The sequence below is a fragment of the Phoenix dactylifera genome, chromosome 10, assembly GCF_051530095.1.
Source record: "Phoenix dactylifera cultivar Ajwa chromosome 10, Ajwa_hap1_PhDact_Kaust_v1.1, whole genome shotgun sequence".
Lineage (NCBI taxonomy): Eukaryota > Viridiplantae > Streptophyta > Magnoliopsida > Arecales > Arecaceae > Phoenix > Phoenix dactylifera.
This window is the reverse complement of record NC_143199.1, coordinates 23,733,657-23,795,563: the sequence shown is the minus strand read 5'-3', so window position 1 is coordinate 23,795,563 and position 61,907 is coordinate 23,733,657. Positions and strand designations below refer to the sequence as shown.

Genomic DNA, 61,907 nt, shown 5'->3' with positions numbered 1-61,907 from the left:
ACCATTGCCCTTTCCATTAATTTCAAAACCTTTCTTTAACAACAAAGGAATGGAAATTACATTTCTAATAATTTTGGGCATATAATAACAATCTTCTAATTGTAGGAGCTTTCCCGAAGGCAATTCCAAGTTGTAGGTTCCAACAGCTTCAGCCTGGATGGACTCTCCTCCAGCGCCATACAGCTCGAAGTCACCTTTCTTCAAAATTTTAATTTTCTGTAGTCCATGCAAAGATTTGCAAATGTGAAAACCACAGCCGGTATCCAATACCCATGAATTTGAATTTGAAGAACTTAATGACAAGTTGGCATGTAACATAAACATACCTTTTGATGCAACTCTTGCATCGGTCTTCATACTTGCAAGAAAACTCTTGCAATTCCTTTTCCAGTGGCCAGCTTTGCCGCAATGAAAACAGGTACTTGATCTGGAGTTTTTCTTTCCTTTTTTCTTTTTGATGCTACTCTTGGGGTTCAATCGTTTCTTAGAACCCTTATTTCCCGATTTCCTCATAGAGGTGCTATTTATAAGAAGGAGTGGACCTTTATCCTTCTTAATATGCCCTTCAGCTGTTTTGAGCATATTTAACAGCTCGGGCAGGGAGGTGTTCAGCTTGTTCATGTGAAAGTTCACAACAAACTGAGAGAATGAATCAAGCAGTGATTGCAGGATCAAATCCTGACTGAGCTCACTATCCATAGCAAAACCTAATTGACTTAATCTGGTGATCAAGTCTATAACCATAAGAACATGGTTTTGCACTGGAGTTCCTTCATTCATTCTAGCACGGAACAACTGCTTAGATATCTCATACCTAGCAGTCCTGCTTTGTTCTCCATACAACTCTTTTAAATTGAGAAGTATGGATTGAGTATCCATGCCTTCATGTTGCCTCTGTAATTCATTGTTCATAGAGGCAAGTATGATACATTTGACAGTCACACTGTCATTTTTCCACATCTTATGTGTGGCAACCTCCTCTTCTGTAGCATCATCCCCTAGATCTCCAAGATCAGGGGTTTCAAGTATATAGGAAATTTTCTCCTGAGTGAGTACTATCTTTAAATTCCTCAACCAGTCCACATAGTTTGGTCCGGTCAACTTGTTGGCATCTAAGATGCCTCTTAGTGAAAGTGAAGAAACCATTTAATAATTCTACATATGCAAAACAAAACTAATATAAGCAGACCAATCATGATGACATGTTTGCAACTAGATAAGGACTTTAATCTAATTTGTCTCCTACTATTTTTATCGAATATCATAGCCCTCTCCTATGATAAACGTGAAAATATAATTTTTCTTAGTAGGGTTGAGATCCTAATTCATCATAAAAAGCCTTGTGTTTACACAACAAACTCTTATGAGTTCAAAGGTAGGAAACTCTTTCCAATTGCATCTCATGCAATTCTCAACTTTATCTTGTCCTCTTAAAATACTTATTGCCTTGTGTTAGCACAACAAACAATAATATTTTAGTTAAGTCAAACCCTTCATTTCCATATAGTCATATTCGAATAATATTGCCCTTGTGGTTGCACAACAAGGCAATATATTAAAATATGCCATAAGCATCTTAATGCACCAAGACAGTATAACATCAGTCCCCATTGCAAGTCTTGTGTTAGCACAACAAACTAGCATGGATCTTGACATAATAATATCGAGGCATGAAGGAAGGCTATCAATAGTGTTATATCAATATTAAGCTTATCCATAATAGGCAATCAAACAATTGGCCAGGTAAGCAGGTGGGAGGCTCCCCTTACTCAGAGAGTAAGGTCCTAATTAAGTAACCACCTTTAGTGCTTTCCTTAGACACCAATTAGATTAATTGTTCTAAAATGGGTTAGCTCAAAGTTTTTCAACACTATGACTTAATATAATTTTTATTGAGGGCTTACTAGTCTCTAGCACATTCTTTAATTGTAACATACATTTAACATGTCTAAAATAAACTATTATGCATCATGGCTATCTCATAGCATGTATAAATCATAAGCAATTAATTAACATGCTTCAACATATTTTCATATGAAAAATTTCATATCATGATATTTTATTACATAACATATCATATATTAATCATACATTTCAGCATTTCTCTAAGCATATGACATTACTATCTCATAGTAAATTAATAATCATACATCATACATAATTATTTGATTGAACCAATTAAGGATGGCTCTGATACCACTTGAAGGATTTTAGCATGTTATAATGCGCAGCGGAAGTTAGGAATTTTAAAAATTTCTTGATAAAGTTCCTTAACATAAAACCCTTATAAGCCAAGATCACCTTAATGAAAGCAATCAAATAATATAATATAAATGCAGAAATAGAAGAATACCTCTAACGCTAATCCAATATGCAGAATTTCCACTAGGTGCCCAAGTGTTCACCCTCCAACGTTGATCCACACGAAAACTTGATTTAAGTCTTAAGCTCCAAAGACTTTGATCCTTAATGCAGAATTCTTAAAGAACTCTAATGGCTTGCTTTCCTTTCTTTCTATTTTTCTTTAACCTTCTAAAATCACTTCTAATCCTTTTGTCCTAAAGAAGACCACCTTGTCTTGGCTTAGGACACACTAGAAGCAATGCTAGAAAGAAAGAAACTAATGTAAGAAAGAAAGAAGAGAGGAGTGGGGTGGAGTTGGAATGATGAAACCCATGGAGTGCTAGCCTATTTATAATAGGTGTAGGGATGCATCTCCAAGGGATGCATCCCATCCACACATCCTTTCATGAAAGGACATCATCTAAGGGCCATATCAAATAAGAGGAGGTGCAGATCAAGTGAAGAGGTGTATCAAATGATATGTCCTTTCATGTGGTGCCATATTTTGACCAAGTCAACATCACATGCTAATCACATGTCCCTCACGCCTCACCTCTTGATCTTTCATGATGATGATCCAAGGGCTCCAATGCAAGGCGCCATTCACTTGACCCATTATGTCTTCATCCAATGGTGGGATTAAGATCCAATGGTCAATTATGGTAGCCATCCTCTAACCCAATCCAATTGGGTTAAACCAACTCTCCATTATGTCTTCATCCAACGGTAGATCAAGATCTAACGGTCTAGATTGAATGATTTATTAAATCTAATCCAATTAGACTCAAACCAAGCCAATTAGGTGCCAACTCTTGGCTAACCCATATTAGAATATGATCTAATCAAATTAGATCAATTAAGAATCCGATTCGAATCCAATTCGAATCAGATTCGAATCCAATTCGAATTAGGAGCTAAGGTTTGCAACACCTGCTAGGATGTTTATCTTGCAAACATGATCTAATCCAATTAGACCCTTGATAAGTTTTCTTGTGTGTGACCCATTGGGTTCCATACTTAGCCAGCAATAGGTGTGAGTGCGAGTTGACCCAACTTGATTAGAACTCTTCTAATCGATTTAAGTCCAAACTGCGCGAACCCGAACTTAACAATTAGAATCCTTTCTAATTGGTGATCGAATTAACTCTTTAATTTGATCAAACCTATAAAACAAGATTGACGTCTAGCAACGTGTCATGTCTACCCGGAAAATATGGAATTTGGTGGAAATACCAAAAATACCCTTCAGTGGCAAGTTACCATGCAATTCAATCCTTTAATCAAACTGCATCCCAAATATGCATATGAGTATGAATATATGTCAAACTCAATTTCATATTCATATTTTTCTCAATCTTTTAATGATAATTCAAATAATGAAACATTAGAAACTCTTTCTAATTTTCATTCTACTTTGATCAAAGGTTTCCTGAATTATCATATGATTAGAATAAATAGGATGCTATCTTCTCTTACTAGAAGTGATTAATTCCTTGTTGACCTACTCATAATCTTCGTACACAATTCACCATATCCAGAAGACCTCGTACATAACTTATTGTCATGAATGAGTGTAAACCAAAATATGGGTTCATGTGCACAAGATACCATGGTGATCTCAGGTCATAGGATCAGTTGCACAACTCCCACTAAGAGAATCATCTTTTGACATGTAAGTAAGACTTCATAAGATTTCTCTTTATAGGTCAATTCAGTGAACTCATTCCTCTAATGAGCACCCACATCTTTGTATTAGTGTCTCCACACAAATGATTGTGAGATCAATCATCCTCTGCATCGAGCATACATAAGACATGCCAGTCTTTCCGGTAATCATTGATCCCCGACTCAATGTACCAATGACTGGGAATATTTAAGATTAGGATTTTAGGATTTTAAGTCTCACTAGTATGATCTCATCATAGTCTTAAAACCATTGCCCTAAACTAAGGAGTTTATCATAAATATAATCAACAGCATATGATAAAACATAACGCCTTTATTCATATTTAAATGTCATGTACATGATTTGGACAAATCAAAAGAAAAAACCTTTCGCAATACATATTGCGATTGGCTTGTAGGGCATCTACTCTTTCAGGTACTACACCCCCGCACGGGTTTGTCCCTTTGGTGCGGGATCTAGTCCCGCTACCACTATGGGAAGGGAACAAGCCCCTTATAAGCACGACCCCTTTCCGCTCTCAAGCAGTGTGAGACTATCTTGGTCCCTGCCCCATCCGCCCCCCAACAATATGCATATAGATACATATAGATATACATACATACATATACGCATATAGATATATACATAGATGCATAGATATATATACATAGATATATACTACATAAAAGTGGGGAAAAAGAAAAACTGGGTCAGTTTTGAGCCCACTGATACGGTGGGAAAGCACTAATGGCAGTGGGAAGAACATAAAGCTCGAATGGAAATAATGCAAGCGATTGTTGTCAACCTTGCAATTAATGGACCATACTGCAAGATCTTGACGTCAGGCCAAGATATAGAGACAAGGTTGCATCAATAGTCCAACAAATATATCGAACTCCAACCAAGCCATTATTTATCGTTATATAACGGTTATAACAGCCGTTATTTATCCTATCCATTTTGAGTTATTTAATGTTAAAAAAAAAGCTGCTATAATGATCAATATAACGTTACTATTATCGGCATATAACTAACAGTGTTACTTTCCAAATCGCTATTATCTAATAAAATATTATTTTTAGATGGCAGAAACTATTTTTGGTGAAAAGTTTGAGAAGAAATTGAATTTCAGAAAACTATATATTTTATTAAAGGATTGGTTTAAATATCAACTAATGGTCTATTATTTGTACTATAATGAGCTATCATTCCATTAAATAGCCTATAATGTTAATTAACCAGGTGACTCCATAGAAGTAAGCTGATAAAGGTCAACAATGTATGCATATGGAGATAATTTGAACTTGTGATCCCCGCAAATGTAAGCCCTAATGCCATGTTAACCAAGCAAATAATCCCATAAATTTAAACTGACAAAAAAAAATCAACAATATATATGAGATATAATACTTAATAATAGTTATTATCTTTTCGGATACATGCATGCATATGTGTATGTATATTTACATCCGTCGTAAGTTACATCTGGACTCTAGGTTGTATAAAGCCAGACTTCACATTAATGATTCAAAATCTCAATATTATACTACTCAAATAGGTCATAATGTTTATCCATAAATTTTCTAAGTAAAAAAAGAATGATACCAATATTTTCCATGCAATAAACAATAACATAGAGCATATAAATTGAAAATACACATCATTCATGATTTTGATCTCTACATCTTAGAATATGCACTGGTCAAAATTTGTTAGGTTTTCAATGGTCACCCTACACATCTAGAGTAGTGGCTAAGTCCTCAACTTTATAGATTGTGTTCAATGGACATGATTAGCTTATTAAACCATTTTTTTTCATACCATGAAAGATGAACCATATCATTGCATGGGATAAAAGATACCTCTTGACAAAAATATAATCCATGGATATTGTGTTAACTTCTAATGGATTTTGACACATCAATTTTTAACTCCCATTGGATTTTGACACATCAATTCCTGAATCTATATATATATCTTCACAATTGAGTTCCTCTTAGATCTAGAAAAATTCCTTGCAATGTTCCTAGCCTCCTAGGAACTCCTTATTTCCAGACTTGCACGCAACAATATTGACCTGTAGTTTACCTGCCTAACCCAATACTTCAACATCTTGGGAACTATAGTTTCAGATTCTATTACTTACTACATACGCATATAACAGTAGCAAAACTGTTGAGATAATGATATTTTGATGTATTGGTATATAATGTGAAAGCCTTACCTCCTTAGCCCGGGATTGCATGCATGGTAGCCCCCATCATTAGCTAATGTAATTTTAGTTGAAGAACCAACCTTTATTTTGAGAAGAACTGGAAGTCTGGATTATATATAATATTAGATTTTCACTCTCTTAGGTTGTCGAGCTTCTAGATTACTATTCTCATATGCATATACTCTTCATAAGCACATCTATAAACATATTTTGAAATATAGAGCATATTTAGAATATATACTTTCCATAAACATGCATGCAGCTCCATGGGTGACGGTGAACTACATGATCGGTTGCATCGACGAATATAAATTTGGTGTGTTCTATGGGGTCAATATGCCAGCGTCCGTGGGACTGACAGTCTTCGAGAGGGCGGGAGGTTGAGTTTCTAGGCCTGTGGCTAGGTTGCCGGTGGCTTAGGAGACGTGCATGGTGACCACGATCGATGGTTTAGCGCACCGACTAGGGCATGTAGGAGGAGCGGGCAAAATGACTTACTAGAGGCATTGTAGACAACGATGCTATAATATGGCTGAAGTCGTAGTGAACAATAACGATGAAAGCTCCAGCGAACAGTTAACAAAGACTTGCTGCTGTGGATGGGCATGGCAAGTCCAATTTGGTTGTTAGCATAAATAGTGATAGGTCAACTGCATTAACTTGATTAATTTGATTAATCCGGAATATTATTAAATCCAGAGTTTGATTAACAATTGAAATTAGGTTAGAATTTTTCTTTAATTATATTCAAGCTACGAGAGTTTAAGTTTTAGGAGAGGTACTTTAATTTGTATCAAACATAAGAAAAAAAAAATGAGGATGGAGATTACGAGAAAAGATATAAACAAATTCGGAATTACATCGATGACCTTAAATAGAAATACTTGGAGATGTGTTATGGTTTCAGTATCATATGGTGCTATATTAATGAATGGTTATAAATGTTTTTGTATTTTTTAAAATAAAAAAGGTTGGTCTTTTCTCCTTTGGATTAAATCCGGAGTGCCGGCCGCGAGAAGCTGGGGAAAGTGTTTCCTTGGTCAAACCGCCAGTTTGACCCGGATTGTGGGCCCGCCTTTTCGCGGTGCAGCTTGGTCTCACACGCTCAAACCCAAACCAAATGAATCCAAAATTGAAACAACTGGTCAAGCCAGATGAGAGCTGACAAGAAGCAAGTAAAAACAAGGCATCTCGGTGAGATTCGAGTCCAAAATCTAGGCTCTCAGGACAAAGGCTTAATTAGATCTGGATCTCCAGGCTTTTTTAAGGTTTCAAGCCACCAATCTTAACTCGATTTCCTCGTTAAAGTATATAAACCCAGGTTGGAGGGAAGAAAAGGCCAATATATGAACTGGCCTCTCAGTCTTTATATAAAGATCACAGAGATGCAGGTGGAGCCCAGAAGAGATTCTTCCACCACCTTCAACAAGAAGCAGTTCGCAATCTACTCGTGCTTAGTTTCAAGTTGCAGAACTGTTGCATTAAGAATATGTGAAGTAGTACAACGATACGGATCGATTACAACGTCATGTGCACAGCTGCTGCAACCACTTCCTCTTGCAGCTTTGTTTGAAGAATAGGATTCGGGTTGTATCTTTCGCATGAAAAAATCAGTCATTGAAACGTGTCCTATATAGATTTTTAAGTACTCCAAACTCTTTTATTCATCCATCTGCACTGATCTTGAAGTCATTATTATGCGGTCATCTTATTGGTCGCATTCACACCCGTCGGGTTGTACTTAAAATAAAAAAAAAAATATTGTGTGGTCCAATGTGAATTCGTGAATTCTTCATTTGCGTGAAAGATACAACCTCTATCCTAGAGAATACGCATGCATTGATCATTGGAGTGCAAATTGCTCGTTCCTACGTCAACATGCTTCGTGCTTGAAACTTTTTCTCGTGCCTAACTTGCAAATTTTGATTATTGAAGGTTTTTCCTTTCATTAAGGTAGTAAGTGTTTTTCAACTGTCCCAACGCTGCTGCCCTATTCTTGTTTCAAAGGCCAATTATGGTTTTTAAAAAATATACTAATCAGATTTTTCTAAATATAATCTTTATCTATTTTTTTTTTGTTTTGTTTTTTGGTCGCAAGAGAGTGAGAAAACTCACTGCAAAGGAATGCAGATAAATATAATGTTTATCTACTATTTCCAGTGCATAGTTGAGCATTGCATATTCACTAGCAATCATTAATTTTCCTAATCAATGAATGCATATAAAGCATGCGGCAAAAATCAATATGATGTCCAAATATTAATCATATTAAGCCACTTGCAAGCTGCAACATCAATTATCATAACTTGGTGGCGAGAATGCAAAGATTAATTGTATCAAAGGTTTACTTGACGGAAGACAAAAAAGAAATATTAGATAAGAGAATTGCATTTCTGCCCGTAAATTATAATGTACAAAAGCAGCCTTTATATAGTACTAGGAGGCTAACGAAATTTAGTAGGGTCGACTAAATTTGGCATAATCAATCACAAGTCAATCAAGATGAAATTTGGTAAAACCGACTAAGTTTGGCATAATCAATCAATCAATGGATTCTAACCGTATCGAAGGTTTACCTGACGGAAGACAGATGAGCATCTTTGATGGTTGAAGGGCCAATATAGGTTTTTGAGCCTTGGCCATGGGCACTTGCTACTGAAAAAAAAGGTTGAAACCCATATCATCTATTTGTAGCATAATTCACCATCCAAAGTCACCTTGTCTTTTGTTTGCACAGAAAGGTAACTGCTGTACATCCCCATCAAAATCTACCACAACCATCCAATAATTGGGCCACCTCTTCAATGTCAAATGGTCCTGGCCTTCCTTCCCTACCTCAGAACATCCAAAAACAAGCAATTGATTGTACTATAAGAACATCAAGTTGCTTCTAATTGTAAGGCTAAGACCAACTGTGGACAGTTCAGGTCACCATAACTTGGGACCATTTGGGTTGGCCAATCAAGTGGTTCATTCAATTAGAGTACCATAACCATCCAAGTCTTTTCTCAACTATTCGATGGAGTTGCCCGCTAAATAGCGAGCAAACGAAGGAGTGCACATGCGCAAGATGTACGGCCGAGAGGGACGTTGTATCTAAAATTCGCACCACATTATTAGCTCTCACTCTCCAACTCAACCCAAAAAGAGTTATCATCAAATGGCACTTCCGATTTCCCTCAAAAATGTCTCTTTTTCACATATTCACTGCCACTTGAAGTCACTCACTTTCAATTCCTTCTACTATTCATACCTCACCTCTTCGTACCAAAAATGTACAAGCAAAACCCAACTCAAGAACCAATGAAATTTGAGCCCTAAAAAAGGTCATGGACCTTTACCATTGCCGTCGAAATTGGGCTAAGGTTGGAGCGCAACTCAGACAACCAGAAAGTCAGCTGGAGACGAGTTGAGCAGGTTGAACGAGGTGCGGGGATGGATCTCTTCCGTGTGTAGCCTGCAAAATATCCGCTCGTCAGAAAGTTTTCGATGGAGGATCATCCAATGTCTAAGTCAGAATCGAAAGGCAATAGTATGAAAGGAAGAAAATTTCGGCGGAGCGAGGACTCTATGAAAAAAATTGTGTGCATATTACGTATCTCAAGTCCTTCGAGTTGTTCTTTGTCGTTATCTGGAGCTTGAGAAGTAGTCAAAATTTTATACTATAAGCAAGAGGAATGGTATTAAAGTCCGCTTTTTATGGATTGAGAGGAAAACAGCAAGCATGTCTTATGAGAGCCGGCACAGGAGGAGCTCTCGCTATTTGACCTGGAACACGTCCGACGGCAACCCCACTCCTTGGAAACTCCCCAGTTCCCTCAACTCCATCCCCGCTTCATTAGCTTTGTAAAATGGCAGCATTAAATGTTCACAACTTTACGATGCTTGAGCAATGACTTGATGTACTGCATTCTGGTTTTGATTTCATTGACAGTGCTTGGAACTTCGTTTTACCATTAAAATAATTAAACCGAGATGACACTTTGTGTTACCTCTCCCATGAGCAGCGACAAAGAAGATGGATTTGTGGAGCAGAATAAGTGACGACTAAAGGAGTCAAAGTATTGCTTGTAACGTTACTGTTGATAACTTGCATTCTTGGAGTTTTTTTCTCTCTTTGTTTTTTTTATCTCCTCCATTAATTCCACGCAGAGATCTCAAAGCCATCATTGGTGGAGCTCCATCATCGACAAGCTTCGGTCTTTGTTAAGTTTATCTTTTTCTTCTTTTCTTTTTTTTTTTCTTTCTTTTTTCTAACTTAGGCGGCACCTCACAGTACATAAGTACGGAGACATCCAATAAAGTTAGAAAATAATATATCGCAAAGAGCCCTTGGCAGTTTTCCCTCCTGCATCCACAAAATGCCGCCTAAGTGATTGACCATGTAAGAGGTCACCCAATCCGCGGCCCCATTAGCCTTTCTATAAACATACCTAGCCAGGAAGACTTCCCCATCTCTACTCATAGTCCAAATGTCTCAAAGTAGGGGATAATCTCACCCCAACACCCTCGGATCCTTCTGTATCCACCCTATAATAGTGGTCGAGTCGTCCTCCATAATAATGGAGCTAGTCTGCAACACTCGCCGCGCATATCGAAGGCCCTTCCATTCAGCCCTCAACTCAGCACTAGGACCGATTGTTAAGTTTATCTTGAATTTTTCGATCTGCCTCCTCTTTGAAAGAGGGCTTGTGGTTGAATCATGTTACATCCGTATATACCTTTTTTTTTTTTTTTTTGGTCTCTCTTTTCGAATCTCTTTATTCTTTTTCGGTTTCTTCCGGATCCGTTGAAACAATTCTCTGTCCATATTTAAAAACCTCAATATCATCTGATTTTAGGAAAATGGAATAAGTAATGAAGATCCAAGTATTCACATCAAATTAAAGTTAGATCTCCTAACGTTATGTTCCTCTCCTTCAAAAGGGAGGGTTGGTGGAAGAAAAAAAGAAAAAATAATAATAATAAAAACAAATCACGCATGTACTATAGGAAACATTAAATAATTTGGATGGGAGGGCGCACGCACACATGCAAAAACATCTGCTGAACATTTAATAACTTACACATGATACAGCGTTGTGCTAAATCTCATGAGAATATTGCTAGGTTGCACATGGACAAATTTCAGTTAGTTTTAGCGGCGGAAAACATCAGCTTATGTGCTTAATTCCTCCCTCCGTCGAAACATCTCGCAGAAAAATAATGAGAAAAAATATGGTCAATGAAAAAATAAAAAAAATACTCCTTATTTAGTTAGAATTTTAAAAAAATGATGAGAAAATGGCATAGAAGGAATAAGATTCTCAAAAAAAAACTTATGAAAGACATATGAAAAAGCTACTTTTTTTACCGGTTGGAAATTGAATTTTTTTTTTTTTTCCAAAAGCATGCATCAAAATTTATGAGTAAATTTTTTTCTTCATAAAGTGTAATAAAATAAGTATATGCTCATAAGCTGCTACTCTGAGATGGACACTTTTCTATAATCAACTGAAGAAATTTTTTTTTTTTTTTAATGGACCAACGAGTTCTATATAAACTCCGTCCTCCCGTTCGCTTGGTACAAACGAGGAGGCGCGTAGGCTTCCTATACAAAACTCTAGACTCCGCTCGTCTTTGCGGGCGAAAACCCCAACAAAAGGCTCTCCAATTCCTTCCCGTGCACCAACCAAATATGTGCAACTCCAACGCCTTATCACCAAACTCCCAATGCGAGCACCACACCCTCCTCGCCCCCTTTGTCGACCAAAAGCACCCAAGCCCACCCCTTCTAAACCCAAGGCCTCCCGGCGAGCTCGCCCTCGCCTTGCTCGAGGCCAAGTCCCTACTCGCCTTGGCCCTCCCCATGGTTCTCAGCGGCCTCCTCTTCTACTCTCGATCCATGATTTCCATGCTGTTTTTAGGCCGCCTCGGCCGCCTCCCTCTCGCCGGCGGCACCCTCGCTATCGGCTTCGCCAACATCACCGGCTACTCTATCCTCTCGGGCCTTGCCACCGGCATGGAGCCCATCTGCAGCCAGGCCTTCGGGGCGAACAAGCGCTCGGCCCTCCTCCGCCTCGCCCTCCGCCGCACCGTCCTCCTCCTCCTCACCGCCTCCCTTCCAATCGCCGCCCTCTGGGCCGTCATGCACCGTCTCCTCCTCCTCTGCGGCCAAGACCCCGACATCGCCGCCGCCGCCCGCTCCTACATTCTCACCTCCCTCCCCGACCTCCTCCTCCAATCCTTCCTCCACCCCCTCCGCGTCTACCTCCGCGCCCAGTCCATCATCATCCCTCTCACCTACTGCGCCGCGATCGCTCTCCTCCTCCACATCCCCATCAACTACCTTCTTGTCTCCGTTCATCAACTCGGCATCCAAGGCGTCGCTCTGGCATCCGTCTCTGCCAACTTCAACCTCCTCATCCTCTTGGTTTCTTTCATCTACTTCTTCGGCATCCACAGCCCCACCAGTGGTGATGATGGTGAGCTGCATCTCACCAAACATGGCTTCGATGCCTGGAGATCTTTGATCGGCCTCGCGATACCGAGCTGCATTTCGGTCTGCCTCGAGTGGTGGTGGTACGAGATCATGATCCTCCTCTGCGGCCTCCTCCTCGACCCGAAATCCACCGTCGCCTCCATGGGCATCCTCATCCAGACCACCTCCCTCCTCTACATCTTCCCCTCATCCCTGAGCTACGGCGTGTCGACGCGCGTCGGCAACGAGCTCGGTGCAAACCGCCCCGACCGCGCGCGCCGGGCGGCGGCGGTCGGTCTCTCGTGCGGGGCGGCGTTAGGCTTGGCAGCGCTCGTCTTCGCGGTATCCGTGCGGAATGCGTGGGCGGCGATGTTTACGGATAGCAAGGGAATCGCGAAGTTGACGGCGGCGGTGCTGCCGATACTGGGGCTGTGCGAGCTCGGGAACTGCCCGCAGACGGTGGGGTGCGGGGTGCTGCGGGGGTGCGCGCGGCCGCGAGCGGCGGCGAATATAAACTTGGTCTCCTTCTACGGGTTCGGGATGCCGGTGGCGGTGGGGCTGGCGTTCTTCGGCGGTTTCGACTTCCGGGGGCTGTGGCTGGGGTTGCTGGCGGCGCAGGCGGCGTGCGTGGCGACCATGCTGTCGGTGGTGCGACGCACCGATTGGGATCTGCAGGCGGAGCGGGCGCAGCGGCTCACAAAAGGCGCTGTCGAGAGCGACGCTTTGGTAGTTAAAGTCATCGGCGACGGCAGCGATGAAAGCAATGGAAAGCAAGCAACAAAGACTGGAGTTATGGGTGGGGAGGGAAAGTCTCCTTTGATTGTTAGCATAAATATTGATGGATCCACTGTATTAACTTAACTTGGCGAACATTGGTTACTTTTCTTGGATTATTCTTGGGTGTTACTTTTTTCTTCTTAAACCCTAGTAAACTTCCTCCCTTCTTTACATGCTTTAGTGCTACGAGAGATGATAACAGTTCAAACTGCAACACGGTTTTTGTATGAAAGTCTTCATAAATGTTGACAAATTAAAGTATATGAGACGATATATGTTCCCACTATTTAACTTCTTCTGAAAAAAATGATTTGAGTCTTTGGCATTGGCTCATGCTAGGAGTGAATGCAGAATGCTGCAATTCCATTTCCTTGGTCAAATGTCCACCATGACCACGTATCATAAATTTCTCTACAAGTATTGGCTTGTGGACCCACCACCATTTCAACTGAACATGTAGTTGGGTCACATACTCAAACCCGAACCAAAACTATTCAAACTTGGAACATGTGGTCAGGCTAGATGAGATGACAAGAAAGAAGGGGGAAAAAAAAGTTATCTCGGTGAGATCTATAGTCCAAAACCTAGGCTCCTAGGGACAAAGGTTTAGATCTGGAGTTCCAGCTCCCCAACCTCACTCCCTTTCTTTGTTAAAGAATGCAAACCAGAAGTTGATACCAAGTTGGAGGGAAGAAAAGGCCATTGTATGAACTGGCTGAGATGGTCTTCCTTTGTGCGCGCGCGCGCGCGTGTATAAAGATCGAAAAATATGAAGGTGGATCCTAGGAGAGAGATTCTTCCAACACCTTTAATAACAAGCAGTTCGCCTGCTATTCTATTCATGCTTAGTTTTGAGTAAGCAGCAAATATGTCTGGTTGACCCATGACCCAACCTGGCCCGACTTGCTTAAAACTAATACGAGGACCCGTAGGGCCAAGTCGGTTCTAAAATTAAGCATGTTCTATTTTTCGAGTCGAGTCTGGATTTATTATGCCCGACCCAACCAGACCCGTTTAATTTTTGGGGCAATTTTAGGTTTCCTACCCTATGACCCGACCCGAACCTGGTACACCATTAGAGCCTGCAGGAGTGCTTAAGGGTCTCTAACTCTCTAGTGTATTATTGAATGGAATAAATTTATATTAAGACTTAGGTTGGTTACATTAAATAGGAATATTGTTTTTCTAAGAAAGAAGTTCACACTAATAAAGGCAAAATAGAGTATAACTTTACCATGTAGATAAAGATGGGTTAATGACGACTTCTTTGCAGCTATTGAACTTCGTCATGTGTCATTATCAAAACTATATTCCTTGTCCTATTCAATGTATGTTTTTTTAGTAGTATGTTTATAAAAGATAGTAGTAGATGCATTCCAACAAATTCAAGGGATACCACTGCTAAGTAAAAAGGATTAGCATAGATGCAATTCTTTTCTATTTGAAAAAAATGTGTTGCATGTATGAACAAAAATTCTTTCTTGTGGCTAATAAGGTTAAGCCTAACATTATTAGATTAGTTTATAATGGCATCAATCCTTGATACTTCGGCACTTTCACTTGTATGGTTCTGCATAACCTGCTTTCGGTAGTTGTTACTTATTGCAAAAGAAACCAAGTACAGAGAATGACAAGTACAGAGATCCAATCCGAATCTGATCTAGACCCAACCTGAATGACCCATTGGGTCAAAAATTTTAGCTGTGGACTGAGTTGACCTGATTTCCTGTTGAGTTAGGTTTGTGTCCAATATTAAGATCCGAACAAGGAACCGGGTCGGGTCGAAATCACTTATGACCCAGTCCGACCCAACCCATTTGCATCCCTAAGTTTTGAGTTGTAGGTTTGTGCATTAAAAATATATACAATACAATGAAAGGGATCAATGCCAACATCATGCAGTTTGTTGGAGAATATGCATGTGCTGATCATTGGAGTGGAAATCGCTCGTTCCTATGTCAACATGCTTCATGCTTCCACCTTTTCTTGCGGCCAACTTGCACAATTTTATGTTGGAAAGAAATCTTGGGAGTATTTGATTAGTTTAATCCCTCATTTGGACTTGGCATGCCCCGAAAGCCATGTTGGATGAGAATTAAGAATGAGATATAGTGTTTTCGCATCTCCAAAGGTCAGGGTCATCACTAGAATAGATCAATGCATTGGTGAGAAACTATTAGGAGTGGCTTTTCCTTTCATTAAGGTAGTCCATGACTTCCAAAGGTCCCTTCGCTGCCACTCATGCCCTATCTTGTTCAGTTGTTTGAAAGGTCAATCATGGTATTAATTGAAAAATCTCATATTAAAATCCACTAATTAGACTGTCAACATTTTTATCCACTCTTTTTTGGTGTATATTATATGCATTGCAGCTTCACCAGCCACCCTTAATTAATTTGCCTAATCATGCTTATAAAACATGTGGCCAGCTTCTTTTTTTTTTTTTTGTGAAAAAGGACATGAAGATGAAGTGGAGCCTGATCTCGGTGGTTGGATTCCTCTTACGTAGAAGCCAGAGATTCCATCTGTAATTCTCGGATAGTCGATCTCCAAATAATTGGATCTAAGCGATTATAACATGCATGGATTTCCCTTGTCTCCTTCTCTGATTTCAAAATAGTAATCATATTAAACCAATTGCAAGTCGCAGCATCCATTCTCCGAACTTCTAAAAATTTTATTTTCGGATAATATTTGTGTCACGCCCCTGGCACGAGATCACGAGTCGGGGGTCGCGGAAACCACCGTATACTCATAGGAACTCTCTCTACAAGTATATAAGGCATCTTATCACGACATCATACAACAAACAGTAGAATAAATTTAAATAATTAGCATTCAAATTCTAATTTAATTAACAAAATTAAAAGTTTTACAAAACCAATAAATTCCAAAATCTTGCATCAACTCTAAAATAAAATCTAGTCTAAATAAAGATGTTAAAATTTTGTCTATAATCGCTCTCCCATAATAAATTTTCAAATCGAGCTAATTCTTTGAATTTATAAAAACAGCAAGAACCGTATAATAAGCTAGATAGCTCAGTAAACAATGAATACTTTAGCTAAATAAATTAGGCAATAAATTAAATAATTATTTATAGAAAATAAGCACATGAAATTCATCAATTTAAAACTAAATTAAAATTTACGACATTATCGAAATATTACGCATGTCAAATTTAATTTTTCTCAAAATCCAAAATATCGTTCATAAATCAATTTCTTTCAAATCATCAAATTCAACTTGACAACTAAGAACTATGGCCATATTAATGTGCCACCGCATTACCCCCAATGGTAAAGTATCAAAGTGCCGACGTACTGTGATAGCCCGATTAAGGCTTGGTTAGCCTGACCGGCCTGACCTAAGCTTTGGCCCATCCTAAGATTCCAGAAAAAGAAAAAGAAGAAGAAGAAGAAGAATTTCAGCATGTGCCGTGCACGTGGCTGGAGGAAAGAGACTTCCGATCGTAGTCTTCTTCCTCTCCGAGAAGGTCGGACAGAATCCAACTCTAAGCCGGATTTCGGTTGTGGCCAAGCTCTATTTAGACCCATCCCGGTCCCTCTTCCACTCATTGGAGATTGCAGTTGAGATCGGAGCCCACCACTAGAGATTTTACTCATTTTCCTCTCTAAACGTTGGTCGCCCATTGCGCCGTTGCCGTGGCCAAATGCCACCGAAAATCGGGGAAAGACCTAGTCTCCTTCGAGCCACTCCTCTCCTCTTCCTTCTGGACCCTTTAAGAACCTTAATTTCGGTCGGTGATAGCCGAATTTTTGAGTGGAAAGAAAGATGCTCTGCATCCCCTATTTTTTCAGCACTTCTTTTCCTTTTTTTGGCCATCGACGTTGCCGTCTCCTAACATCGGACCACCGGTTAAGTCCCACGACCTCTCTACTCTCTTTCTCGACAGAGTCGTGACCGCCAATGAGTGGTCAACAACCAAAATCTAGGGAAAAGCTTCAGTTCCCTTGTTTTTCGACCTCTTTCTTTGGATTTTCTCGCCGGTTGTCCCCCACCTCCAACCACCGTCCTCTCCCTTCCTCCCCTGTTTTCCAAGAAAGAATAGAAGGAAGAAAGAAAGAAGAGAAGAGGAGGAGGAGAGAGAGAGGCCATCCCTCTCTTGTTTCTCTCTTATTTTCTTTTTCTTCCTTCTCTCATCTCCCTATTTCTCTCTCTAAGAAGATCTATGGATCCATGAACTGAGTCCTATCTTCCTATCCTATAGATCCGAGTTGACTCCTACAAAGGGCCTTGATCTGCCATAATGCTCGGGCAGCCAGTTAGACCGATCACCGAGCCTTTTAAGTGCCTATGAAACATAGTATTGATGAACCCTATTGAATAGCCTCGGCCTTAATCAAGTATGTGCCCCATGATTCATTGTCCGTGTTGCATAGACCTGATCTAACCGGGCCACCGTCATTCGGCCAACCATTTTGTTTTTCTTGTTATTTCAATACTAATAAAGTTATCGAATGAGAATTTATCTTACTCTTAAGATCTTTAAATAGTTTTAGCAGGTTTGGCTAGTCAAATTTGAAATTCTAAGATGAAAGATGTAAGTAACACCAACCCCTTATTAGTTTTCAAATTTTTGCTTATTTTTTGGTATTATAAAAAGACAAAAATAGGATTAAATGTTGATGATATTATATTTTCTTAAAATCAAGGATCAAGCATATAATATTATGAAACTCATGATTTATTGCAAAATAATGGCTCCATAATTATTTTATCATCGAGCACTATTTATAAACTAGGAACCTCGTATTTAAAAAATTTATATTTTGTTGTAAAAAGAATAATTTCATAATTACTCTACTGTAAAAGGTTTAATTATGGACTACAAACTCTTAAATAGTTTTTAGTAGTTTATTTATGTATGATTTAAGATAATATAATTTAGCAGTTTGTAAAACCTACACTTATACTCAATTAAATTAACGGCATTAGTGAATCCGTTTACCTCATATAAAAAGTCATAATTGCCCCAGAGTGCTGTGTAAATTATAAAAAGCCCCTAAGATTAGGGGTAAATTATACTTATATCCAATAGTTTGAAAAATATATGTTTATCCTCCTGAGGTCTGTTTTTATCCAATACTTGAACCCATAATTTATTTCTGCTACAGGAAACTAACATCAAGAGTTTTATTGCATGAGCCAGCATATCTATGCTCCAAGCCAAGCTATGGAATCACAACTGATGCACCCTCCAAAAAGAAGAGTTCTCATGCACGTCGAATTTGGATACTTTGGATGATAAGCTACCAGAGCTATTATAGCTCCATGTATAGATATAGAAATCCTCATTCACAGCGACAATGTTAAAGATCACGTATACTGTATTGGATAAGTAGAACTCAAAATCAACAAATAATACACCAGCATCCCTGATCTCAATGATATGGTGAGTGGGAAAGCAAAAACAAAATCTGATCGGGAAGAACGGATGTTGGTCGGGAAGGTTTGGTGCGATCGCTCGAAAATTGAGACAGTTGAATTTTACTAAAATAGGATGCTTGTCATCGAATATCGATTGGGAAGAAAGCTTGTTGTTGGTCACTCGTCAGAAAAGGACACTCATGGTGGAGTGGCAAAGTGGGAATGAACCCCTAGCCATTTAATCTCAAAGAGAAAAAGACTTTTAAAGACATAATACTTCGAAGAGTTCCGAGAGTCCGAAAAATAAAAGAGGAGTCTTATTTTCTTATAGAGGTAATTTTAACTTTTAACAATAAATAAACAGTTTGACTAACGTTGCCAATTTAAATGGGTATAAGTATAGATTTTTATAAACTATTAGGTGTAAGTATAATAAATATAAACATCAGAAAGATTTTTGTAAGATTATTTTGGTTATTTTCCAAAAAAATTTCTTACATGGCATTTGGGTCCCATTAAAAGTTAATGGTGTGAATAACATCCTGTTAAGTTATGAGTTGATGTATTAGATAAAAATAAACATTAGAGGGATAAGCATAGGTTTTTCATACTATTGAGTGTAAGTATAATTTATTCCTAATCTCAGAAAAAAAAATTTCATTTACTCTTTTTTTTTCGATCTCCTACTCCAACTCTTACATCTAGACTGGTTAAATGGACTTGGCTTAATTTCTTATTAGTTGGGCTGGGTATTACAATTTGAGTCGCAAATCATTGGGAAAACGTGATGAGTACGTGCACTGTTACATCATGGCATGATGGATAATGTGGCATTTGAGATATAAGAATGTAAAGATCAGTCGTAAAGTTTTACTTGACATAGCATGGATTAGCATTTTTTATGGCTTAAGGACCAATACAGGTTTTGAACCTCGGCCATGGCCTTCCAAGTTGAAGAGCATGCCATTGAAAACAGCTGAAACCAATAGCATAAATGAGCATCACAATTCATTTTTTGCACGGTATGTTATCTAACTAGCAGTGCATTACTAGTTAGATCTTCCATCTCCATCAAAATCTACCAAAACCATCCCACCTTTGGGCAGCCTCTTGAATGCCAAATGGTCCTGGCCGGCCCTCCCCAGCTAAAAACAACCACAAGCAAGCAATTGAATGTACCAAAAGCTCATTAAGTTGGTCCTAATGGCTAAGGCTAAGACCAATTAATTGGACAGACCGAATCACCATGACTTGGGACCATCCGACATTGCGAATCACTTGGTTCAAATGGAGTCCTTGCTGGTGTTTTTGATTGCATCCCTGGTAGGGTCTTTCTTAAGCCACTGACCGTCTCCGCCGGAGCTGCATTCATTCGCTACTGGAAAGTTAGTTCTACTCGACCAACAAAGACATGCATAATGCTATGCAATGGTGCGCAAGATGTACGATCGAGAGGGACGTAGTATCTAACATTCGCACCACATTATTATTTTTCACTCTCCATTAGCACCTAAAACAGTATCATCAAATGCCAGTCTTCATGAAATACCAAACAAAAGCCTAATGATAGGAACAGAAAATTTTGAGCCATAAAGAAGGTTCAATGGATCTTGACCTTTTCTTAGAATAATTGAGGCACTGCTTTTAACAACAAGATTCATGGAGGAACAAACGGAGGACACTATCCCGATCACCCATTGGTCACAAATTGAAATCAAAACGCAAGAAGCATGGATTAAACAAAGGTAACTACTCTTCTACTTAATAGAATTGGGTGGACCCCGGCTCTCCCCTTCAATCAAAAAGAAGGAAGCATTCTCCTAGGATGTGACCTTGAGAAGCCGTCAAAATTATATACTATAGCAAGAGGGGTAGTATTAAAAGTGCACCTGATAATCGCAAGCATGTCTTATGGGAGCCGGCACAGGACGAGCTCTCGCAATTTGACCAGGAACGTGTCCGGCGGCAGCCCCACGCCTTGAAGTTAAAGGACTCTCCCCACTTCTCCCAGCTCCAATTCATTAGCTTTGTAGTGCGGAAAGAGAACATTAGAACGCTTAGAACTTTCAATATCCCAGCAAGCACTTGGCGTATTATATTAGCAGTGGCCATCTTTCAGGTCTCTGCTCTTGAATTTCTTAACAGTGGTCGGTTCAAGCGATGACTTTTTTTTGTCGGAAAAAATCATAATATTGCATGCAAGATTTATGCTCGACGCTTTGCTTCCAAGGACTTTTTTTCCCCCTTTTCCTCCATTCCACGCATCATGGGCACAGGAATGATTTGTAGCTGGTTTGTTTTCTGAAAGGTCGCTGGGGAAGCACCGTTGATTGAGAAAGCTCACCATTTTTACTTGAATGTTAAGTAAATGGTGATAGCATGTAGAAATTTGCTAGAGTTCAGAGATTGTTAGGCACAATGAATTTCTACTTAGCTTGCGCAATTTAACTACAGCTTTCATTTTTGTATGTTACCATTAAAATTGAGTACTGGAAAGTTGCATCCTCTGGAAGAGCAAGTAGTATGTGCAAGTAAAACTGAGACTCGAGAATCTCTTAAAGCTAGATTCTGCTAATAATTTGCGCACCTCAATCTAAGATTTGAAATGTAATTCCACAGGCATTGGACCTTCACCTACTTTACTAGTTTGCTAATCGAAAGAGAGAGAAATGATAAGCTCACATTAATTGAAATTCGATTTTGTTTTATAAAAAAAACCACCCAAAAAAATGGCAAGAAATCTAACACAACTCCCTTTTCGAATAAGATATTGCCACCATTTGTGAGCTAAATTTCAGGTCACTTATACTTCGAGGAATCCACCAAAAATTTCTTGCACTTAAATGCACTGATCAATTAAATATGATATCCCGATAAATCACCACCACTAAAAAATTATATTTTTCGTCTTCAGCTAGTCACACGCACCATTCTTGCCAAGTGGTGTTTAATTATATGAAAAAGACTACCATCAGATACTCCCTCTACAAAGAAACGACTTCAACGCACCAAGTGAAAAATGATATCATGGAACCACCCCCATGCATCTACTAAACGTACCTCTTGAATCATTCCCATGCATAACAAGAATCAAAAAGAACTCCTTTATCAGTAACTACTTCCATTTGATTGCTTGATGGGATCACAATCATCAATAACATGGTTTCTGAATTCATCACATGCATTGCGTACACCTACTAACACAATAACACGATTCTCCATAATCCAAATGAGAAAAGAAGATTTTGTACATATTCCACAGTTCGAAAGTAGCGGCAGCTTACGGTTGAATACAGATCACAATTTGTTTGATAAGCTTTGGCATCCCAAAAAAAATAGGAATGTGAGGGGAACAGCCTCGAACTTATTTCTATAGCGGGTTAGGCATCCAACAGATCCATGCAAAGTGTGCCTTCCATGGTGAGCACCTATGCTTGGAAGACCAACAACCCAGAGGCCGAAGGCAAAATGAACCTGTCGAGCTTCAAGACCCCATCAGTAATTGAAACACAGGAATGGAGAAAATATGAACTTAGATGAGAGTTTGCCTTCTGGTTAGAGGCATGGAGATTGAGAGAGCACCCACCCAGAACCTTGGATGAAAGGCAGAAAATAGGCTACTGAGGTGGTAGCTCAGTGAAACTAAGCCATTACTTCCACCCGCATGGCCCGAGTTCGAAACGCGCAGACGTCGATTAAATTGTGAAGATCGAATGCTTCCTGATCAGACACGTAGGGTGGAAGGACTTATTGGTCAACTGATAGCTTCGGCAGTGCTAAGTGTGATGTACTCACATAGAGGGTTCATACCGATGCCCATAAGAATAACCGAGCCGGGCCCACAGATGGAAAGGGTACGAGTAAAAACGGCCGGCGTGCCCAACACACAGTCAAGTCTGCCCGCATCGAATATTCTCCCGATGGAATGGAAGCCCAGTGGGGACTGCTACGCGAGGGTGGGCTTGTCTCTTCCTCCCTCCTTCCTCTTTTCCTAAGAAAAAAAGAAGAAGAAGAAGAAGAGGAGGAGGAGGAGGAGGAGGAGAGAAGAAAAGAAAGGCGATTACACTAACATAGATGCTCATCATATTAAATCTTAGTTTCCTTGCAATCGAAAAATCATATTCCATTAATACATGCACCGAGGCAAAATGCAAGAACACCCAGGACCATCTGCCCTCTAGCACTCCAGAACAACAGAATGATTACTTATACGAAAGAGGTTGAATATGTGTCTCCTAAAGACTAGACAGTGAAACGTGCAACCAATTGCTAAGAAATTGGTCCTATGAATCTAAAAAATAGACAACATTGTGAATCAAAACAGTTGCTAATTTATTCCAACCGGGCGTATGCGTAAAGTTCTGTATCACCATGTCAATTCAAGTCACTAAACATGAAAATTCACAAAATTTTCGATGAGCAAGAGTGTAGCCAACTCCATTGGTTGTTCTGCTGTTCCTGGAAAATCTCAGTGGAGCAACGTTGATGTAAATGTTGCATGTGGCCAGAATTGGCAAGGAGAATTCGAGCATAAATTAAATCAGCAGAGCAGAATATGGGAATGATTTTAGAGATCCCCTACAACAGCAAAGCAAAGCAAAAAGTTACAACGATCAAGAATATTGAAGGGGCAAATGGAATAAAATAGTATAATCAAGATTTAAGGCCCAGCAAGGAGAGTGATTAGACCAAAGGTAGGTAGAGAGGCCAGGAAGACCTAAGATAACATAAATACATAATTGGAAAGCAGTACAGTGGATGTGCAAAAACTGACACTGATAATGCACTACCTGTAACAAGACCAAGTAATTACCAAATCAGAAGGTCTTATGCCTCACTTCATGGCCATGGTTTTTGCAATACTTTACCAAATAATCCAAAGTATTGTCAAACACTGAGAATGTGACTGGTAGATACGGGCATGGTAAATATGGCTATATGAAGAAACCAGGAATATGGGTATTACCGGCTCCCAAACAATTTGAGTTAGCAAGTAACCTCCAGAACAAATGGTAGCTTACATTCCTTCTAAAAGCAAACAAAGGATAGGTCCTCCAATAGTTGCTAGAGTTGCAACAAAATTCAATTTAATGAATTACTTCAGACAGGCTGCTTTAAGCCACATTCAAATCCTCAGTTAAAATATGTAATACTATTCAGAATTCGGAATTCCGCACAGAAATAGCTGCAAGACAATCATTAAATGGAAAAAAACCTTAAATTTGTCAAGAGCCAACAAGAGATAAACATTTTAAAAATTGATCCCACACCGTTCATTTTTTCTTCTTTGTCCAGCATGGATAGATAAGATAATTGTATACGCAAAACAACAAATCCATAGTGCAGCAAATTACATGATATAAAAGCCCTAAAACAAAAGGTCCTAGAAATTTGTCAGTTTGCTTCGGTAGAAGTAGCTGAAGGAAGATCTATGTCAAGCACACCATAAACAAATTACCTGTACCACAACCAGATAGAACAAAATCACATAGAACTGGAAATCATCTTACAATCTCTCCTGCCTGGGTGAGCGACTGCAAAACCAGTAACAAGTTGTGTAGAGCAATTAATAATAAAATACTTGGGAATAGCATACAGGATAGAAAGATGGCAATCAAAGAATGATGCTAACCTGCGGTACCTCTCATAATCGGGGCTTTCAGCTCTACCATAAGTAGGACTACCCCTTTGTTCAGGTTTGTTATATGGGCTGGGACCACGACCATAATCAGGGCTAGCCCTCTCCCTGCCTCTACCATAAGGACTGGCAGATCGCCCACGATCACTTCTCCTTTCTGGAGATCTGTTCCGACCTCTTCTATCAGGGCTGTACCCATTTCGTCTTTCATCATCATCACGAAGTGCATACTCGACTGAAATAACCCGATCCATCACCTTGCTACATATCCAATACAAAAGAGAACAGACAATCAAATCAGTGATACATAAGTTGTTTGCAAATTTCACCTTGAGAATGAAGGTTAACTGATTTGTTTAGATCAACCAAATGAAAAATGTATACTGTTCAAAGTTGATGCAAACAAAGGTGATCATCATTGACAACTCGAGCTACAGACCCAATTCTGATAATTTTTAATTGTAAAAGAATAAACATTTGCAGAGTAAGTCAAATATTTAACAGAAGGATCTATAAGCAATGGAGAAGTTGATAGATTAAGGTAGATAAATGTTCGTCCTACCATGCGCACCTGGAATACAGTATGCTTATCACAATACACCCCATAAAGATGTTAAAATTGGTGTTTGGAAGGAAAGTCCACAGGAACTACATGTAATTGTGGGCAATTGAAACAGGTGTCCATCACCACATTGGTGAATGTATTTTCGGGCATTTAGTGAAACAATCCATTAAAGCACACTATTTGTTATCAATATTAGCTGGCAATATCTGCAATTTGTTTAAGAATCTCCAATGTTGTGCTTCCTTATCTTCCCTCTGTTGTAACACAAACCCATTTTCCATAATGACTATTAGGGATAACCTCAAACTAATTAACTTTATAAAGTTGCTAGAAACAGTGATCTAAGCCCCCATTATATCCTTCAGTGGAACCAGCAGTATATAGCAAGATGCACCTCAATAGCATGGGCCATCACAAAACCTTCAAAACATGTTGTATTCGATGGACAACTTCCATGGTCTTTTAGCCTAAAAAATTTAGTTTTCTCAACAAAATATAAAGGGGCACCCCAGTGCATGAGGCTCCCGCCATTGTGGGGGGTCAGGGGAGGGACATACGTACACAACCTTACCCCCTGCATGTAAAGAGACTGTTTCAGTGTTTTAAATCCATGACCTCATGTCACAACGGAGCAACCTTATCATTGTGCTAAGCTCACCCTCTTCCTCATCAAAATATATATCCTGAAAAATCATCATTATTAACAGCTTCAAAATACAGCTGACAAGAAAAGAAACTAGAGAACTCAGGCTGTTACCATGAGCCTAAGTTGCCAAGTTCACTGTCAAGCTTCAGAGGAACCACAATCAGGATAGAAACATCAAAATGATGAACTAAGCATCTTATAGCAGTGATTTTAGAATATGGGATCCTAGGAAAAAGATAAATCTGCATATGATAGTCATCACAAGTTATGAAAAAAAGTTTGTACATGTTTGCCAACATACGACTTACAAGCTAGCAAACAATAACTGAAAAGTTGACCTCAAATATAACATGGATAAATATTAATACAAATTTAGGACTTTTGAGACTTTCAGCTTGGGCTTTTGGAATGCTAAGAATCTTCAATGTCAAAACTTGTATTCACATGAACCATTAATTGCAAAAGATTAGTGTTGATTTAATAAAGTTGTGAGAAGATGGAATTTGATAATTAAACAAAAGGAGTTCCATGAGGCAATAGGAAAAATTGCAGAAAGAAGTTACTCAGAAACAGCAGTCAAAATTTAATTATAAAAAAGAAAAAAAAATGTATTAAAGATTTGTGCAATATACAAAAAATGAACTTGCATGTAAGGGTGTGACCTCATGTTGGTAGCATCCAATGCTTTGGTGGCATCCTCCTGTGACTCAAACTGGATGAAGGCAAAGTTTCTTCTAATCCTAATATTCAAAATTTTTCCATATGGTTCAAAATGCCGCTCCAAATCTCTCATCCTGGTATTGATTGGATCAAAATTTATGACAAACAAGGTCTTTGTTGGCTTCATATTGGTTGGAGATCTTCTTGAACTGCCAGACCGCCTGCCACCACGCTCTTGCTGAAAATCCAATTTTGGGATATTCAATGAGAAATATAGAAGACAAATTGTTCGGTGTATCACTTATCCACTGACCAGCAATGCAAAGTCATGTACCTTTGTCCACTCAACACGTAGCCGTCGCCCTTGCCTACCAAATTCAATCCGGTCAAGTGCTCGAATTGCATCCTCCGCATCACGTTCATCATCCATGTAGATAAATGCGAATCCTGCAAAAGTACATGCCAAATCCAAGAATTAAATTATTAACTTAATAAGAAATCTAGGTCAATAAGCCCCTCATATAACGAAACCTTCATAAGAGAGCTGAGGCCTGTGGCTCCAATGAAATATTCAAAAGACTCTGCAAAGATATTTACATAACTTCGGCCCATCTCTATGAATGTTAGAAACTAGTGGACGAGAAAATCAAGAACAGACCTCATGTGTAGAACTAAATGATGTCATGGTATAATAATCCAAAAGTAGGTCTCTCGTGGTAGGCCATCGAACAGATTATGCGTTCTCGACCTATTCTCCAACCTGGCCGCAAGATCGGCATGGGAAACATGAGCAGATTGGGACAGTGGGCAAAGTTCATGGAAAATGAAAGGCAATGGTCTCTTGGGGAAATGTTTCCAGGTGGACAGATGCCACAGTGAATGGTGGAACAGATCAGCTCCTGGAAATACACAAGAAGATGACACTCGGGCTCAGGCAGGAAAGGTGTTGCACAGCCCATCAGCCAGGAAGAGCATGGATGCTCCAATACATTCCTGCGCCAAAGAAATTGTTGAGTGCGGGGGGCTAATCTTACAAAAAATATATAAATAATGTTCATCCTGATTCCCAATTCTCCTGTAAAACTCAATAAAAAGGTCCCGCGTGAATATGTCATGCCGTCTGGAAATGGTTGCAACATAGCAACTGAGAGCTGATGCAGTTGTAGCATGTCAACTTTGAAAAAGGGAGGACTCCTGCTTGAGAAATGGCATCAATAGTAGGGTGCACCCACATATTATTGCTCTGACATAGATTATGGTCCCTAAATTGCAATCTACTGAGGGCCATTACATAGATTGAACATAATTGATGATTTTCAGTAAATATATGCCCATTAGCATGGACAGAATTAGTTTAGTTTTACATCTGTAATGCAACTTGAACTTATTATAGTAGGATACAAGGATTTTCATTCAATTAAGAATCATATACAGGCATGCTCATATTGTAATATCTAGCATGAGATTATGCATATAAATATGGAGCTGTAACTATGTACACTACAACCAGAAAGGAAAAATAAAGAAATAGCAATATTCTCTTCATACACTTTTCCAACTGCAGGTGTTGAAGCCACTCAGGTCTGCAGCCATTTGTCAAAAGGAGAGCAATACTAAGAATTAAATCATGATTCAATATTAGCATCCAGGAATAATTCTTCAGTTTCAAATGTAACTTCCACAGAATATTCACAAATTGGCGCATTCAATCAAAAATAAACAAATGTTACAAGAACTGAAGGAAACAAATATATTAACTTGTAATACATCAGCTAACAATCCTAAGGGTCAAAAAAAACTTCTTAGAACAATGAATTGACACTTGCTTACAAATGGATAAAGACTACCTGACTTCATATCAACCCTATCAACCCTCCCGTATCTGCTGAAAAGTCGCTCAAGGTCAGATTGGCGAGCATCATACTCAAAGTTGCCACAGAAAATGGGCCTCATTTTGGTTAAATAAGTTGACAGCAAGATCTCCTTGAATCTGGAAGGAAGACAAATACAAATGATTTGGAGCAAAAAACATTAAAAGGGGAAACTAAACATGAGAAAAATTCATAAATCAGAGGACATGTTGGAGAGTCATAAATCTTTGATAAGATTGCTAAGATTCTTAATATAACCTTATAGAATGAAAAGGAAAAAAACACTGCATGGAACTTTGTGTAGATTAATGGAGAATATATTAATGTACAATGATGATGAACTGCAAGGAGCATAATAATGTGCAGCCCAAGAAACAAGTGCAGCTGTGTAAAAATGGGCCATTTCCTTCTCCCAAGTACATAAATTGGTGAAGGAACTAAAACAAAGCAAATAAAGTTCCTTCGACACTATCCGAAAGTAACAAAATGACTCATAATAAAAGCTTGCCAACTTTACAATCTACTCAACACTATCTATTAATTCAAAGTATTGTTTTTAGGTTCCATCATAGAAGAGTGAAATCAGTGAAGAAAGTCATATTGGTTGGGCCAACTAAAGTTGCGCTAAAGAGATTTCAGTCTTTTAAGTCTTCAGTCATATACAGGAAAAAATGAAATATTTTAGTGGAAAGATACTGCACAAATTATTCAAGATTATTACGTGGAGATTCTATGCTGTTTCCTGCAAATCTTATGCAAAACAGAAGGCATGTAAATAATGCAAACATGCAATCAAGGGCCCTAAGTTGTATGCTTCACATTATTCTAGGTGGGCATACGATGGATTTAAATGAAGACAAAGGCTAGCTGCAGGAATCTCACCAACCCAAGCTTAGGTCAATAATATCACCAATCATCCAGGCCCAGCTTGAGGCCATGGGTCTACCAATCCCAACCATCAACAAGGCCGCCCAGGCCAGCTACTTAAGCTGAGGCCTGAGCCTACTTCATGACCAAACTGCTGATGCATTCAACCAGAAACAACATGACTTGTGAAACTGAAAACTCTTGCAGCAGACAATTGCCATAGGATGGTGGACAAGGGACCTAATAACAATTAGGTAGAAGGCAAGGCTTAGGCGGATGCCTTGGCAGATTGTGACAAAATATTAAAATAATTAATTATTATTTATAAAGTATAAAAAAAATTAGAGTCAGAGACATATTAGAAGAAATTTAAGGGAAATCTCAACTTATAGAAGTCCTTATATTTATCTAAGAACTTACTTTAGTGTAGGATGATATTTAAGTAATAAAATTACAAACTTTCCTCAAATTGTATGATGATGTTAATTACTTATCCAAAGAAAGCATGCTTAATGGTTCACTTTTGTAGTTAAAATAAACAATCTATCATATAATAATTGCTCGCTGCAAAGTTACAAACAAATAATGGAAAGCAAAACTTTTAAGTATAACAAAAATCTTGAGCACCAATTGTTAAAGTAGGACAATTATAATACATTAGCCAACTAATAGCCTGATTCGCTTGGTTTAAAACCACATCCCCACAAAAAGTAGTCCAAACCTGGCCAATATGGACTTACTAAGCTAGGTAGGTCACTTAGGCACCATCTTGGCAGCTGGTCCACATATGGGGCCTGCTTAAGCAGTTAGGAACTATAAAGACAGCCAGTTGACCACCGAAAATCTAATCCTAGGTGACCACTTTGATGATTTAGGTGTGTGCTTTTTAAAAAACAATGGAACTCACAGTGTTGTATTATTTATTTGGGGTGGTTCCTGTACAAGGCAGGAACAATAGGGTTACAGGTAAAGCTATGACAGATCTCCCTTTGTTTCAGTCTTATGATAACTAAGGCAAAACACCACTTAATAAATTATGCATGATAAAGATAGTCAAGTATGGTGGTATGAGTAAATATTCCCCAAAAAAAGAAATGAGTATACACTTTCACATGTATTTGAGAACCTATTTAAGTAATAGTATAACATGTTTACCAAAAAAATAACAATATCCCCTACATATTATGTTCAATTTTTCAAGTACAGAAAACAATCTAAGAACTATCAATTGAAGAGGACAGAGAGGAGAAAAACATGTGGTCACCAGCATAAGAACAGACTCCTCGTGTAGACTGCCTAGACCAATACATCATACCTGCTGCATATTCAACAGCCCAGTGCATTGCAGTCGCTAGACAGCATCTGCATATAGGGTGCATATGCAGCCATGCAGGATACATTTGAAAACAGCGCCGAGAATGGGTCTAAGAATACCACGTCCTTATAGTTAGAAGGTGTTTCCTGCTTATCAACTTGTTAAGACTAGAGAAGAGTAAAGCTGTACCAGGTACCTTCCATCAAGGATTTAATGTTCATCAAAATTTATGAATGATAATTGGACGCCTGTCACATAACTGATTTTCTAGGATCTCAAATGCCAACAGTTTCCACACAAACATTCGAACATGGACGAGCCATGGTCCTTTGTTCCTTTAGGACAAAATTTATCAGATTAACACATCAACAGCCAATCTTTTAGTTTGCTAAGCATAAACTTTTACCCGATTCCTTTAGTTAACTAGAGTAGGACACATCAAGTCAATATTTACCTAGAAGTATCTAGTTCATAGATGTTTCAAAAAAAGAAAAAACAATGGAACTATTGAACAACAAATGAGTAACTGAAGAAGTACAAACACACATCATTTAATAATACTGGCGAATGTTCACATGCATGCGTACATGGTGATCCAAACAAAAATTTTAAAAAATTTCATCATTTTGTGAAGAATTTTTTGAGTAAAGAATTTAACTGCCTTTAACTTGTTGAAATTAGTAAAACGAATAATAAAGTAAAAAGGAGTAGCCATTTCTTTTATTCATTATCATTTTCCTTCCTTTTTCTCTATGACAACAGAGATGGCCAAAGTAAAACAGCCTCTTGCAAAGGGCGTCTCATGCAGACAACCAATACATCGCAAGCCAGAATTTTTTCCCAAGTCCTGAGGACAATTTCCTTTCCAAATCATATTTGTTTCATTAACCCTCCCAGAATTGGCTGCTAAATCAGCTCCTTGATAAGTTTCCTCATAAATATTCCTAGATATAACCTTCTCAAAATGCAATCAATATCTACTATAATCTTCAATTATTGATGATATGTACCAGAGCTCCTGTTGACTGAACTTGGCAAACAGACGAGAGATTGGCAGTTACTCTTGATGAGGCGCAATCGCTTGTGCCATCCTCAATGCTTTCTAACTGTGCATATTTTAGCAACAATCTACACTCCTTGGTTCGAAAAGCATAGGTGCTGACAAATAGTGGTTAGCCTTTTTGGTCTCTAGACTCTCTACAAACAAACCAGTACTCATATGGTCTCTCAATGATGACTTGGGTTGACAGTCTGTGGACATCTAAACAAAAAATTTTCTTAGTATTCATCATGAATAAGAAGTTAAAACTAAAAAAGGGAAAACAGACAAAAAATAACAATGTGTCTTCTACTAAATCGATAAAATTTGAAGGTTGATTACTAATCATGGTCTGAAGGCCAAAGCTTTGATCACTTGGCTAACAGCAAGATTCTTTATTTACTAATTATTTTAGTTAGGCTATCGCAAGACTGCTCAACACAACACATCCTTGCCAGAAGACCAAGCAGCTGGCATGGTGAGCCCCAATGGGATCAACGGACTGAGAGATTGCACCTAAGTGACACTATGTGGCTCATGATATTGCACAAAAAGCATACTCAGTTGTATTCTACCACCACCACATTTGCTCCAACACAGGCCCACTAACCACAACAAAGTTTATTAAAATATTCGGATCATTCCCATTGAAGAAGGAAACTTTTCAACTTTGATGAGTTGTAAGTCAATATTGGGTTGAATTGGCATAGACCATGAGAACATAACATACAAATGACTCAACCATGCAAAGAACATTTGCTATATGACATGCAATAACACCATCATTGGGATGGACATTAGAAGTAACAACTTTGCAAAAAACCTTATTATCGCTTTTGCAAGAGCTTTTTTCTCAAAAAAAAAAAAAAAAGTAACAATGAGATAACCACAACACAGTTCCTTGAAAGATAGTGAAACTTCAAGCTGAGAACTATTTTGGAAAATTGGGAAATCATGATACAAGCTGTTTCTACCATACAATTTAGCTATGTCATATTTGGATTAAATAACCCAGCATCCTTTGTTAGGAACAAAAAATTAAAAAAAAAAAAATCCCATGGATTCTTTCAGTTTAGATAAGTTGAGTTCCTATTAACAACATCAAGCTTGGGCATCATGAGATCTTCAACCATCAATTATCTAATAGAAGCTGGAGACAAAGCATTCTTATTACTCAAGCAAAAGATAAAGAGAACAACACAAAGTAGACTGAAAACTATGGATCGATATAATTCCAAGGAAAGAGAGATCACTGTTTGTTCATTGCTTCAGCTAAGGATCTGTTAGATCCTTTTCCCCTCCATGTAATATAAGGTTTGACTATAGCTGGACTTATCCCTTGCCACTGCCCATTTCCATCATCAGCCCAAGGAGATCAATTTCTCCAATCCACTAAGCCAGAAGGTAGCCTTGTCCTAAGCCCAGCCGGCTCCTTTTCTCTTATTTGCCAAGTTTAATATTCTTCAGAGAAGAGTGAAGCATGAAGAACAGGGTGGGATGGGAAAAATGATAGATGGGCGACTACTCATTAAGGTTTGAATATGTGTTTGCCACGAAGCACTCTATGGCAAATGAGGGAATATTATGATATAATTGGGACATATAGCTTGAGTAGTTATAATGGCTAAGATTAATTTCATAAGATTATAAGGTCCACTATCTCTGGACAGAAACTTATTATAATATAGATATACAACAGCTAACTTTTAAAGCTAGGCACACAACATATATTATATGGAAGAGTCCCATAATCCCAACAACTTTTGTTTTTTTAGCACTATATATTGCGCTCCCAAAATCTGATTACGGGCAAAAAAATGTCATCAAGGGAAGGCAAGCAGAAAACTTCAAGAAGTAGCAGCAAATAAAAATTGCTAGTTATTAATTATTGAGACGAAGGCAAAACTGCAATTGTTCACCTCCAACATCTTTTAACATAGGCAATAGCTTCTACCCTTTTTTAGCCTCAACATAAATGCTCCAGATTTTCCTATTAAATAGTCAAAAAATGAAGGAGAGAGCCAATTGGCAAGATGTCCATGTTGTTGTTCCAATAACAAAACTTTACTAATATCTAACAGCTTAATAGCTGAAATATTTGCAGCTGCCCTGATATCTTGCTCTTGCCCCTGCCCACACACCCTCATACATTCAACTCCATCTGTAGAATAAATGCTCTACGCTGAAAAACTGTTTTTATCAAAATCAAACTTAGTTTAGTAGAGATGTACCACTAATATTATATCATTCTTTTGAATATCTATAATATATTCCTTTCTTTAATATGAAATGACCAAATTAGCTTACTTTTATTTATTCATAATATGTAGTTCCTAGGAACTTATATACCTTAAATTCTTAGCAACATTTTTTTAGCATTTCAATTTTTGCTTCCAATTCAGGTAACAAAACCATGCTGCCCTCCACATTTTATAGTTTAATGCACACCAAAAGCAATGCTCCCTCAAATCTATTATCCAGTCAACCACATAACATCGATTAGAATAATTGAGGTGGCCCATAATTCCAAAATATAAATGATCAATCAGGAGTTATTGTTTTATTCAGCGATATGAAATATATCTTCTCAAAATTTCTATAGGTTAACATGGAAAAAAGTAATAATATTTAACCCTATAACTATCAATTGAACTTACAGGCCCAGACCAATCACAGGCTCTTCTTGGACCCCGGATGAAGCTAGAAAAATGTTAGGGCATGGGACAAAAGAAAAACCTATGACAAATTTTACATCAGTAATAGGTCTCATAGAAACATAATCAACCAAAAGACACTATTCAGTATGGCATGAGTGCAGATCCAACACTATTGAAAACGATATTCTTACCTTGTATGTATGCATAGTGTGGACTTAACAATGGATGGCTAGGGAACAGCATGAAATGGAAACCCTTGAGAAATTTTACTTCAGTCCTAGGTTTGGTAGAAGGTAACCAACCATATGGCACAATTCTGAAGGGCAATAGTGTGGATTCAAGCCCATTTATGACAACATTATCATCCTGTGTATGCATGCACATTAGCATGCATGTACATATGTTGCACTCAAGTTCACAATGATACAATTTGGTGGGATACAAGTGTAAGACATGCCAACCCAACTCAACAATAAATCAGCATAGTTACCCTATATATACTTCTACATATTCTGATACAACTTATTGGGATTTTCTAGAGTAATGTCAAAGTAGATGCCATATAACAGATAAGGTATTAATAAGATATAAATTATACATAAGGGTTCAGTCCAAAGCCTCTACTGAATACCCTTATCTAGGTCTAAATTCCCTGCAGCTCTTCACACCAGCAAGCTACCTCCCAACACCAAGCCATCTCTCATTGTGCAGACCCACTTTCACTATTGTCATGAACACCAGCCTAAGAACCTGAATAGGCTTCCCCGGCTAGATTAGAGTAATAGCATAGCCCATTTGAGACATCAATCCTACCTTTTTTGCACTTCTTTTTTTATCCTCAGCAGCATGGGAGGTTTGGGGGTTGTGCAAGTCAATTCCAGGCAGCAGTGAGAACACAATCAACGGGCAGAAAAGAATCCATCAACATAGCAATTCTGCCTAGATCGCAGCCTGGGGCAGATCACCTGAACTCACCTAGGTTTTTCATAATATTACCTACTTTGGAACAGAATCCAATCCAAACCTGAGAAGCGTCCAGTATGTACTTGTATTCTTACACCTGGACCCGATCCATTGACACTATGTATTGTAAGGTCTTACTAACCCAAACTTAAACCAGACCTAAATAATAGGCAGATGCAAAACCAGGTGTTAGTACCAGATTTTAGATAGCCAAGACTGGTGAAATGCAATACCACCTCCAACCTGACCCTTACCAAGGCCTATAACATATATAATTCTAGGATGAGGTTCCTTCTTCTCAAGAACAGATTAATTAATCTCAAGTTTGGCAAGCAATAAAGTTATACTAACCCCTGGCTTGTACATACACTCAAACCTCCATGACTGGATCTCATGTGAGATCTGCCAATAAATCAAGGGCCAACAAGGAAACCAGTCAAGTTCATGGGGCAAGGGGCAGCTAGCCTTGCCCCTATCCTTGGATAAACATATGCATCTGGACGATAGGTTCCAAAAATCCCTAGGTTCAAGAAATTCCACCTCTATAATTTCTATAAAAATTATATCAAGTATCCAGCATCACTAAAAGGAGAAAAAGGTATCCTACATCATTATGAACATGAAGCACGAGGAATTAAGGTTCCCTCGTCTTAGGAGGAAAAAAAATAATATTGAATGGGTTACCTGCGAGGCTAACACTCAAGCTGAACTCATGTTCAGTCGCACCCATCAATAAATCGAAAAATCCAACGGTAAAATACAACCTATGACAAGAGATTGAGACATCAGACATACAACGTCGGATTTTAAGCAGACTCCTGCAGGCACGCAGAGATTTTAACACATAATGAAGTAAAGCATTCAATCCCTGGCTATCTTGCAAAATAAACAAAACAACATCAAATATGCAACAAAACATATCTAGTGCCCTATTCTGTATTAAACGGAAGATCTCATCCAAATCCAATCACCAACAGACATCTCAAAAAAAAAAAAATCCTACATTAAAGAATTCAGTGAAGACCGAACAACAAAGAAGATAAAAATATCTAGATAAACTAACAGATCCAAACAGATCCATACCATACTCCTGAAAGAAACGAATCTTAGATCAAGCAAAGAAAAAAATTCCCGAGCCATTTCAAAAAGAACCAAAATGTTATCAGAATTTTTCAACAAGAGAACCAATTACCGATCGAAAGCAGCAAAAATTTAATAACGAGGGATCAAGTCACAGAGATCAAGAATCCGCGAGAGGGATTCGATCGGATCTCTCACCTTATGACCGGTGAGAGAAGAACCGAGGAAGAAACCCTAGAACCCGATGCGCCGGAAGACGAGAGAACAAGGACGGGACGGGCTTGTCCGAGGACACTCGGCTTGTTTAAAGATATCTCTATAACCAATTATGATGTGACACGTAGGTAGATCACGGTTTTAGCGTGAGAGCTCGGGTCGCATGGGAAGCAGATAAGCCATTGTCTTCGGCGACAACGAAAATTGAAAGGGACCAAGACTAGCCTTGAAAGTTGAAAATGAGACATGCCCAAGTTGACTTTGGCTGGAAATGGCTACGGTTGGATCTGGGTTTGATGCAGGCCACCTCCAATCCATAGACCATCTACCTATTCCCCCACACACCCATGTAAATTCAAGGATACTACTTGTACATGGGATAAGATTTTTTTCTCCATTTTCTAATTATTCTTAAAATACAATATAACAATATAACAATTAATAATAAATAAAATAATATAAAAATAAATTTTTATTTTATATTAAACATTGAATTTTAATGATTTCTGATAAAAATTTGTATTATTAATACCGGTATTTACATGACGAACGAAAAACTCTGCATATAAGCTAAGTTTCTACATAAAAGCACCCATCATTAATATGGCGAATGAAGAGCCTAATATAAGTTTTTTTTTCACCAAAAAAAAGAGCCTAATATAAGTTGAGCATCCATTTTAGATATATATATATATATATAAAAAATTGAGTAGGTTAGAATCAAGTTACCTAGTGTAACTCTTATGGAGTCATACTTTTTTTTTGAATTTAATAATTAGCGTCCCATGGCAATGATATAAGCCACTATATCTAAAGTACTTACACACAAAAATTCATATTTTTTGCAGACTCTTAGCCTGTGCATCAAACGATCAATTTTTTCATATTTTTTAAACTGTCCAAAACTAGGGATCACTAAAGTACATAATTTTTTAGCATATAAGTAGTTTAGAAGTAGCAGAGCACATCCAACAGTTTAGATCATCGATGTAAGACCTCGATCATCCATTTTTTTTCTACAAAAAAGTGTAACTCTATTAAAGTTACACCAAGTGTAACTTAAACCCAACCCTAATAGATTCAATAAATAAGCTATCTTACACAAAAAAAAATATTCATGAGATTACATAAATGCGGATAACTTTATCAAAAATTTTCTTAGAGGAGAATGGTTTTAATGAGTTCATCTGTTTGGAAATTGAATGGTGCAATGACAAATTATATTTTAAAATTACATTATTGTAAAAGGTTTGTGATGTCAAGAGTTATAATACAATACCTCTAATTAGAAATCGAGATCATTAATTATGTAATTTTAAGCTTACTTGGCTATTGTCATTGTTGAAAGGATCAATATTTAATAATTGCTACACAACAATATGTGATCACTAAGAAACATCAATCCTTCCAATGTCTTTTATACCAAATTAGTACTCATGTCAAGAAATTGGTTGTAGTTATGTGCCGGCCATCCCATTCATTTTATCTTATTAGGTAATATTGCATTTTTGTTTCAAAGCCATGTATTTTTTTTGCATGTATATTTTTATAAATATTCAAAATTATGTGTACCCTCATAAGTTCACTATTTATATGTATATCCTTACAAATTACTTCTTGTTACATATTTACCCTTGATGTCATAGTGAACTCAACTACGTTAGTTTAACTAGTATTTTTTATTTATTTATTTATACTTGTATACCTTTATAAATATCTAAAATTGCATATATACCCATGTAAATTTACTATCTACATATATGTGCTTATATTTCTCACACATCTACCCTTATTTTGATTTTAAATAGCTCATTTTTCTTGGTGTTAGGTAGCGTATGGACCGTAGAACAAGCATACTAAAAGAAATAATTTATAAAAGTAGACACGTAGACAGTAAATTTTGTGAAAGTATACATGTAATTTCCGATATCTATAAGGGTTATTGCTGATGATCACAAAATCTTGAAGTATAATTACTAATGTTTGTGTTGCAAGAAGAAAGATATTTATTTTGCAAGGAACATAACAAGTTGGAAGAATAGAAGAAGATCTCAAAAGCTCTCAAAAAGTTGAAAGAAAGCTATATTTTATTGGCCCAAGTTTCAAGTTCAAAGGATTCAAGTTGGAGGAGCAAATTCAAAGAAATATTCAAAAGAATAGTCCTCGAGTCGACTCCTGGAAGTTCAGAGTCGACTCTCGCACTCTGGAGTTTCAAGAAACAGTGCTCGAGTCGACTCCGGAACTCTGCGAGTCGACTCCGACTGAGAACAGACAAAAAAAGAGAGAGTTGATTTTCAGCGCTACAGTGCTCGAGTCGACTCCAGCTACAGTCGAGTCGACTCCCAGCTACAATGCCGGCAGACTCCTATTCACGAGTCGACTCCTACTTCAGCCGAATCGACTCATGCTTCAGCTGAGTCGACTCGAGCACGCTGGGAAGCATAACGGCTAGTTTTTTCTCAACTCCAACGACTCTATTTTTGTCTCTAGCGGCTAGATCTTTGTTTCCACGCCATCCAAATTATAAAATCAAGGAGAGAGCTAGAGGAGAAGTTAAGAAAGTGGGAGAGAACACATAGGAAAGATTTTTCAAAGAGATTTCAAGAGAAACCTCCCAAAAGTACAAAAGGGCCATTCAAAGCAAAAGAGAAAGAAGAAGAGCATCCGAGTGAATCCCAAGACTTCCTCTCCAACTGTGTGCTGCCTCAGTGATCCTCTACCTCGTGCGAAATCAGAAGAGGGTCAAATAAAGAAGAAGCTGAGTTCCATCATTTGCAAAACTTGGTTGAGGGCTTCTTTTCTTTACTCTATTTGTTTACATTGTTATATCTGCTTGTTTAAGAAGCTTGTATTTGTTTTAAACTCTTGTTCTAATATCTTGTAACTTGATTCAATCAAGGGATTAAGATTTGTTAGTGAGCCAAAGGAAAAACCAACGGTGTAAGGTTGTAGTTGGTGAACCGGAAAAAACCAACTGGGTTTGATTGTGAACCCGAAAAAAAAATCGAGTGGTTCTAGTCGGTGAGCCTATGAAAACTGACCGAGTTCGTTGTGATCTCATGAAAACAGCAAGTTAGGTTGGGAGCTTGTAAAACAACCGGCTGTAATCTGAGGGATTATAGTAAAATTTCCAAGAGATCTTGGGGAGTGGATGTAGGTGCTGGGGTGCACCGAACCACTATACGTTTGTTGATGCTTTCTTTTATTGTTTAATTTTCTTACTTACTTACTTAGATAAATATTTAATTGAATTGCTTAACTCTTATCCACGCATCCTTTAGTTGCAAGTATATTCAAATTGTTTAATCAAGTTTCATTTAATAAAACTGCATTAAGATTCATTGTATTGAAATGCTTGCTTGGAAAAATCTAGACTAATTGTTTATTGAGTCCGCTGTTTAATAGTTTTAATCTTGATCAGATTAGAATCAAACTGTTGCTAAGTTTAAATTCCACTGTGCATCTATACAACTTAGCTTAATTAATTGAAAAGTTTAGAAGTAGTTGAAAAGTTTTAAAAGACCCAATTCACCCCCCCCCCCCCCTCTTGAGTTGTATCTACTGGACAACAAGTGGTATCAGAGCAGATGCTCTAAGGTTAATTGTTGATCTCACGATCAAGAGCCAAAGATCATGACAACTCAAGTAGATAGTTTTCTATAAGAGGGACAATTAATTGATAAACCTTCACTATTTAATGGCATAAACTATATACATTGGAAAGCACGCATGCGCATTTTCATTCAAGCACATGATTATGATTTATGGAGTATCATGGTCAAAGGTCCACACACAAATACTAATTATGATAAGAAATGGCTCAACAAAATTCAAAAGCCATGAATATACTATATTGTGCATTAGATGATAATGAACTTAATAGCATATCTTTTTGCATAACTGCTAAAAAAATCTGGAATATGCTTGAAGTTAAATATGAATGCACTCATATTTTTAGTGAATCTGAACTAGCTCTGAAGAAGAAAAACAACAAACTGAAATTGAAAATTCTTGCTTTGTGGAACATGAAGATGAGGTATGTACTAGAACACAAAGTAATTTCTCATTCAAAGATGAAGTACATGCCGAAACTCAATCTGATTTTACATTTGATAAACTTCATGATGGCTTTTCTGATTTGTATTTAGAATATAAGAAACTTATTTGTAAGAACAAGAACTTGAAAAATGAAAATCAAATCCTAATAGATGAAAAACTGAAAGTAACTAATAAAACTGAAATCTTAATTGAGGAAAATAAAGAACTAAATCAGAAAAGCCAACTTCTCAGTGAAAGCCATGATAAACTTAAGAAAAGCAATGAATTACTTTCAGAAGATAACAGAAGATTAACTAAAGAAGTTGACAAATTAAAACCTATTGTTGAAAGATTTACTTTGAGCTCTAAAAAGTTGAACCTAATGATAAATAATCAAAGAGCTGAATTTGATAAAGTTGGATTGGGATATCAACCTTGGTACACCCAAAAATCTTTCAAGAATATGTTTGTTAAAACAGTTTCTAATTACTTTAAAATAGATTCTTATAATGATGATAAATAGGAACAAAAGCTATGCAATCTTCTGTTGTTCCTAGATCTGTACATTACAAATTTGATGAACCTAAAAGGCAAAAACAGAAAACTGAAGGTTTATCTACTAATCATATTAAATTTATGTTTGTTAAATTTAATAAGAGGATGCAGAAATACACTCCTTGTAATTCTAAAATCTGCAAGCCTATGGACAAAATAGCTATTAAGAAAATATGGGTTCTAAAAGGAACAATAATAGCTAACTTGCAAAGACCCAAAAGAGCTTAGGTTCCTAAGTTGAAAATCTGAATATTTTCTGCAGGTGTGTCTAGCACTCAAGGCTCCAACAAAAGATGTTAATTTGGACATTGGGTGCTCTAGACATATATTAAAGAATGAAACTTAAAATATACTTAAGAAAAGTAATTGAAATGAAAAGAATAATGGAATTAGTAATCCTTGCATCTCATCATTCTCTTTGCCTTAGTATATGATTAAAACATGAATTGCAGGTATTAATCAATTTTGTGATATAGGTAATATTTTTAAAAATATAATCAAATCACTTCATTTTATAGTATGCTTTACTTACTGTTGGATAAGTTGCTAAATGATTAATCAATTTATTAAGAATAACTCTATGAATTCTCTATATGTTTGATTGAGAGTTTTTATCCATGGCATTATCTTTTATTGGTCATAGATATGAGAATGTATACTTGGTATGTTTTTGAATATATGCACTATGAATATCAAGACTAAAAAAATCACTTTTGGCATATAAAATCAACTCATGCTAGTTTGTACATAATCTCAAAAAATCTTGTCGTTGGTTTACTTAGATTAATTTCTGTAAGGTCAAAGTTTGCTATGCATGTCATCTAGGGAAACAAACTAGAATCACTTCTAAATCTGAAAAACATTGTTTCCACCTCATAGTTCTTGAAAATTCTCCACAAGAACTTATTTGGATCTCTAGAATTGTGAACCTAGGAGATAAGTTTCTTGATTTTGTAATTGTGGATGATTTCTCATAGCTAACGTTGGTTTTGTTTTTGGCACTTAAATTGAAATATTTTCTGCATTGGCACAAACTCACAAAAAGAATTCAAATGAAAAAGATTTGCAAACTATGAAAATAAAAAAGTATCGTGGCATAGTTTTGAAAACCAATTTTTTGTTAAGTTTTGCACAGAAAATAATATTGAATACAATTGTTTCTGCACCAAGAACACCATAAGAAAATAGGGTTAATAGAATCCTTGAAGAAATAAAAAAGACAATGTTATATGATAGTCATCTACTTAAATGATCTTTGTTAAAAGCTATCATCATTGCTTGTCATACATATGGTTTCTATTAGATCTATTTTTGATGAAAACTTCTTTTGATCTTCTAAAAAATAGAAAATGAACTATTGCATATCTTTCATATTTTTCAGTCGTACATGTTATGCTTAATATATTCTTATGAAAATAATGTCAAATCTGATAAAGATATTCCTATCTTTGGATATCATTCATCAAGCAATGCATATAGAATATTCAATGAAAAGATCCTAGTTGTAGAAATATCAATTCATTTTATTCTTTATGAGACTATTGATCTTTCATCAAGATACTAAAATCAAATTATTTATGTATATGGTTAATCTTTTTGCTTACATATAACAATCTGAAACTAAAATACCTTAAGAAGAATGAACAAGATTATAATTGGTCAAGTTAAACTAAATCATTTTTGAAAGAGATAAAATTTGAAATCTTGCCAATAAAATATGAAAACTTGTTAATAATTAGACCCAAATTGAGTTTTTCAGAAATGCACTTAATGAAGAAAAATTGATGACTACTAAAAGATTCAATCAAGAAAAGATGAAATAGATCTTGATGAAATTCTTGCATGATTAGAAGTAAAGATCACCATTATCATTTGCTTGCTTTATGAGCTTTATATTTTATAAAATGAATGAGTAAAAAGCACTCCTATGTGGTTATTTCATTAAAGAAGATCTATGTAAAATAACCACCTTATTTGAAAACACTCATTATAAATATGATAAAGCAATATGTGATTTGGAACAAGCACCAAAAGTATGATATAAAAGCTTGAGTAACTTTTTGATAGAAAGTAATAGTGATAAAACTATGCATCAAAAAGAAGAATTTGTGATATCTTATTTGCTTAAAGTATACATTGATGACATCATTTTTGGTTCTACTAATGAAGATTTATATGAAGATTTTACTAAGCGCATGCAAGGTGGGTTTGAAATATGTATGATGAATGAATTAACATTTTCTCTCGAACTTTAAATTAAGACAAACAAGAAAGGAGATCTTCATTGACCAAAGTTAATCCACAAGAAAACTTTTATAGAAGATTGGCATGAATAAGGTATGTCTATGACCCCATCTTGTAGAATTTGAAAAGTATGAGCAAGGTAGATCTATTGTTTTAAAGCTGTATTGAAGCATGATAGAATAATTATTTTATCATACAGCTAGTAGACCAGATTGTATGCTCATTATGTGCCCTTGTGCAAGACTTCAATCTAGCTCTAATGAATCATATTTTATTGATAACAAATGAATCATAATCTGAATTTTGATAGAAACAACTGTTTAAGATAATTTGATTAAAACTTAGCTAGCATGTCTTATTGATAATTATCTTAAGCAAATAGAATCTAAGCTAAATTGATTTTGAAAACAAGAAATTGACTTGACGTTGATGAATCTTCCTATTGCCTCACATGCTTGTCCTTGAACCATTTTGGTTAATAAAACTATCTCTTTAGTTCAAGTGACATGTGATTGCTTATATTTAGGCAATCTCTTGAGTAAAGTAACTCAACATTCAATTATTGTCATATCTTATGTTGAGTCATTTAGTTAAGAAATATGTTGTATGAATGTTTTGTATCTTGAAGAAACTAATTACTTTTTCTTCAAGAAAGAAAAAGATTTTGTTAATAATGCACGATCCTTAAGCAAGAAAATGAGAGATTTCAACTTGAAGAACACCTCCACATAAGATACAATAAACATTCACATGCAAACAAGAATGGGGACCTTCTTCAGCCAAAAGTTTACACATAAGAAATCTAGTAGGTATTTGACTGGAAGAATGCAGAATGAATCGGTAATTTTAGATACCTCTCTCATAAATTAGCTAAGCAAAGTCAATAACTTAAATCTTATTATGACATGATTAAAGTCTTTAATTATTAATCTCTTGATATCATGTCTATATATGTATTGATTGACTTATGTTTTTAGAAATTGTTTAATGGTTTGCCCAAACTAAATTATATCTTTGCCTATGTCATAACCATGAAATATACAAGTTTATGCTTAAAATTTTGATTTAAAATAACTTGTGAGAAGCTATGAATCCTTGAGCATAATGAAAATATTGTTTGCATGATATACATCTATATGATACATAAGATTATTTCTTTATTCTGCTCTTTCATGTAAATTACTTGAGAATAACAAAAAGAGGAGATAAAGAAAAGAAAATGAACATTATTCAAGCAAAGTAAAATCTAAGTAAACGCAAATACTCCAATCTTAAGGAAAAGCAAAATAAGCATAATATATTCGGCACATTTGTGAGACTTGTGTGAGCATTCTTTTGGAAGGGATAAAATCCGTAATTAAATACACTTAAACAGGGAAAGTTTGAAGTGAATATTTTAACCTTTCTATATTGCTCATCATAGGGATGGTGCCAATGGGGAGGCTAGTGGTAGTACTCGGCACTATTTGACCTAACTATTCGGTGTAGGGTATATTAGGGACGGCACAAGAGGAAGGCTAGTGGTAGTACCTCGTGCCCCTTCCAACTCCACCGGATAGGGAGCAAATAGAGTATAGAGCATAAGAAAGTAAAAAAAAATGAAAAAAAAATCAAAATGTTCATTAATTGGTTAAGAAAAGAAATTTAAAAAATGATGAGAAAATGAATGACAAAGTAAATGAAAGTATATAAGAAGAATCAAGTCAAGTTTTAATCACTTGAAAACACACCTTAAGGATGAAATCAGTGTAAGATTATATAAGAGAAGTTTATTTGAAAAGAATTGATTTTGATCCTTGACATGCTTGTTCTTAATATTTTAATACATGACTTAACACATAATATATTTTGTATGTGGCATGATGTTTTGAATTATGGGTTCTCAATATTTTGTAATGCTCCATGCTTGGATAATTTGATTGAATGTTTGAAATACTGCATAAATTTTTTTTTTAGTATTATTAAAAAGAAATTTCAGATTTATCGTTCACGATCGTCTTTGAAATCTGAAAGTTGAATAAATTTGTAAAAAGGAGAAGAGAAGAATATCTCTATTTAGGCAAAATGAATTGATTTTGTTTTATCTTTCAACTTGCCTAACTTTGGTATATAATATTCTAATTCATACTAAAACTCAACATTAAATACAAAGATTCTGAATATGCTCTAATATGTTTGAAATATGTGTTTTCAATCGTAATGAATTAAGTGAGCTACAATGTGGAAGATACATATCTCATATTATAACTTTGAAAGCCTTCTTAAAAATTTTTATGAAGCTCAGAATCCGATTTTGTATAAAAGCTTAAACTTAATTTAAAAATACTTATATCGTTACATCTTTGTAACCTTAGTTATATACTTCAATGATCGGAATATTCAGGAGAATAACTCAATATGATTCCTAAATAAAAATCTTAACTTAAGAAAAATAGAATTAATTTTGATGCCTTGGTTGATTGCTCCGATATGCATCTGAAACATATCATTTCTTATCTTTAAAGTGTACTAAAATTGATTTAAATGATGCATTTTTCAATGATCTTGATTGCGAACAAATGTTTCTAAATATATAACTTTATTTTGATATTAAAAAGATTCATTGTATTTCATGTATACATTGCTGTGAATCTATGAGTAAGAAATTAAATTCTATAAATATTCACCTGAATGATCTTGTATATCCCTTTCTACATGATTGTTGCTTCCATCACTAAAAGAAAAAGCTATTTTTAAAAGAGTGAATCATCTTAAAGCTAGAAATATTTCAGCTCACTCAAATGACTCTTAAAAGAAAGAAAATGTAATTGCTTTTAAAAACAATTAAGCTTCAAATGAATTATTTTCTGATTAATATTTCAGTATATTTTCTCAAAGATTAAGAGGAAGCATAACTTATTCTTGAAAGATGAAAAAGAGTGATTGCTATAAATTTTGAAAAACTCTAGATCACTTTACATTCTTGATATCATAGAATTTTGATTTTATTCATGCTTATCATTAAAATCTGAAATTCAACAAAAAGAAAAGAATGATTAAAGAAGAATGTATCTTTTGATGGGGAGCTTTAGATATATCAATCTCTCTAGATTTTGCATCTTATTCAAAAGTCACCATCATATCATGCATACCTTAAATATTTTATGAATTGATTTTGATGAGCCTCCTTGTGTTGCCATTACTTGTCTTAGTTATATATAGCCTATACTTTGAGTTTAATTCTCTAGAGTGTTCATTATCTTAAATGAATATAATTTGATACTTACAAATGTGCTCTCAATGGGTTAAGTTGAAAATATGATGAAATTTGTAGAAAACATATTTTCAAGATTAACAATTTGAATGTTTTATTGAAAATTATCTTCAAATTCTAAACTCTTAAATGCAATGCTCAATTAAAGGGGAGAAAGAAAATTTCAGGGGGAGAGATCATATGGAACTTAATCGCATAAATTCATAACTAAAGGAGAGAGAAAGAATACTAAATGAGAAGTGATCCTAATACTCTCCAATATGTATCATCTGAAATTTCAATCTGAAAATCTTTATGATACACCTTGAGGCTTACTATTTGGTTAATATATTTTATCCATCAATCATGAACCAAATTGCAATTCAAACAGTTGATCTTAAGAGCCTCTAGTTTAATGGAAAAGGGGGAGAATAATGTGTTGAGTTTCCTTGAGTATCTCTTGTGAACACAATTTAAAAATAGCTGCTACATATGATAGATCTATAGATTTTAAAACGCACCTAATCGGCAAATCAGCTATTCTGAAAATTATTTGAATACGAATTCCATCTGTCTTTATTAGAAAATATATTTTGGAATTCACTAATGAGTTCTTATTGGCTTGCTCTTTAAAACTTCAATTTTGTGCCAATTCATTTTTATATGTATCAAAATGTGCTTTTTTTTAAAGGAATAAAAGAAAGCCTTTAAAAGAGCTTTAAAATAACTTTCAAAGCTTTGAATTTTATGTATGCTCTAAGATATATCATAAATTGCATGAATTCATATTTTGGTATTTATGACTGAATGCTTTTATTATCATATAAGAACTTTGAAGTCATTAAGAATTAATGATCCAACATGATGTTATATTTTTTTTAAGTTTTGATCTTACACTCTGAAAATTAATTAAATTGCTCTCATGTTGCTAAATACTTAATATATTGGGCAAAAGAACTTAAATGAACAAGCTTTCATACTTGTTATTAAAGATCTTTCAAAAAAAGGGGTTAGATTTCCATTCGTGCATTCTTTGAATATTAGTCTTGATACTCCTTGAATTAACTTAAAAAAGGTTCCACCTATACTTGATTTGAAAACTATCTTTGTGGTATCATTTGTTGCTTTGTGCTTAATGTTTCATTACTTTGCAACCTTTTTGATGCTGTCAAAAAAGGGGAAAAATATTTGAGTATGAGTATATGCTCATAATGCTTTATGTTTTGAATTGAATACAAATCAGCTTAGATTGAAATATGTTGATTGTGTTAAGTTGATTAAATCTAAAATATTATTATGAAGTATGTTTTAAATATGCATGTTTTCTACTTCATGCAACTTAGGTATGCATTAGTTCTAGAACACAATCTATTTTATATTGTATATACTCCAAGTTTTGTCATCATTAAAAAGGGGGAGATTGCTGACCCAAAAATTGATTTTGATGATCACAAAACCTTGAAGTATAATTACTAATGTTTGTGTTGCAAGAAGAAAGATATTTATTTTGCAAGGAACATAACAAGTTGGAAGAATAGAAGAAGACCTCAAAAGCTCTCAAAAAGTTGAAAGAAAGCTATATTTTATTGGCCCAAGTTTCAGTTCAAAGGATTCAAGTTGGAGTAGCAAATTCAAAGAAAGATTCAAAAGAATAGTCCTCAAGTCGATTCCTGGAAGTTCAGAGTCGACTCTGGCACTCTGGAGTTTCAAGGAACAGTGCTCGAGTCGACTCCGGGACTCTGCGAGTCGACTCCGACTGAGAACAGACAAAAATACAGAGAGTTGATTTTTAGTGCTACAGTGCTCGAGTCGACTCCAGTTACAGTCGAGTCGACTCCCAGCTACAGTGCCGACAGACTCCTATTCACAAGTCGACTCCTGCTTCAGCCGAATCGACTTATGCTTCAGCCGAGTCGACTTGAGCACGCTGGGAGGCATAACGGCTAGTTTTTTCTCAACTCCAACGGGTCTATTTTTGTCTCTAACGGCTAGATCTTTGTTCCCACACCATCCAAAGCTATAAAATCAAGGGGAGAGCTAGGGGAGAAGTTAAGGAAGTAGGAGAGAACACATAGGAAAGATTTTTCAAAGAAATTTCAAGAGAACCTCCCAAAAGCACAAAAGGGACATTCAAAGCAAAAGAGAAAGAAGAAGAGCATCCGAGTGAATCCCAAGGCTTCCTCTCCAACTGTGTGCTGCCTCAGTGATCCTCTACCTCGTGCGAAATTAGAAGAGGGTCAAGTAAAGAAGAAGCCGAGTTCCTTCATTTGCAAAACTTGGTTGAGGGCTTCTTCTCTTTACTCTATTTGTTTACATTGTTATATCTGCTTGTTTAAAAAGCTTGTATTTATTTTAAACTCTTGTTATATCTTGTAACTTTATTCAATCAAGGGATTGAATCAAGGGGTTAAGGTTTGTTGGTAAGTCAAAGGAAAAACCAACGGTGTAAGGTTGTGGTTGGTGAACCGGAGAAAACCAACTGGGTTTGATTGTGAACCGGAAAAATAATCGAGTGGTTCTAGTCTGTGAGCCTGTGAAAACCGCGTGAAAACAACAAGTTAGGTTGTGAGCTTGTAAAACAACCGGCTGTAATCTGAGGGATTATAGTGAAATTCCCAAGAGGTCTTGGGGAGTGGATGTAGGTGCTGGAGTGCACCGAACCACTATACGTTTGTTGTATTTGTGATGCTTTCTTTTATTGTTTAATTTCCTCACTTACTTACTTAAATAAATATCTAATTGAATTGCTTAACTCTTATCCGCGCATCCTTTAGTTGCAAGTATATTCAAATTGTTTAATCAAGTTTCATTTAATAAAACTGCATTAAGATTCATTGTATTGAAATGCTTGCTTGGGGAAATCTAGACTAATTGTTTATTGAGTCCGCTGTTTAATAGTTTTAATCTTAATCAGATTAGAATCAAACTGTTGGTAAATTTAAATTCCACTGTGCATCTATACAACTTAGCTTAATTAATTGAAAAATTTAGAAGTAGTTGAAAAGTTTTAAAAGACCCAATTCACCCCCCTCTTGGGTTGTATCTACTGAGCAACAGTTATAAGTAACACTAGCCCTTACATTAGCTATATTTTTAGTCTCTTTATTATAATCATTAATTATTTTTATTAATAAAAAAATGATGATCACAAATATGTAGTAATCCTTTCTCTTCTACCCCATCCCATGTGTGTGATTATACGACCTATCCTTTATTCTCCCATTTCTCTCCTCTCCTATAACCCTTATGACATTAGTCACTTCATATTAACTCATCATGGAAGCTCTACAAGAGATGGGTGGGAGGCAATTGCAAAATGGGGCTATAAGCACTGTGTTGAGGGATGGCATGACTCCAACATCAACCACATAGTTGCTGCTAGGAATGCTTTCAAGATCAAAGCCTGTTTTGAATTGATATTCGCTTCTCTGTTCAGTCCTTTGTTGGTTCCTCTTATTTGTTTGTCTTACTTGTTTTCTTTCCAATTAAAGATCGGATCTTGCTCTATGCATTGGTTAATTTTTTCTCCATTGTGATACACAAAGACATTGGAATTGTCTTTTCGATGTCGGTTTTCCCCACCATTTTGGAAGTTTTGAGTATTCTTTTGGGATTATCTTTGCTGTATTTGGTGATGGATTCCATGTGATTATGGTTTTTTTTTTATGTTTTTTTAATTTGATTTAACATGTTAGAAAATGTATATTTTGATATATGTCACGTATCTATTAATAGAAAATACATATGCATATATTTATTTATCTAAAATGCTACAAGACTATCCATCATCAGTTCAGGTTTGACCCAGATGCATACTCCACCTAATAAGCTTACCAAATCTAATTTTAGGATCCACATTCCCTTATTTTTCACCAGGTCAGGCAGGTTTATCAGGTACCATTTACAGACCTGATATCAGCTTGAATCACAAAGAGAGAGAGAGGAAATAGAGTACCTGAAAAGCCAAATAAAGAAGAAACATAAAAAGAATTTGGACTGCAAAGGATTGATATTTAGTTTTGTCAGAAGGGAATAGACAAATCTGCACTGTTGAAACAGAATCATAAGCACCCAACTACACTTCAATCATGTCCTGTAGCCAAATTTAGATCTTAACAGTATGTCAGAAAAGTCTTTAAGGTTTAAGCCAGAGATAAGCAACTGAAAACAGTATTCCATTCTTTGCAAATTAAAAGGAATGGTCGGCCATTAGTTCTTTGTCTTATGAGGAAAACTGAGAGGCACTATCCCAAGATAAAAAAAAGCTCAGTTACCAACCAACAAACAAAGCTTCATATACAATTACTCTTGTACCAAATTGTTTCTAGTGAAGGTGTGGTGTTTATTAGTACTACAGAACAGTCTTCAGCTGCTCATACACAGCCCACAAGATAAAGCCTAAAATGGTATCCCTAACTAGACTCATGAGTACAGTACTAAGCCAGCCGTTGGAGCCGCCAACCGAGGTCCTACCGACAAGATCACGAAACCGCAAGTTCCCCTGATCAGATATCAATGCATAGACCACCCCATTCATGTGTCCTTTTCCAATAACACCAACTACAGTCTTGCTCCTGTTCACAGCTTTGCTCCTCTTCAGAGACCATGCTAAATACTGAAAGTGAGAAAACTATCTGTTATTTTATAACTTTTATGCTGAAACCTGCAGTTATGATGAAGCTAATATGAAGAAGCAGTCATTTTATAAACTAAAGCAGATGCCTGCCAATAATAGAAAAATTGTAGTCAGACTTCGAAGCATTTGAACTAGCTAAAGTTCTTCTTGCTCGAGAATCCAACATTTAGCGGACCTCAAACTATAACAAGAACTTGTGATCTTCCACGAGTAAACTATTTATAAAATGTGTTTGTTCTAAGTAAACTATTTATAGCATAGTTTGTTCCTTCAACAAACAATATTAATTCTAGCAGCCTTAACTTTCAGGTGAAGTTGGAAAAAGAAAAACAAATACCGTATCACGCTCATTCATGAGAGGCTGCAGCAATGAAGGATATGACATGCTCAGCTGTTCGTAAAGCTTAAATGGGCTGCCATCCATATCTTGATCCTACATCAAGATAAAGAAAATCCAGCAAAGGATAATATTAGAATTATAATCAAGCTTATGACTCACCCAGATTTGGTGATCAAGTTATTCAGTAAAACTAGAAGTTTTCTACATTTGCTTGAACGGTTGATGATCTCTTTCACTTGCTCCCATTTCAACATATTATTTGAGACTCTATACACAGAGAGTGGGGCATTTGAATGTGTCAGATTAACCAAGTCCAGCAACATGGCTTAGTCCATAAATACACACATACGTATATGACAGATGCAAATCTTAACAAAAACAAAAGAAAAGCTATAAATCAAGATTTTAATGCCATACTAATGAGAAAAACATGGATCCAAAAGGATAATAAATAGGAGCAGCTTGTGAATTCGTAATTTGGATTTCAATTTTTTAAATACTGTGTGATGAAAAATTGCAGAAGTGTGAAACATTAGATTCACATAAAAGAAAAGAGTGAAACTTGAAGGGCATTGGGGGGATAGGGTGGGGTGGGGTGGGAGAGGGAAGAGGGACAAGAAACCTTCAGATTATTCTCTGGCAGCTCAGAGGATGGAAAAGTTATGCCTTGAAAAAGTGAGATCACCAATCTCAGTTTTTCACGCCACATGAGAGAACTCCATGCCCTTTCAAGCTGAAATGCACAGAAAGATCTGAATGGATTTGAAGTTACCAAGGCATCAGAAAGCAATACCCCAGCATCCTGGTTTATCAAATACATACAGTTATTTCAATTGGCCGATCTCCCAAAACAATTTGAGCTCCAACCTCTTCAGAAACTTTTCGAGCAGCTCGAAACTGCATTTATTTAAAAAAAAGGAAAATTATGATAAAGAAAAATCATGTATCAACTAAATTTTTATCAAAAAACACGAATCTTCAAAGAATATAAAGTTAAAATATTGCAATTCACCACCTCATCTCCAAAAGTTCGATTGACACCAGAAGAAATCTTGGAAGAGAAAACTGCTAAGAGCAAGCGTAATGCAAGAGCACTTTGTCCTCCTGCCATTACAAGCTACAGCATAATTAACATATTTTTTATTTCTCATCCACAGCATACTTTGTATATCACTTTTAGGAGCACACTATAATTTGCATGGGCAAAAGCTATTTACCCAAGTTTATGCTACGATTGACAGCTCCAAAAAATTTAGCGCCACTTAATGAGAACATATTAGATTTTAGGAGTGGGGCATTCTCAGCATTATTGGAAGTGTACATAATTCCAGCCCTGAAAGTGAATTCTGCAAACATATAGGTTAGCCAAAAGACTAAGCAAATTCAAAAGCATGACCAACCTCGGGACAAATCAGGACAGGAGATTCTTAAAACTGCCTGGGCAATATGAGTATTAACTTTAGAGAATAAATTATGTGTAGAAATACAACATAATATCGACCACCCTTGTTTTTCAAATTGTACATTTGGGGAACAATACCTATGTAACTTCAGCGTGAGTATTAACTATAGAGAATAAATTATACGTAGAAATACAACATAATATCGACCATTCTTGGTTTTCAAATTGTACATTTGGGAAACAATATCTATGTAACTTCAGTGCACTGTGAAATACTCGTAAGAAACATTCGTATACATTAGAGATTGGTATAGAGGAAATCGTTGAAGGTAACAAAAATGACATTGTTGCCCCTGAAAAAGGTGTAATGCATGATAGATGAAAGAGCCTTTTCTATTATCTTAAAGGCCATGCTCAAGCAAAACTGCAAGCAAAGGCATCAGGATGACATGCATGTGATATCAGACATCTGAGAGATCAATTAAACATATCATGATGTATCGAGATTTTTATAAACAAGGCGCAAGGTTTGGACATTCCTATGGTATCTTACTAGGATTGTAGGCCAGAACGCAAATCATGAGATTTCCAATTTTTTCTAAAAAATTTAAAAGAAATATATAAATTGAATAAATGAGTCAACAATAGTGTAGATGAATGGAAACAAAAAGGCATAGATATAAGAGTCTATTTTCCATCATCAATCATCATAAGCAACATATAGCATGTCAAATCATATACATCTATTCGAAACATATATTATTTATCAATTCAATTATCCTTTTAGGTAGAATGTTTTAGGAAAAATAAGGATGAGACTTAATTTTTACTCCATAAGCTCCAATGGCCAAGCTAGAATGAGACTTACCATGTGGTTTGAAAACTTAAAAATTTGCCTTATGCTTTTAACTCCATATGCTCCAATTGACAAGTCATCCGACTTTACTGCTCAAGATTATAGTGATAAGTAATTTTAAAAATTATATGATCAAATAAATTGTAGATTATGGACTTTTACATGATTTAATATATAGATAACATGATCAAGTTTGACCTTACCATCGATGAAGTTCAAATTAAATGGTTTGTTGTTCTCGATCCGACATGTCGAACCAACTCAAACTAACATTAAGTCAGCAGGTTTCAATCAAGGATACTTGGATTAATCATAAATATTTTGGCCCAGCTACCTTATCCATCAAATGGTTGGCTTTATGTTTAGCAATTTGACCTACCTAATAGGGGTCATTGCTTAGTGCAATGTTAAAAGGCTTGGGCTGAGAAGTGCAATGGTGTGATTTGAACCTGGATAATGTGGTTTTAATTTGACCTACCTAATCCCAATTGACTCATTTAATAATTTTGTTGGATTGACATGATTATGATCTAAAGCTAAAAATGACCCATCACCAACCAATCAACAATATATAGATGTAAAAATTAGTAAAGTTGCACATAAAATATTATACGGAGAAACATATCAATAAAATGTGAAATCAGTAAATTAACAATAATTAATCGGTTAACGTTGTTTGCATCACGATAATCATGTTATCATTCTAACTTTGTCAACTTAATATTTAATAAGTTAACCGTGCCATCTCAAATGTAACCCTACTTGAGCTATTAATTAAACAGGTTACATGCATCGAGTTGTGTTACTTGTTTAGTGAATGTCGCATGTTTAGGTTGGGAAACACTAGATGAACCCCAGGAGCGACCTAAGGGAAGAAAAGGGGATAAAATAGTTGGATAGGTAGTGATTTAAGGAGAAACAATGGAGATAAAGTGCAATAGGCTCAAGAGAATTCCTTTCTATCTTTACAGTTCAGAACATAAATTCCATACAAGTTTTAGTGTAAGGATTTAAGTGCCAATGGAATGAGACAGTATCATTAGTACCATTCCATTCCAACAGGAAAACGGGAACCGCAACACTTGTAGGTCACTAGTTCTCTCAAACTGAGATGTCCTAATGTCTCGGTCCCTCCTGTTCATCCTGGTTGTCTCCCGACATTTGGACGCACTAGGATGGTCGAGACAGACTACGATGGACTGAGATGCAAAATTTTTTTTATTGTTCTTCTTTTTTCTTGTTGTTTTGAGTGTTTCGATTTGTCTTAACCATACCATCCTGACCCAGTACTATATCGTCTAAGAATTAAACTGGGGTGGGAGTTGGTACCAAGATTTAAACCCTTGGTTTAGGACTTAATAAATAACCAAAAAGGAACAAAATGATATTTAAAAAGTAAGTAAACTGGAATGTGACTTGGAACAGAGATGTAAACCCTTTGTTTAGGACTTAATAAATAACCAAAAAGGAATATAGTGATATTTAAAAAGTATTGTAGATTTGTTGTTTTTGGTGGCAAAGTCTTGTTGCTTTCTAAAAAAAAAAACTGAAAATAGAAGCAATGAATAGCAAAAAAATAAAAACTCTGTGCGAATGATATCTTCAACATCAATCTACATGTAGTATTTCACTATTTGGTAGAGAAACTAAAAAACAAAAAATTAGCAACTATAACTTACAGGCCCCAAGCTATGAGAGATTTCAAAAGTTCATACGCAGCACACTAGTAATGCAAATTGAAGAGCTAGAGCTCATCCAATATAGTGGTCCAAGATGCAAATGCTAAGGTGCTTAAACAATTTAAACTAAGTAATCCAAGAACAAGTCAATTTGTAATTGTAGTCAAGCTGTTGAATTTGAGGCAAATATGGTGGGGATGACCATCAAGCATCCTAACTTATTAAGATGGCCAAGTCACCTTACAAGTTGCAGGCATTATGACCTCATTAGCCTATTCAGAATCATTAGCCAAAACAGCGCGTACAAATATTGCATCAAGGTTCATACTCTGGGAGGTGCTTCCCCAAGCATGTGGCTGTGTGATTCTTATGTCATTTCCTTGAAATGATTGACATTCCCTCACTTTCATTCTCAAAAACAAAAGATGTGTACTGCAAGCCCGGAGATTGTATCGAGCGAGCATTATCACAACTACCTTAGAGTCATCCATTAATGAGAACCATGGAAAGGATGACTTTACTAATGCTAATTCTTCCACAAATACCTTCACACAAGAAGGGGCAAACTCACATCTTTAGCACTACTACTGAAGTCATCCCTCCCATAATCCTTGAGTTCTGCTTGAAATTCACATCATGTATTGCTAACAGTAAGATTAATCATGCTGTTACTTAAAAATTGATCGACCTACAAATGAAACCAAAAACCAAGTCATAAATTTAAAATCTCTATGCACGTCATTCTCATTCCAGTTCTAGCTGATTATATCATTCTAATTCACATCTCCATGAAGAGAGAGAGAGAGAGAGAGAGACTACTTGCCTGCTTCTACAGAGCTCCACCACCACATTGTCCGGTTTTATCGCCCTGACGAGTCGCTCCACATTCACAGCAGACTCCTCCGATATGTGAGACGTGCCGATCAGCCAGATGGCTTCAGGCTCCACGAATTCCCTCCTCCAGCTCGGGACCGGACCGAAGCGCCTCTTCTCGATCACGACCAAGGAGCCGCTCTCCACCAGATCGATCAGCTCCCGGTGCGTCGCCGCCACCGCCGATCGAGAATCCTCCAGGACCTCCGACTTGTAGTCGAAGCCGGGCGGCGGAGGCCGGATCGAAACCTTTGGATTCCACCACCTGCCTCTAGATCGAAGGTGGAATGCGTTGGAGCTTGGAAAGGTGGTGGCGATCGGCAGAGAGAAGGTAAAATTCACCATCTATCTATCAGCTTCTTTGCTCTCCGCTCTCCGCTCTCCGGAAGGTGTGGAGTTGAGGCTGTCGTTGTGACGAGGAGGCGATGGGTGAGGAATGAAACCCTGTTGAATTCGGAGCCACGTAATAAATTATGCGGTTCGGAAAGGCACTTGTGAGGCTTGAATGGACTGGTGATGGGCGGCCTTGTTGGCCACCTCACTGACCATAAGGACGAAAAAAAATTACATGATTCGCCTGTCCGATACCATCCTATTATAATATTTTTGGTTCGATATATCGAATAGCAGTTGGCGAAGTCGGCCTGGCCTCTGTTCAAGATTGGCTCGGCCTTCGGTAGGGTTCGAAGTTGATCTGGCTCTTAGCAAGACTGAGGCCGATCTGCCCGACCTCGTCCGCAGCTGCACCCGCGCGCAGGGGCGGCCCAATACATTTGGGGGCCTTAGGCGAACTCATTAGAAGGGGACTTTTTTATTATTATTTAAATAATAATTTTTTTAATAAGTATAAAAATATTTTAAAATTTTTATTTAAAAATAATTCGCCTAGCTTTTTGAGAAGCAAAATTACTAATTAAATTTTTATACTCAAGATCCATTAAAATACTATTTTCAATCGATAATATAGCTAATCCATTTAATCTTTCTTGTGACATAGTTGATCGCAAATAAGATTTTATCAACTTTAATTTTGAAAAACTTCTTTCAGCAGAAGTAACTGTTACAGGTATTGTTAATAATATCCTATATGCAATGCATGCATTTGGAAAAGAATCTGTTTTTTTTATAAAACTTAAAATATCAATAGGGGTACTAGTTTCTGTTTGTAAAAATTCTTTTAAAATTTTTAACTCTGAAAACAGATCAATACCATCAATATCAGAATATTCACCATGCTTTAAAAAGTTTTCAAGATTAAGACAACACTTTTTCAAATCATCTTCATTCAAAGATTTTAACTTTCTAAAATTAAACAAAAAACCAAAAACATTTTCATATACGGTAAATTGTTCAAACCTATTTTGAATTGAAAAAATAGCTTGATCTACTATATATAAAAAGTAATCAATTCTAAAAGATTCTTCAGCTGATCTTGTTATCTCATCATCATTATTTTCATCAAAATATTTTTTTCTACGGATCACACGTTTTTCACGAAATATAGGTTCTATTTCCATTTCATTTGCAATTTCTTTAGATGAATTCAAAGCATTCATGAATCCATTTTCCCTATAACTTTTCAAATAAGAAAGAAGACCTTTTAATTGATCTATAGCAACATCAATATGCATGTCTTCAGATTGTAAAATCTTACTAACTGAGTTAACAGCAAACAATATATTATACCAAATATTCATGCCTAATAAAAATTCAAAATTTCAATCTCATATGTAGCTAAACATGTGGCTTCACTCTTTATTTTAGGATCTTCACTAGTTTCCGCTAATTGAACTAAAGCATCTCTTATTTTAGGAGCTTGGTTTTTAATTGCTTTGACACTTTCAATACGACTTTCCCAACGTGTTTGTGACAAGGGTTTAAGAGTTAATGTGGATATATTATCTTGTAAAATTTTCCATCGTTTTGTAGAAGAAGAAAATAAGGTATAAATTCGTTGTATCACTCCAAAAAAAGATATAGCTTTAGGACACGAGTTAGCAGTATCACATAATACTAAATTCAAGTTATGACATCCACATGGTGTGTAAAATGCTCTAGGATTTATATCTAATAATCTTCTTTGTACACCTTGATGTTTTCCTTTCATATTAGATCCATTATCATACCCTTGTCCTCTTATATCATTAACCTCAAGTTTATGTTTTTCTATTATATTTATAAGTTCATTAAAAAGGCCCTTTCCAGAGGTATTATCTATTTCTAAAAATTCTAAAAAATATTCTTCTACTTTTACTGAACTTGTTGAAGTATCTACACATCTTAAAACTAGGGTCATTTGTTCCTGATGGCTTGCATCAGGAGTGCAATCAAGTATTACAGAAAAATATTTTGCTTCTTTAATCTTTTTAAGTATTATAGCTTTAATTTCAGATGCTAACATTTGAATCAATTTATTTTGAATATTATGATCTAAATAATGATTGTAAATTTCACCATGTTGAATGCGTCGAATATGTTCTTGCATTATTGGATCAAATTCTGCAATCGTTTCAATAAAACTTAGAAAATTTCCGTTATTGCTTTGATAGATCTTTTCATTCTTTCCTCGAAATGCTAAATTATTTTTTGCAAGATTTTTTACAACAGCAATAATTCTAAATAGAACTTTTTTCCAATGATCCTTCTCTTGGTTTATTTGTTCTTGGAGATTTTTATCAATTGTATTATTTTTTAGCAATCTCACTTCTAACTCAATCCACCTATTCATGCTAATGATATGTTCATTAGTTGTTTCATGACTTTTAAGTTTGATACCTAGATTTTTCCAATCCCTACTTCCTTCATTGACTAATTGACTCGTGCTAGACTTTGAATCAAATAATTTACAGCAAAAACAATATACTCTATCCAAATCTTTCGAATACACTAACCATTTTCTATCATGTTTTTCACCATTAGGTAACTTACGAATATAATATATCGTAGAAAAGTGTCTATTGTTTTCATCCTTAGGAAAATGAAAATCATAATCCCTAATTGGACCTCTTTCCACTATTAGATCTTTAAATTTTGTATCAATTATTTTTCATTGACCAGGATCATATAAATTTGTAGGAATAGAACTAGTTTCACAATCTTTTTTCTTGTTTATCCTATCTCCATCTGATTCTCCATTGTGTTCTTCACTAGATATTGTTTCACTGGCAATCTCATTTTTTAACTCTATTCCGGGTGCCTGTTCTATTGCTAATTCTTGAGTTGAATTTGATGTAGTGTTATGTTTGTTTGTAACAACAAATCTATCTAGAGCTCCTTTTTGAGATTGAATGAGTTTATCGATTTTTCTTTTTTTTTGAGTTTTTCATACCCACAGTCATATTTTCTATTAGACATTTTAATCTATAAATAATATTATCAAACTAAGCAATTAAAAAACCACCACAAACAAATCAAAATATAAAAAAAGTTAAAAATGATAAAACTTAATTGTATCAAGAAAAACAAACTCGGGTCCTGACAAGTAGTGCAGTTAATTGTGTCGAGAAGAGGTGGAATAGTTCCGAACTCGACAGCGAGAAGAGGCCGAATAGTGCCGAACCGCTGAAGTAGTGAAGTCACAACCAATCTACAATTGAACCAAAAAATAACAAATTTTAAATTAATTACTTAACTAAATAAAATTTAATTAAACCAAAAAATAATTAATAAACTAAGTAACTACATACTACAGTTACTTACTCACCTCAGTGGGATTGGGGAATCGGGATCAGTGGACTGTAGACAGTGCCACAGTGGGAACTGGGAATAGCCGAACGGCCCGAACCTCGGGTCTCGTCTCGGGAGGTGGCCCGGTGGGACCGTGGGACTGGGAGCCAGGGAGGAGGTCGAGTGTCGGGTCCGTCGGGACTTGGGAACCGGGAACCCCGAGGAGGCCGCCGGCCGGAGCGGCGGAGGAGCTGAGGTCTGAGGAGAGGACGGGGCCACTGCCGGCGTCGGTCACAGCCTCACGGGAGGCCGAGGATGGCGAGTCGGTGACGTCGGCGAGAAGAGGATGGGACTGAGGCCTCACCGCCTCGGCCCTCGGTCGCTGCGGAGTCGGATGTCGGAGGAGCCGAGGACGGCGACTCGGAGTCGGCGAGGACGCTGGACGCCGAGGAGAGGACGGAAGTCACGGGACTCTGCACGGACGGCGGACGCACAGTGGACCGGACGTCGGCGAGGAGAGCTAGAGAGGGTTTTGCAAGCTGAATAGCCGATCTACCGAGTGCCGAGACCGAGTGCCGAGAACCGGAGAAGGTTCCGGCATTAAAAAGGCAGAGAAGGGGAGAGTCGGACTGTCGGAGAGAAGGGGGGAGCCGGGGAGGAAAAAGCCGTTGCCCACTTGCCCGTTGCTTGTCGAGTGTCGACGACTCGACCGCTCGACCACGCCATCGCCCGTCGCCCGTCGCCAGTCGCCGTAGTCGGCCTCAGCCTTTCACCGTTTTACGTCGCGTCGCCGCCGCCCAAACCCACTGCCCACTCCGCCACTCGGCCACTCCCTCCATAGCTGATAGCCCATAGGCATAGCCAGTCCCAGTCTCCCAGATAGGCGATAGCCTTGAGCTGGAATAAAAAAAAAAAACAAGCTGGGTGGGGGCCTTCCCTGGGCCGGGGGCCTTAGGCGAGGCTCGAGCCGGCACTGCCCGCGCGCACGCCCACGCCCGCACATGTGGCCGAACATCCCAACCTAGCTAGCTCATTTTCACGAACCATTACTTGCTGACCACGCCATAATATGCCACCCAAGGACCATGCCTTGCTGCCCCAGCCATCCTTGCTGCCAAGAGTCGTACCCTGCCACACCAGCCAACACCATGCCATGTCTAAGGACTGCCCAAATCGTGTGCCTCAAGTGAGCTCTGGCCTTGGCCACAAGCCACCTAGCCAAGACTATCTCCTTCCATGATGAGGATGGACTGTACCTCAGCCACCTAGGCACCCTTGTGAGTACTATAAATAAGCCATATAAAAAATACTTGGGACTTTTTTTCCAAAAAACGTTGGATCAACTCTAACTTAGCTATCGGAGGGCCTTCGCCGAAATCTCCAGCCAAGGCTTTGTGCAGGTACCCCGGAGTGCAGGAGGTGGCCCTTTTTCTCCATTCCGGTCGGCGTCTTCTCGGCTTCCTCCTGCGTGGTCACCCTCAGGCCAAATTTCAACCCCAACAATAGTGTACTTTTTATACTGCATACTAGTTCGATATCGATATAGTATGGTACAACTAATATGTATTAGTACCGATCAGTATGGCAAATCTTACTTAAAAATTGTATATGGTAAATATTGTTACTGCAAAAATCTCATAATGAATAAGTTACATGAATGGTGTTTAATTTTTTTGATGCATAATTTTCAATTCATATTGTATAAGCAGGAGTGATAGAAAAATTATGCATTAATAATTGAACTTATATTACCGGTATATTTTCCTTTTTGTCTACAAAACTATGTTTCCTTTCAAAATCTACTCTGTCAGTTGATGAAGTAAGTATTTCTGAAATCTACATGGCAACTTGGACAAGAATAAGGTAAACATATATTAACATTTCAATCTCATACAATGAGGATCATAGTCAAATGAAGGAAGAAATAATTTTGCTATCTTAGAGGACTCTCAATATGTTTTATTTTTGTAAAAGTGAGAAATATATTTTTGAAGACTATCGATTTTACGGAGGACCC

At 36.7% G+C, this 61,907-nt stretch overlaps 3 protein-coding genes and 1 long non-coding RNA gene across 10 annotated transcripts; 1 reads left to right on the top strand and 3 right to left on the bottom strand.

The window, feature by feature from the left end:
* The first annotated feature begins 11,783 nt into the window (after positions 1–11,783).
* On the top strand, positions 11,784–13,837 carry LOC103721186 (protein DETOXIFICATION 49). The gene has a single exon (XM_008811274.6). The coding sequence runs from the start codon at positions 11,902–11,904 to the stop codon at positions 13,543–13,545; it is 1,644 nt and encodes a 547-aa protein (XP_008809496.4). The 5' UTR covers positions 11,784–11,901; the 3' UTR covers positions 13,546–13,837.
* Positions 13,838–21,981: 8,144 nt separating this feature from the next.
* On the bottom strand, positions 21,982–22,843 carry LOC149752737 (uncharacterized). The gene is made up of 2 exons (XR_016396652.1): positions 22,663–22,843; positions 21,982–22,572 (listed from the first exon to the last, which is right to left on the bottom strand). It is a non-coding gene; the product is annotated as an uncharacterized LOC149752737 (long non-coding RNA).
* A 90-nt stretch (positions 22,844–22,933) lies between these two features.
* On the bottom strand, positions 22,934–36,477 carry LOC103721180 (serine/arginine-rich splicing factor RS41-like). Of its 7 annotated transcripts, none has more exons than XM_026810052.3 (7): positions 36,352–36,477; positions 28,209–28,351; positions 26,696–26,808; positions 26,364–26,599; positions 24,485–24,751; positions 24,311–24,386; positions 22,934–23,430 (listed from the first exon to the last, which is right to left on the bottom strand). In XM_026810052.3, exons 2-6 carry the CDS (start codon positions 28,312–28,314, stop codon positions 24,359–24,361), a joined length of 750 nt encoding a protein of 249 aa, XP_026665853.1. In that variant the 5' UTR covers positions 28,315–28,351; positions 36,352–36,477; the 3' UTR covers positions 22,934–23,430; positions 24,311–24,358. The 7 variants fall into 7 exon arrangements, with proteins under 7 accessions (XP_026665853.1, XP_008809486.1, XP_026665852.1 ...); XM_008811264.5 differs by having other exon boundaries at positions 24,494–24,751; XM_026810051.3 differs by lacking the exon at positions 22,934–23,430 and adding an exon at positions 35,758–35,837 and having other exon boundaries at positions 24,102–24,386; positions 36,352–36,425.
* Positions 36,478–50,592: 14,115 nt separating this feature from the next.
* On the bottom strand, positions 50,593–56,686 carry LOC103721182 (TraB family protein). The gene is made up of 7 exons (XM_008811268.5): positions 56,175–56,686; positions 52,632–52,747; positions 52,430–52,518; positions 52,237–52,311; positions 52,037–52,147; positions 51,412–51,507; positions 50,593–51,053 (listed from the first exon to the last, which is right to left on the bottom strand). Exons 1-7 carry the CDS (start codon positions 56,567–56,569, stop codon positions 50,790–50,792), a joined length of 1,146 nt encoding a protein of 381 aa, XP_008809490.2. The 5' UTR covers positions 56,570–56,686; the 3' UTR covers positions 50,593–50,789.
* Between the last annotated feature and the right edge of the window lie 5,221 nt (positions 56,687–61,907).

Excerpts from the sequence above, each read along its gene's own strand:
- LOC103721186 (XM_008811274.6), top strand. The coding sequence starts at position 11,902 with ATGTGCAACTCCAACGCCTTATCACCAAACTCCCAATGCGAGCACCAC.
- LOC103721180 (XM_026810052.3), bottom strand. The coding sequence starts at position 28,314 with ATGAGGCCCATTTTCTGTGGCAACTTTGAGTATGATGCTCGCCAATCT. Across the intron at positions 24,752-26,363 it reads TTGGATGCTACCAACATGAG|CAAGGTGATGGATCGGGTTA; the intron begins GTCACACCCTTA and ends TTGGATATGTAG. Across the intron at positions 24,387-24,484 it reads GATTATGAGAGGTACCGCAG|TCGCTCACCCAGGCAGGAGA; the intron begins GTTAGCATCATT and ends CTGGTTTTGCAG.
- LOC103721182 (XM_008811268.5), bottom strand. The coding sequence starts at position 56,569 with ATGGTGAATTTTACCTTCTCTCTGCCGATCGCCACCACCTTTCCAAGC. Across the intron at positions 52,519-52,631 it reads CAATCGTAGCATAAACTTGG|GAGGACAAAGTGCTCTTGCA; the intron begins GTAAATAGCTTT and ends TTGTAATGGCAG. Across the intron at positions 51,508-52,036 it reads TGCCAGAGAATAATCTGAAG|GATCAAGATATGGATGGCAG; the intron begins GTTTCTTGTCCC and ends ATCTTGATGTAG.